Raw genomic sequence first — 72,089 nt, 5'->3', positions numbered from 1 at the left:
TGCAGGATTTGGTTTTCTTACAACCTGGTCATATGCTCAGGAAATATGCATTAACTCTCTCAAACAACACACTATCTGGATTTGATCCCTCAATTCAGTGCAAAAGCTGCATAGTGTGCTGTTGCTTATCCCTCTTTGCCACCAGCACAAGCTTAGAGCAGAAATAAAAAAAATGTACATACCATACAGATCAGACTTAGCAGATCATCAAATTTCAAATGCACCAGAAGAAAGATCAGACAGTGTTGCTTTCTCATTTGCTTGAACATGTCTAGATGAATGTGATGCTGACGAGATATTTAGACTAATAATAGCCCTAACCATATTAATGCCAGGTTGCCAACACTGCAGCTATTTCTTTTCTTTATTTTCTGAGCATATTTCTCTTGTCTCAGCTTAACTAAAAGAGATGCAATGTCATGGGCATTTATTTGCATATGTGTTTAAATGTGTATTATAGCTGATTAGCATTGCAGAACCATTTTTAAGCAAAGGATGGAGAGTGTGCTATTATTAAAAACATATCAGTATTATTAAGGTTGTTCTTATAGCTCTCAAGGTGCTTCTTCACTTTGTCCTAAGTCTAGTCTGCATGATACACACACTTCAGAGAGAAGAGTCTCTGGAATATTGCCTGTTGCTGTACTCAGAGTAAGCATTAACACTCACAAGCCATTAGCAACTAACAATTGTCATTGCTTCTCCATGCAGTCCTAGGACATTTGCATGCAATCATGTAGCTATTTACTATGTTTACCTCCCTTACACCAAGTAAGAATTTTGGTAATTAGGAATGCTAATAACGTAGCGGTTTACCTTTGAAACTTTGAAATGCAACTTGTTGAACGACAGTTGCACGGAAGTACATTTTCAAGTTCATAGTTAGCCAAAAAAAAGCATCAAATGTGCAATGAGCAAATGCACTTGGACATGCTCTCATTGCAGATTCGTCATTGTAGGTGTGGAGTGCACTATAGTGGGGATCAGGAAATGGATCCCTTCCCCATTGTAGTGTGACCTCAGAGTTAGATTAGCAAAGCAGGGGGGTGGGGGGCACAGCCCCCCACATGGGGAGGTGCAGGGGGGCTTGCCCCCCTGCATTACAGTGTCTGTTTGACATCTGAGTTCGAAGCTCAGCAAATCTGATTTTTGATTTGCTGAGTTTCGAAATTCAGAGACATTCGACAGTCTGGATTCGGCTTTACGGTTTGCCCAAGTGGCTGTTCGTAAAGCTGAATTTCAATGTTTCAAAGGTAAACCTAATTTAACATCTCATTTGCATCTTCTCATTGTGCAGAGGGCTGAGTGTATACTATATAAGGGTAATGGTGTGGCTATGTAAGTAGAAGGAGGGGAAGACTGTTTTGATACAAATACACTGTTACTGGAATTTACTTGGAGGAGATTTTTCTACAAATTACTGCATTTTTCATAAGGTATGTTTGTCCTCTACATAAACTGTTTACATTTTCAAATTTGGAATGCATTTCAATATGCAATATATATTTTTTTATCTGTATGCATTTTTTTTCATTCACTTTTGGCATAGTCCAGCTATGTCGGTTCTTGCTCTGCTTTCAAAGTTTGTTAATGAATGGTGTGGTTACATCACAGTATTGTGTTACCATTTGCTCTTGGAATATCACAAGTTTATTTAGACAAATGCATTGTGTTTATTATAAACTTTAAGGGGTTGTACATGTGTAACTAACAGAGATCTTAGGCTTTTCAGATGTCCCATGGCGACCTCCACAACAGGTAGAAAAACCAAGGAAAATTGCTTGGCATTTCTACTTTGAATTCTTGCCTTTTTATTGATAATGCTGCCATCCATTGGTCAGCAGGGCCAGCCTTAGCCGAAATGGCGCCCTAGGCAAATTAGTGCTCCGGCACCCCTTAAGTCCCACCTACACCAGACTCATGAAACACCCCTATTTGAGCCACACCCACTGGTCATTCCCCAAGAAAGCCACTCCAGTCATTTCCTTAAATTATTTAAATGCATAGGAAGAAAAAGATACCTTGTAATGTAGTTAAACTGCAACTACCTTTACATAAGTATTTTCTACTTGAAATACCAGAGAAAGATCATAGTCAAATAGGGTTCTAGGAAGGGTAATAGACCGCCACCCCAGACCAGCCCCTCCTGCAGCAACCCCTAGCAGCAGCCCCCTCCTCAGCCATTCCAGTGTTCCATTATTTGGTTATCTCACCAGTTACCACATGTATGTTCTATTATTTGCTTCTACAATGATTACATAGGTTCATAGGTTCATAGGTTCATACTAGGCTATCTGCCTTGGGGCAATTATAAGCCTAGCCCAATTCTGTATGGCTTACGTCACCCCTTGATTTGAGTATACTGTGCCCTTTTTAAGGTTTAGTTTACTGTGCCTCTGTCTAATAGTGACACGGGAGTAATCCCTGGGACAAACCTACGATCCCCCATCCACCTATCGAGATTCTTCTTGAAGAGATTCACTGAGGTGCTCTGCCTCACATGAACTGGAATTCTATTCCAGAGCGAAGGGAGCCGCTGGGTTATGAACCTGTCCCTCCAGCAAATTCTATTTATTTCTGTGCTCAGGTTCAGGTCCCTTGAGCATGTGGCTCTAAGGGATTTAGATTTACTGAGGTGGAGCATGTCCATTAATTCTGGATTTGACATAGCTTTGTATGTCAGGCATAGATCGCCTCGAAGTAGGCGGTATGCAACTGAGTAGAGCTGGAGTTTTTTTAACCGAGCAGCACATGGCATCTGCTTGAGACCCTTGATCCTCTTGGTGAGATACTTTTGGGGTCTTTTTAATTGCTGCAGGTGTCGGGTAAGGTACATCCCAAAAGGGGCATTGTATTCTATGATGGGCCTGATGAGGATGAATAAAGGGGCACGATTACCTCTCTTGATCTAGATGTGAAACCCTTCGTGATGAGGTGGGCTATGTAGAAGGTCTTTCTAACCACTTTGGCAATGTGGTTTTCAAAGGAGAGATTGCTATCAACTTGGGTCCCCAGGTCCCTAATAACGTTCTCTGTACTTAATGGGTTTCCGCCTATGTGGTAATTTGTCGGCACATTGTTTTTGCCAAAGGGTATGACTATACATTTTTTGGCATTTAGCTTTAAACCATGGTGCTGGCACCAGTTATCTGTCTCTGTGAGACCTTTTGAAGGATGTTTGTGTCAGCTGGAGAGTTGATTATGGCGCCCAGTTTGCAGTCGTCTGCAAACTTGGTGAGCCATAGTCCTTCCACGTTTGCCTGTACCTCGGAAAAGTATATACCGAACAAGAGTGGTCCCAGGACAGAACCCTGTGGGACGCCACTTGTGACCGGTTTCGAGTCGGACATGGCTCCAGCAACTCTCACTCTGTGGGTTCTGTCTTTGAGCCAGTTTGCGACCCATCTTGTGACATAGGGGTTTATATTTAAGCTGGATAGCTTATCTATGATGCCCAAGTGGGGTATTGTGTCAAATGCCTTTGCAAGGTCCAGATAGGCTGTGTGGACTACCTTCCCTTCATCTATGACTTTGGTGACTGTTTTGAAGAAGTCAACCAGGTTCATAAGGCAGGATCTGCCCTTGACAAAGCCGAACTGGGTAGGATCTAGTGTCTGTAGGTCCCCAATGTCTTTGTTTATGAGCTCCATGATGATCCTCTCCATAGCCTTGCAGACTAAGCTAGTCAGGCTTATAGGGCGATAGTTTCCAGGGTCCGTAGAGGCTCCACCTTTGTGGAGTGGGACCACTGTTGCTGTACGCCATTCTGTGGGCACATATCCTGTAGTGAGGCTGAGATTGTATAGCTGTTTTATCTGAGGGATTAGTTCCTCTTGGAGTTCATGTAGGACGCAACCTGGGACGCCATCTGGTCCCATGGAAGCAGTGTTTTTTGCTTTGGAGAGGGCAGCCTTCACTTGAGCATCAGAGATGTTTGGGAGGCAGATATTGAAATAGCACAAACACAGATAGCCATTTGCTAAACAAACAATACAGTCTCACAATTAAAACAGACTTAGCATGAGCAGTAAACTTCTCTGCCCTTGAAACTTATTCATTGAAACGGCAAAACTCACATTCATTGAAACAGTATGAAAACCCACATTCATAGAAATGCACCTGGTTGGTGGAGAATTAAGTTTACCTTTGGGTTGTTTTAAAAAACAGGCTCTTTGCACACATTTTTTTAAGGCCATGCATACCATGTATTTATTCTTTAATTCACTTTCCTGATTGTATCGAATTATATTCCTTGTATTATATAATACAGCACCACTTGTTAGAATATGTTTTAAATTTGTAGTTTTAAACATTCTTTTAATAAGCAATGAAACAAAATTTATGAACCAAACACTACCCATTTCAGAAAATTTCAACAATAAAGGGCCACTCAATACTTCTGTCATTACAATCCACCAATATTACTCCACACGCACAATCTCTGCAGAAGTAAAATCATCTGAATTCCACATTAAAGAAATCTGTAACTAATGAAGAGGTTGCTACTGGCAAACAACTTTACATATCAATGTTATCTACAAATTCAGTGCCTGCTGCCCTTGAAAAATGAATTGCCTATATTACATTAAAAAATTGGTAAGTTGGTAATATTGCAATAGGAAGTGACTAACAAGTTCACAATCACTAGGTATCTCATACAAAAGGCCATACACAGGAGTGCAGAACCCCTATCCCCCCTTATAATGCACCAAATAATCAATCATATAGGCACTGCATATCAGCACTCCATCTACATGGTGTGGGAGTGGAATCCACAGCCTTCTGCACCAAAGGCAATTATGCTATTAACACTGTTTCACATTCTACAACACAGTGTGCCATTTGATAAACAAAAAACAGCTAGTTGCACACTGAAAACATTTACACTTGTTACAGTGCGTTAAATTTGTAGTTTTGAACATTTTTCCAGTAAGTAATGAAACAAAATGTATGACCCAGTAATGACAAACCTGCCCATTTCAGAACATTTTAACCATAAAAGGCTTCACAAACAATATCAGTCAATAAGCACAATCTCTGCAGAAGTAAACATCATCTGAATGTTGTTGTGTCTTTTGGCTTTTCCCAGTTAGGGGTTGCCACAGCGGAACTCCAGTCTGCTAATGATTGGCAGTAGATTTTTACATGCGGAGTTGCCAGCCCTGATGCACAACCTTCCACAAAGGTACACCCATTCATGCATGTCTCTACACAGAAGACGCTCTTGCTGAGAATCGAACCGGACAATGTCTTACTGTGAGACGACAATGCTACCGCAGCACCACCACACATCATCTGAATAATTATATATTAAAGAGATTTGTACCTAATGAAGACGCTATTACTGGCAAAGAACTTTACATTCCACTGCTCCATCTACAAATTCAGTGCTTGCTGCCCTTGAAGAATTATTTGCCTACGCTGCATTAAAGAAAAAAAATGGTGCACTGATAATATTGCAACAGAGAATGACTGAGAAACAATCAAGTTCATAGTAAGACGGCACACTAAGGAATGCAGAACCCCTATCCCCTCTCAAAATGCAACAAATAAATCAGCAACTAAGACATTACATACCATGCCTCCATAACTCTCAACATCTTAGCACAAGAAATCTGAATGGAGCCAAAATAAAGGGGATGGGTCAAACAGGGACAGATTATAAATATTGCTCTTATAGACTTAGAAAGTTGCTAGAATAACAACATTTGTCTTAGCATGCATTTTCTGAAGGAAATGAAGGCTGAAAATCAAATGCATTATTGACTGACATTTCAACTCAGTGATTTATCAGATCAAATATTTTAGATGGACAAGAAAAAAATGTGAGGCAAAATCTGGGAACTATATAACATTATGGACAATGGAGATCTATGTCTCAGCACTCTATCAATGGATACATGGGCTTTGGGGAGAAGGAAACTGACCAGGGGTGTTAGCTGTAAGAAAAAAGTGATAGCTGTGGGGAGGGGTAAAGTGTGTGTGTTGGGGGGCAAATAATAGGTTGAGAGCTCTGATCTTCAATAATACAATGCCCCACTCACTGTAAGATTCATCAAAAAAGGAAATCTTAAATCACAGCCATTTTTTCACCTGCAGCAATCCATGATGAAAGACTGTAATGTTTACTGTTAAGAGAAATTAACAAAATGCTGCCATACACTTCTGCTACCTGCATGGAGTTTATACTCTTCTCCTCCCACCTAACATATAAATCATGTTGAAATTTCTCCATACCTCTCAACCAGCTTCCAATATCAGATCCACAGATGCAGGTCTCGGTAAGCAAGAGTGTGATCTCCACATTTCCAAACGCCCTTGTAAGAGTGCCAGCAGCTTCTTGGGGGACGACGACTGAAATGCACAGTGAGAGTAATATAGCACTTTAAATCCCTCAGATAAAGAAGACCCTAATCATTTAAGGACAGCTATAGCTGCATCAAGGTTTTAAAGATGATATAATAGCAAACAGGAAGCTAGAGCAGACTTCACAGCACACATGTAACATGATGGTACCTGGGTGCAACAGTAAATAGCCTGGTAACAGAGTTTTTCTACTAGCTTAAAGAGATCAGTTTCAGAATCAGGAAGTCCCAGGTAAAGGACATTAGTGTAGTAAAGGTAGGATGAAAAAAGGAACATGAACAGGTTTTGTAAGATCCTCTCAAGGAATAAGGTGTTCGATCATGGAGATATTCCACAAGTAGAAAATTAATTATTTATCCACTGTTCGCATTTGGTCCCTAAATATTAGCCAGTTCCCAAAGATCATGTTTAGACCATGCATCTTACTTAGCCGGTTTAGTAGTGGCTGATGGATAAAAGTGTGTGTGTGTGTGTGTGTGTGTGTGTGTGTGTGTGTGTGTGTGTGTGTGTGTGTGTGTGCGTGTGTGCGTGTGTGTGTGTGTGTCTGTGTGTGTGTGTGTGTGTGTGTGTGTGTGTGTGTGTGTGTGTGTGTGTGTGTGTGTGTGTGTGTGAAAAGATGCTTCTGAGATTGAGATGTTTGTACGTTTGATTGCTAAGTGTTCAAGCAGTGATCCACAGCAATGCATACCTGGGTAATCTTAACTTTTATTGCATATTTCATTTTGTTAATGTTATGGAGTGTCACAGTAGAAAATAATTCTAGTAATCTGAGTTTCCCATTAGAGCCTATACCTGTTCATGTACCAGAACAAACACTTTGCATGCTACTATGTATGAAGAAATGTTTGTAGCAGCTCTTATTCAGAAGTGAGAGACCAACACCTAAAAGCCCTGAGACATTAACAAGTAAGGATAATTCTAACAGAAATATTGAGAATCCTGATTCTACCTGCAATGCCATTAAACCATTTTGTTGGGTTCTTCAATCCCCTTTGTACCTTCCTATGGGAGATTACCCCCTTTCCGATCACTGGACCTCAGGCCTAGAGGAGTGATTCACAACATCTAACTAGGCATATTCTGTGGATCTGTAATACATTCAAGGAAAACAACTACAGTCTTCAGAATTTAGCAGGAACACAACTACTGTAGCATGGGCAGGTTTCAAGTTGCCCTTTGCCTGACTGGAATGGTTCTGAAATATCAGCCCAGGACAAGTTGATATGACTGATCATATAAGAAATATACCTATTAGAGGACATTATCAGAGACATAAGATGACAGCTCATTAAGAAACTTCAGGGCCTAGATGGGAGCAGGAATGTTTAGTTTGACAAGAGTCTTCAGTGAAATAGGCAACAGAAAAAGCAATTATTTTATAAGCTAAATCTTATCCAAATCTTAAAAAAAAAAAAAAACAGCAGAAGCCATAATTTATTCACATATCTATTTTAGCTAAGCTCTATAGGGAAATTTAGTTTGACAAGATTCTTCAGTGAAATAGTCAGCAGAAAAATAAGCAATTATTTTATAAGCTAAACCCTATCCAAATCTTAAGAAAAACAATAGTAGCAGATGTAATTCAATCAACATTATTATCCTGATTTCTTTTAGTAAAACTTTCTTTCATCTATATCACCCTGTTAACTGCTCACATCATAATCAATGCACAGAGCAGTACAAAGCTGTTCTGCATCTCAGTGAGAAAACTATATGGTGATTATGTACTTTAATCAGTCTTATACAGTGTTACCTGTCTTTACTCATCTAAAACCTAGGAGTTGAAGTCATTTGAATTCACTGCAAACAGACCCTGTTTAAGATATATAAGTAACTTTTTTGAGGCAAAAATTGCATATCCATTCTTCCCAGAAGGATTTCTGAGGTAGTGGGGTTCCCTGAGTCTATAGTCCCTGCCACATTTGGAAAGTTTATACAACCTGATCATAAGGGACTATCCTTTCAGACAAACCTTAGTAATAGCTGCTATTTCCAAACACACAAACTCGGAAATACACACACACGCGCTTTCTCTCGCACACAGAAGCCCAGTGTAAACTACACAGACACACACATGCACTTACCTTCTTTTTAATCTGAATAGCCCACACACGTACACATGGCATTAGCCCTTCTGCTTGTTTATTGCTGTTGCAACTGTAGAACGTGTTTACATCCATGTTGGCGTGCGTGGATGTGACGCATGTATGTTCCTCCTTAAAGGAGAAGACTCCACTACTGACTCTACTACCATGGAGTGAAGATTTATTTTTTTTTGTTAATTCTTAAAGTCCTGGCCAGCCTGGAAGTATAAAAGTGGGAGGGGCGCTCTCTTCCCCCTCCTCTCCCTATGATTCCGGTGTCCTATGGTTTATTTATTTTAATTAATTTACTTTCTTATTATGCGTTCGCATGATAAGAACAGTAAATTAATTAAAATAAATAAGCACAAATTGCCCCCTTTATGAGGCCTTCTTGTACAGCGCCCTAGGCGATCACCTAGTTCGCCTATGCCTAAGGCCGGCCATGTTGGTCAGTTATACAACTGCTGTCCTCATTACAGAAGAGTTAACAGAATGTACATAATGATAATATACTGCTATTCTAGCCATCTTTATATGTGTTGATACTTGTGTACGGCATTGTTTTACAACAGTACCCCCCCCCCCCCCCACAGTTGTTTCACACAGGAATGAACATGGCCAGAGTGATTGACATGTCTAGTTGCTGTGATGTGCTATATCAAATGATGCATGATTGACATTCCATGCAGATTTGTTGGTGATATCAAGAATATTCATTGTCTAATACCAGGACCTGGAGATGGCCATAGAATCCAGTATAACAATCTTTATTCGACACAAGAGCTTTTATGGGTAGCCCCACTTCTTTAGATGTCTAATACATTTTAAAAACAGCTCTTGGTTTAAATATCCTCTTAAGACACATGATTAAAACCAACCAATACATTGTTCTGGTGTAAACATGCACTTTCAATTTAAAGTAACATTCTACAAGGTACATGCCATTAATTGAACTAGTAGTCTGAATGTATATGTATACACTTCTAAAAGCCTATTAATAAAGTATCTAAAATGTAATTCAAATTTCAGTTTGTAATTACAAGCACAGAATATATCTGCACATATTTACATTTCCACTTATGTTCTTCAAAACACATACAAGCCTATAACAAGAAGTCAGTAATTTATCATACAAACAACTCCACAGTACATCTCACCTAAAAAGCTGCCTAGACTTTAACTTAGGACATTTAATTTCATAATCACAAGCAAAGAATATATCTGCACATGTTTACATTTTCCACTTATGTTCTCCAAGACACATACACGCCTATAGCAAGAAGTCAGTTGTATTTTACCCTTTTGCTTAAAGTAGTGCAGTCTCGGACTTGGTATATTTAAGTAGCAGGGGGTGCAGGAGGGCTTTCTCCCTGCAAACAGTGAGGGGGAAAAAAGTACTATTTTACCATAAATAAGACCATTATAAGACCATGTGTTGAGTCTTGGGTGGGGTTGGGCGGACCTTGCTACTGCTCATTGGGGGGGGTACTGTTTCAAAACGTCGTCCTTGTGTACTTCTGATACATCTGGAAACAACAAGATGTATGGCTTATAAGAGACACAGTCCAACAGAGATTGTGCTGTGGGGCTAGTATTGGTCAGCCTGATTGATTTTGAGATATTTCGTAAGAGGAGTATAGGCAGAGTATTATGCACTTGTCTTTGTGTCATTGCATCATGATGATTATTCTGCTTCTTTTCACTATGTTCTTTTCTTCCAAGGGCATCAGAATTACCGTCTGAAAGACCACCTGCACATAGTAAGCACAAAATTACTTTCCTTATTAATACCCATTATTTAGATGTAAGCCAGAAGATGGCAATTATTGTATTCCTTTAGCATCTGAAATTGTTTAACATGAGTGTTAAGAACACAGTTTGGATCATTTCTAGTTCATATTCCTCTCAATCTTGTGTTTGTTGCTTATTATCACAGGTGATCCTGACAATGGCAGTGTAGACATCGTATGACCTGATGTCAGAGTATCTGTAGGCTCTGATAATGATACTGGTGATATGAAGACACAACTGGGGGGGGGTGCAGAGGTTCAATCTGACACTGAGGGTGTGGTTCTCACATCACCTGGCCTTATTTTGCAGATAGTCAGTATGCCTAAGCACAGCCATTCCACTGAGCTCTAAGATATAGGACTGGTTAAGAGTGACATAGTTCATCAGGGTAGTGTGGTTACTCCAATTCAAGAGCTGGTTGAATCTGTATGTAGCCATCATGAGGTATGGTACCACACAGGAGGGTTGCTAGAGGTGCTCAGAGGAACCCTACTGTCCACCCTCCTCTTGAAGCTGGTGTGACGTTACGTGCCACCAGATGCATATATAGGGCCATCAGGGAGGAACAATCATGTTCCACCATGGCTTCGGAATTGATAGTGCAAGTCCTAAACACTGCCTCATCCATGTGAGTGACTCCTTCGATAGGATGATTGACACACTAGATTGGGCAGTGTCTATGATGCAACATCTGCTGAGGGAGGGTTGGCATCCATGTATCTGTAAAGCTTCAACATCCTCTAGTGTTAACTGATGTGGCCTTGCCAGGTCCCACTCACGTAGTGGTACTACTTCCACTGCTCTGTCAGTGATTGAGGTGTTGTCACTTAGACATGGTAGGCCTTGGGGTCATGGTCCTGGGCATAGCTGCAAAGAGAGCTCATCCAGAAGACATGGCTTATGTTCAGATAGCACCCCCACTTCAAGACAGGGTTGTGGAAGTGGCAGTGCAACTCCTGGCAGATGCAGATCACATTGTCGGTAGCACCAACACTGAACTGACAACTCTACCATGTACTACTTACACCTGTTTGACATGCTAGGATGTAGTGCTAACACAGAGATTGAATGTGTTCATGCAGATACACATACACAGTTCACAAATAGTGCCCATACCAACTAACACAGATGCAAGCTAAACGAACCATAATGTTGATTGTGATGCATCTCTTCTTACTGGCCCTGACATATTTTATGCTTCACTGCATGGACTGCATTTCTTAATCAAATACACTCACTACTTTGGTGTCAGCCTTAGCCCCCTCCACCATGTGCAAATGAGCATGACTGTGCGATGCCCTTTATTCATTTTGTTTTGACTGTCATTTGCATATATGTCTGATTTACAGAGTGGCTAGTTAAGTGAGTCTTTCTCACAGTGTTGCTTTTAAAGACATGTATTACACATGAAAATTGGGGATGCTTTTGTACATGCGCATTTCAGAAAGATATTTTTCAGTTAGTATTGTAAGTCATGCACTCAAATCAGTGATATTTCATTCCTGCTTATTGTGAAACTTGTGAAACTAGTGAAATAATTGTCCTGTTGACTAGCTTGTGTACACTGGCTAAGTGACCATCTTGAATCAGGTTATTCTGTACAATGCATAGCTGTATATTGCAAATATCAGTCCTATAAGCCAATAATGCCATTAGTGGACACCTCATACAGGTTCTGCTTGAGTACATTTATGACTAACAGTATGGAGGCATTATCAGTTACTTTTATCATCTTATAGGTTTGTTCATATACTGCAGGTTCTACACTTACATTGACATTACTACAGGTATGAGTCATGTCCTTTGGGGCTGTCTCTGTGTGATAACATCAGTGCACAGCCATTACATGGAGAAGTAACGTTTGTGAACATTGGATGGCATCAGTTTTAGTATTTGTATGTGCTTAGGTTGCTATGTGTATTCTTCATCTAGTGAGTGTGTGTGTGCTATCCTTTACCTCTTAGCCAGGGTGAGGGCATATTGTGCATGCCTACATTTGATGGCTCTTTCTGCAGCTTGAGGGACTCCCTCAGACTTTATGTCTGTATGTGCCTGTTGTCCAGGAATGCATGGTCCTGGCCCTTGCTGTCCCTGTTACAGCTGTTTCCTCAAGATGATATTATGCAACATGGCACAGACTGTGGAATTTCTGTGTATGTGTCTGGGTCATACTGCAGTCCACCCCCTCAAATGTCTAGACAGAGAAACCGTGACTTCAGCATGCCAAACACATGCTCTATGATGTTTCTAGTTTGAGAGTGGGCATTGTTGTATCTTTCAGTGGGTGTGTGTGCATTTCTGATGGGTGTCATGAGACACGGTTCCAGTGCATAACCTGCATCCCATAGTATATGGTCCTGTGGAATATCACCCCTGGCAAACCTTGTGTTAGTCTGAGAGGTATACCATATGTGTTAGTCATGGTAACTGTCTGGGTTGCCAGCACACACATTGAAAATGATCTCTGTACATTACAGCCTACCTGGCAGTTGATTGAGTGGAACCCATTCCTGTTGAAGTATGTCCTTTCCTGATCACTAGGTGGAGCTTTTATTTCTGTGTGTGCAGTCTATGGCCCCCAAAACTTCAAAGAAGTGTGCCATAGCATAAAATTCCTGCATTGTTCTTGCTCTGTCCTTTGGAGTGTGGGAAAATAGATGTACTCTCTTACATGTTCTGGCATAGCATTAAGACATTGGTGAAATATGCTGGAGACTGAGGCCAGTGATACCCCTAGTATATCCCATGTGTGTCTCTAGACTGTACCAGTAGCTAATATCCTTAATGCCACACATACTTTAGTTTCCACTTGTGTAGGTTTTTCATGATTTTCCCTGGATCTGAGGTGGGGGCTGCAAAGGTTAAAGAGTTCCTGGGGTGTTTACCCTCTCCACTCTGTATTGTTCTAATATTTTAATGTTGTGCAGTCCATGATATATTAATTGAGGTCTGACAACCCTTCTTCTCATTGGGTGAGGTCTATCAATAGCAGCAGCCTCAGCATAGATCTGAGCCTGTTGCACATAAACATGCAAGAGAGCAGAAGCAGCCCATTACATATCTTTTAAGAGTGATGGTGCCTGTATTCCAGTAGGTTTTGGAGTTCATGGCAAAGAGCTACACAAAGTATACATGATTACTTTTCAGTTTTCTGAATGGTTCCCACCATCTTGGATTGGTATATATGATTACTTTTCGGTTTTCTGAATGGTTCCCACCATCTTGGATTGGTTAACTCATTCACTCCAATGGACCTCAGGAAATTTGCACTCTAATTCCAGTGGGCTGAGCCTAAGCCTTTTGACATAATCAAATTATGTCCTCACATTTCGAACAAATGTTCATATCTCTGAAACCCTGTAAGTTACTAAATAAGTATAAATGGCAAAGTCTTCAGCACAAACTATTTTTATAGTGGTAGTATTCTTTAGGTTCTGAGTCTTTAACCAAATTTTATAAGTCATAGTAAACACAGTGGAGGGAATTCAGTAAAGCCTACATGGACTTATTTTCCATGTAGGCATAGTGGCACAGTGCTTACATGGAAGTAAGCAGATGTGTGATCCAGTAAACGGAGCTGAGGGACGTGCATGACTGTGCGAACACCAAAGTGTCTGTGGCATGCAAATCACCTCATAAGCAGGTGAAATGCATGCAAATGAAGGTGGTGGAGTGATCTAGCAAGCAGATAGGCAGATCTGCAGACCCTATGTTGCTGTCCATAATGTACACAGAAAAATTATGTGTACAGGATGTAAAAATTACACCTGGGCCTGTAAAAGTGTACTTAGAGTGTCAGAAATCACATAGTGGATACAGATATGTGCAAAACTATCCACCTTGTGTCCAAAGCCATATGGAGAATAATGTAAAATAATTTTATTTGTTTTAATACCCTGGGTATGTTTGCACAGTGCCACAGTGTGCAAACATGCCCTTATGGAAAAAAACAATTATGAAAAGAGTGTAAAAACCAGCATTTGTGAGTTTGTAACAGTAATGCATTATTGGACCCTGTGTGGAGTATGCACAGTATTACACAGCTATGGTTACTAATGAAGCAGAGCATGGAACCTTGTAGTTACAAGGTTCTGTGCATGGATCTGTATGCAAATGAGCTGGGGTTACTGAATAGCACAAATGGGTATCTGTGTCTGCAGATCCCATCCGTGTAGGCAGAGAATCATGTTGGTGCCTACAGATCAGGAAGCTGACATCAAAGGGGAGTGTGCCTGAGTGCTTGTAAGCTCATTGGAGCTCAGTGGCACCTATTTGCATGATGCACCACTGAGCTGAGCAGGGGGTGTGTACACTGACTGCTAAGTTGTGTTTACCTCTGAGGTGAGTGTTTCATCTTGTTTATGTGTGTCTATGAGTCACACTGCTGTGCTGAATGTGACCGTTCATGGGGTGTGTCTATGGACTGCTAAGCTTTGTTTATCTTTGTGGCATGGGTTTGAATGGCACGCCACAATGCGCAGCAAGGAAGGCTGTCAAAAACAAACTGGCTGAGAAAACCAATGATATATTAATTACTGATGAGCCCTGTTTCATTTAAACTAGGCCATTAAAACCCTTTAATGATGTACTTGGCAGGTGGAACGCATCATCATCATCATCATCATCATCATCATCAGCCCCCCTTTTTCCCATTTTTCTACATGGGGTCAGGGTGTTGTGTTAACTGTTGCCAACTCTCTTGATTCAGTGCCACACTCCTGCCTTCTTCAACACTCATGCCTGACTGTCACAGATCTTCCTTCACACAATCCATCCACCACTTTGCTGCATGTCCTCGCATCCTCTTACTTTCTTCCTGTCTGTCCCAAATCTTCCTCACCAGATTGTCTTTTCTACACATGTGCCCAAACCATCATAATCTTCTCTTTGATTTTATCTGCAATTAGAGCTACTTTGGCTTCTGCTCTTATGTCCTCATTTCTTTGTCTGTCCCACAGTGTGCATCCTATCACCTTTCTCAGGCACTTCATTTCCATCACCTCTCGCTTCTTCAACTGTTCTGCCTTTACTGCCCAGGTTTCTGCACCATACAGTAGTACTGGTCACACCACTGTCTTGTACACCTTACTTTTCAGCTTCTTTGAAATTCTTCTTGTCATAGACTACACCTGATACTCTATGGCAGTTGGCTACAGCCCCACTGATTCTAGCTTTGACCTCTTCATTCAGACTGCCCTTCTCCTCAACTACTCCTCCCAGATACTTGAAGCTGTTTACTTGTTCCACTATCTTCCCTTCTATCTCTATTCTCAGCTTCTTCTGATTTCCCCAATTCACTGCCATTACCACTGTGTTATCTGTGCTTAGTTTCATTCCATGTGCCTTCAGATTTGCATTCCATTCTGCTATCCTTTGCTGAAGTTGTAGCTCAGAGTCTGCCTGTACTGTCACATCGTCTGCATAGAGCAGCTTTGTTGATCTGTCCCCTCCAACCTGTTTGCTAATGTAGTCCACCACCAGTATGAACAGCAGTGGGCTCAGAGCTGAACCCTAATGTACACCCGCACCCACTGGGAACCCCTCTGAGAGGCCGAACACTGTTCATACTTGAGTCATTGGGTCCTTCTACATAGCCTGGACTAATTCTACCAATGTTTCTGGGACCTCAAACCACCACAATACTGCCCCGATCAGCTTTCTTGGAACCTTGTCATATGCTTTCTCCAAGTCTAGGAATGCCCAGTTGGACTCTCTCCTCGTCTCTAGCTTCTTCTGAAGTATCTGTCTCAATGCAAACATTGGGTCAATTGTGCTGTATCCTGATCTGAATCCAACTTGCTCATCTCCCATCTTACATTCTTCTACTCTGTGTATCCGTTTTTCAATCACCCTCTCCAGAACTTTAATGCATTGTGACAGGAGTTTGATGCCTCTGTACTGCCCACAGTTGTGGCTGTCCCCTTTGTTCTTGTACACTGGCATGAGTATGCTTATTCTCCCATCATTTGGGATATGTCTTTCTCTCCACACTGCTATTAGTACCCCCAGGAGCCATTTCTCCCCTATCTCACCCAGCATCTTTATCATATCTGCTGTGACCTCATCTGAGCCTGCTGCTTTCCCTAATTTCATCTTCCTTAGTGGTGTTCTTACTTCTTCTAGGGTGGGCTCCTCTTCTTCTCTCATTGCAGCCTGTTTCTGGGCCATTACAGCTTCTGTGGGGTTTTCTACATTCAGAAGTTGTTGGAAATAGTCCTTCCATCTGCCTTTGATGTCCTCTGGGCTGGTGAGCAGGTTGTTGCTGGAATCCCTTATGAAGGGTATCTGACTTCTTCTTTATCTTTCTGTCTTTACCTTGCAACCTGATATAGTTTCTTTGTGCACCTTACTGAGTCACTTTCCAGACGTTGGTACAGTTCCTCTGATGCCCTATGCTTTGCTATTGCAGCTCCTTTCTTAACTTCTTTGTTAGCCAACCAGTAGTCCTTTCTAGCCTGGTCAGTCTTTTATGTCTCCAACTTCTTCCTGCACTCATTTTTTCTTTTGATGACTTCCTGGACTTCTACATTCCACCACCAGCTTTCCTTATGTACCTTATTTCCATGTCTGGCTCGGTCACATATCTTTTCTGTAGTCCTAACACATGCTATTTTTAGGTGCTACCATTCTTCTTCAACTCCACCTATTCCCTCCTCTTATTGGGGTCCTAGACCCCTGAGTAATTCCTTGAACTGTTGTACTTTCTCTCCAGTCAACTTCTAGGTCTTCAGCTTGGTCTCTGTTGACTTTAGAGCCTTTTCTGACCACTGCTTGCAGCTGATAGTTGCAACTAGTGGTTTATCTGGATAATTGAACTCAAACAACCAAGTACGATGATAGGCAAAGAAAGTCCACTGCATAGTCCACATGGTTGTATTTACATTAATATATTAAAATAAAAAAACAAAAAACAAAGAAGTTAAATCCAAGTGACAGAAAAAGCTTTTCATTTAGGAAAATGCCCAAACTTCATCATATGAATTAAAAGTTATCCTGCAGTCCTTAAATAGAAAACCAGCTCAACATGTGACTATTTTAAGTTAACCCTTGAGGTTACAATTTGACAAGTAATTTAGAAGTTAAAATATTCATAAAAGTTGTTAAATTTAAACAAAACTATAAAACATGATATTAGTTAAAACCAGTTCTAAACAACCTATACTAATGTACATATGAATTATGTTACTATGATGTGATTTTAACATGTACTTTTAAAAATTGTATTTTTAAAAAAATATATGTAAACGTTTATAGTAACTTCAGGAACAGCAGCATGGGAGATGGTGTTGATGGCTCAAATCTGCCAGCATCTAACATCTTTTGCATGTGAAGTACTCATATGGTAGTGTTACCACAGACTGTCATAACCCATCAATCTATTACTGCAACAAAGCTGGACAAAGCCAGAGTGAATGGGTGGACAAAATGCCATACCTGCAGACAGAAATTATACACACTCTGAGTTACCTAGCAGGTGGTTAGTATAAAAGCAGGCTGCAACAGGTCAGATTAGCTGCAGGATGTAAAGGCCATAACTGAAATGTGTCAGTAGTTACAACAATTCAGTGACTGCTGTTTACAGTATAGTACTGGAAAACCACAAATGTATGGAGAACAGAGAAGACATATGTGGCAAAATACTGGACATTCTGCAAAAACATGTACAGGGAGAGGTATGCAGACTGTCACCCTGTGTGTGGTGTTACATCATGTACCCCAGTCATATCATACCTCTCAACCTCTTAGAGCAGGACATCTGGCCAAAGCCATGGTTAAAAGTGGGACCAAGGCCCACAAACAGGGACAGGTTTTAAATATTTGCTCTTACAAATGTAGAATGTCATTAGAATAACAGGTCTTGCAGTAGCATGAATCTCCTGATGTGTTTGGAGTCTAAAACTCAAATGTCTGTCATTATTTATTGACTCCAATCTTCACAGATTTGCCACTAATTTGCCAGAAAACCACAACATTATGTAAAACAGACCAAACATATGAGCCAAAATGCTGGATAGTCTGTGAAGTTCTGTAAAGTTCTGAGGTATGAACCACATATTAATGTCAGCAAAAATCTGGAGAATGCCTTGGACAATATCAAAGAAGTGCAATACTGTGGTAACAGGTGCAGCAGCCAATGGTCTACAGCACACATAATCCCGTACTGGAGTGCAGGTAGCTCTGGCTTGGAGTCACCATGTAAATACTGACAGTCACACTGAGCATGCTCCTACACTTAGCTAACTTGAGCCCATGTCTGTCACCCCTACTGCCCAAAGACCTGCTATGCTGAAATATGTCTGTACAGGTTCCCTTCAGAAGCTCAAAATACTGAAATCTTGAATTTCAGTATTTTGAGCCCAAGAAGCCGAATCCACAGAACAGCGAAAGTTCAGAAGCTTGAAATTCAAAACCTCGAATACTGGAGGTTTGAATTTCGCGCTTCTAAACTTAGGTTCATAGGTTCATAGGTTCATAGGCAGGTACTAGGCTATCGGCCCAAGGGCCTACGTAAGCCTAGCCAACAAGGTTCCCTGGCTTACGCCACCCAAGAAAGTTATTTTCCTGTGCCACTGTCAAGCAGAGACACAGAAGTGATCCCCGGGGTGTATTTCCTATTTCCCATCCACTCATCAAGATTTTTCTTGAAGAGTGCTAATGAATAACTTTGCTTGACATAGATGGGTAGCCTGTTCCAGAGTATGGGAAGTCTCTGGGACAGGAATCTATCCCTCCAGCATGTCCTGTTTATTGTGGTGGCAAGGTTTATGTCCCTAGAGTGTGTAGCTTGGAGGGATTGGGATTTCTTTAGGTGTAGCATGTCCAAACAGCTGTGGGTTTGACATAGCTTTATATGTTAGGCAGAAATCACCTCAGAGTAGGCGATATGCTACAGAGTAAAGCTGGAGTTTTTTGAGGCGGTCAGTGTAGGGCATTTGTTTGAGGCCAGTAATCCTCTTTGTGAGGTACTTCTGTGGCCTTTCCAGCTGCTGCAGATGTCTTGTGAGGTACTTTCCAAAAGGGGTGTTGTACTCTATAATGGGTCTAATGAGTGTTGAGCAGAGGGGAACAATGACATCTTTTTTCCTGGATGGGAACCCTTTTATGATGAGGTGTGCCACATAGAAGGACTTCCTGACTACTGTGGTGATGTGACTATCAAAGGAGAGACTACTGTCCACCTGGGTCCCAAGGTCTCTTATCACACATTCGGTGTTAAGTAGATTGCTGCCTATGTGGTAGTTCATGGGTAGAGAGTTTTTACCAAAGGGGATGACACTGCACATTTTGGCATTGAGCTTGAGGCCATGGCTCTGACACCAGGCATCTGTCTCAGCGAGGCCCTTCTGTAGGATGTCCACATCATTTGGGGACTTGACTATGGCTCCTAGTTAGCCAGAGGCCTTCTGTGTTAGCCTGTACTTCAGAGAAGTAGATACCAAACAGGAGAGATCCCAGGATGGAACCCTGTGGTACTCCACTTGTCACTGCTTTGAGGTCAGATTTGGAGTCTGCAACTTTTACAGTCTGGGTTCTGTCAGTGAGCCAGTTGGCAATCCATCTTGTGATGTAGTGATTTATACCTAGTTTACTGAGTTTAGCTATAATTCCAGAATGGGCGATGGTGTCAAAAGCCTTGGCGAGGTCAAGATAGGCTGTGTGAAGCACCTTACCCTCGTCTACGGCTTTAGAGACTGCCTCAAAGAAGTCAATCAGGTTCAGGAGGCATGATCAGCCTTTCACAAACCTGAACTGGGTGGGATCCAAAGTTTAGAGGTTACCAATGTCTTTGTTTATGAGTTCCATGGCCTTGCAGACCTGGCTTGTCAGGCTAATAGCTCGATAGTTCCCGGGATGAGTGGTGGCTCCCCCTTTGTGGAGTGGGATAACTGTTGCTGTGCACCATTCAGTGGGCACAAAGCCTGATGTGAAGCTATTATTAAACATGGTTCTTAAGTGGGGAGCCAGTTCATTCTAAAGTTCGTGTAAAACACAGCCCGGGATGTTGTCCGGTCCCATGGATGCTGTGTTTTTGGCTTTAGAGAGTGCAGCTTTTACCTCTGTATTTGTGATTACAGGGACTCTGCATTCTTCCTGTATAGATATGGACCCTTTAGAGGGTGGGGGTAAAGTTATCACTGAACCTATCTGCCAGTATGTTGGCAATATCAGCTGGTTCTGTAATTTTTGTGCCTTTGTGCTGTAACTCAGAGCAGAGCTGGGTGTTGCCATTGAGATTCTTGACATAGCTATAAAATGCTTTGTGGTTGTCCTTAGAATTAGTGGCAATTTTGTTTTCATAGCTAGCTTTGGAGGATATTATAAGGGATCTCAGCTTCTTAGTGAGGCTGACCAGGGAGCTACTCCATTCATGGGATTTTACTCTCTTTTGCAACAGTTTCTTCCTTCTGTTGTATAGTTTGTTTATGGCAGGGGACCACCAGATTGGCTTCCTTTTTTTGGAGGATAGCGTCTTGGTTCTGTTTGGGATAGCACGATCCATGCACTCGTGTAAGTGCTTATAGAGTGCATTTGTGTAGGATTCAGCAGTTGTAACTGTATTGTCCATCTGCATGGGTGTCATGAAGTTCACCACTTTTGTCTTAAGAAGCATGAAGTTGGCTTTGGAGAAATTTTTTACCGTGGTTTCCATAATGGGGGGTGGGGGCAGGATGTGGATATCAAGTGTGATTAGCTTATGGTTGGATTGGACCAACGAGGAGTTTACTTCAGGTGTGGAACACCGGTCACTTATGTTGGTAATGACTAGGTTTGGGATATTGTTGCCCCTGGTGGGTGTGTGGATAAGTTGATCCAGGGCATTGGAGTTTATGAATTCCAGAAAGCGCTAAGCTAAGGAGTTGGTATATGAGTAGATTTCCCAGTTAATGGTGGGGTAGTTGAAGTCGCCCATTATTAGGGTGTTTGGTTGAACCCTAATATTTTCCAGTACATCAAGAAAAGATGAGTGGGAATCCTGGGGCATGGTGGGGAATCTGTAGAAAGCTACAATTTGGATTGCAGTTTTGCCCAGAGTTAGTTGCACTTGGATAACCTCGGATGCATTATGCTGAATAACTAGCCTGGAGGTGTGGATATCCTTAATGAATATGGACACACCTCCACCTTTGGTGTTTCGTTCCAGGTTACATGGCCGAAAAGTGTGGTATGAGTTATAGCCTGGTAGTGCAGGGGTGCTCTCTGGAGCCTTGAACCAGGTCTCAGTCACTGCGCAGATATTGATGTTCTCCATTTTAAGGAGTGCATCGAATTAGTGCATTTTGAGATTTAGACTTCTAGCATTGAGTAGCATTACCCTCAGTTTTTGCTTGCCTGTTCCTGTTATGGTGGTGAATTTGTTATTTGAACCTTGCCTAAAAAAGGCACTATAGGGGCAGCAAGAGCCTTAGCCAGTATCTGGAATCGCAGGGGCGACAGGTGCAGGCTATCTGTGGCAAAGCATCATGGTCTGTCAACCATGTCATCCCAAGCAGACAGATACTGGATCCCCTTAGAATGACACCAGAAGCTTAGCCAATTGTTTAAGTCAATCATTTTGTCCTTGTACTGCAGTATCATTCGGGGCGATGGCAGAAAGCTACTCAGGGCTAGGGTCATACCTGCCTGGGCTACAAGATCGGAGAGCTCTTCCATGCCTCTTTTCATGTAGTCCAGGGAGGTATGTCTCAGGTCATTCACATCAACATGGACAATGACAGAGTCATATTTGTACTTGTTGTGATGTGACCTGAGTGCATGGGTTATGTGGCAGATCCTGGCACCCGACAGGCAGCTGACAGTAACCTTCTCCTTGTTTAGCCTGGTGAGTGGGACATCAGTGTGCCTGACTATAGAGTCAACTATGACTAGTGTGTTGGGTACGTTGGTTTGCCTTTTTGGCTGTGGTTGAGTGGAACACTGAGTCTGTGGGCTATGTGTCATTTGGGTTGTGTTGGGGGATGGAGGTTGCTTGCGTTTCTGCTTTGGAGGTCTCCGTTGCTTAGACAGATTATTATTGAGAGGCTCCGCAAATGTTTTTGTGTTACTATGTGTGGATTTCAGTGATGTAGATTTAGTGAGACTATGTGATTAGTGTGGTGTGGTGCAAATGTTTACTTTCTCCTCATGACTTTCAAGTTCAGTCTTGGTTGGAGAGAGCTTTACCTCCATTTTGGCTAGATAAGTGCATCTCTCACAGGTTGTAGTGTTGGGTGGTAGGAGGAGAGGGTTGTCTGTGTACATGAGGCAATTTCTACATTGCCTCAAGATGCCCAGATTCATCAGATAGACAGGAGAGAACACTGGGAACTGACCCTTGGACATGCCTGAATAACAAAGCATTTTCCTCTAGATAAGTGAGGAAAGTGAGTACAAGAGCTGCTTTTCTCTAAGCAAGTGAGAAAAGTAAGTACAAGAACTGTTTTCCTCTAGGTAATGAGGAAGACTGAGTTCTATAGTAATTAGTAGCTTATTTAGTGCTTACAAGTTCTGAACAAATGCTGAGTATGAATAAGCAAATTTAAGTGCTAAAACTAAGAATCTGTATCTGCACTAGATGAGTTACAGGACAGAAACAAGTGCAAATGCAGGCTTTCAAATCAGAAACTTGAGAGAGATGGAAGAGATTGCATAAACGGCCAATAACTACAGTTTCTGGGCCAGAAGCACTCCTTATGTGGTAGACAGGTTACCTAGTGCTTACCACTCCCACTGATAAGCATGAAGGCTTCCCTCCAACACAGAAAGGCTTGGGGGATCTCAGAAGCTTACATACAGTCCTGGATACAGCACATCTGTATCTGGAACACTAGTTACACAAAAGGTAGGAAACAGGCTTACAGTTTTGTTTTGTTTTTTTTTTTTACAGAAAAGTAGCAAAAACAGTAGTAAAAACAATTCACATGCAGTGCAAGCTAGCACACCTGAGTATGTAGCAATATTAGACCAAACACAGTTTACAAAATGCAATGAAATTAAAAAGGACTAAAAGCAAGTGCAGAAAGAGTTTATTAGGTAGAATGTGGTAAAGAGATCGGACTGGGGGAGTATCCCAGATCAATTCTACAGTGGGGTGAGCAACTGCAAAAGCCACCAAATTTAAACTACAAACAAAAATAGGGAGGACGGGTGGGACGAAACAGTTTCAACAGAGATCTAAGCAACTACAAACTCTAAAAACAAAAACAAAATACTCAGCTCTGTATACTTGCAGATCAGTCTCTCAGAACAGGGAGACAACATTTTCAACTGAGATCTAAGCAACAATTAACAAACTCTATAACCAAAAAAACATATACTCAGCTCTCTATATTTGCAGACAGATTGGAAGGCAGTCTCTCAGAACACAGGTTCCAGCAATTAAATGCAGGCTGTTACTAACAGGTCAAATTTTATGCAAGTAATCCTTGAGTTAGATAACACACAAGTTGTAAAAAACAGTTATACCAACTGAAGACATGGCAGAAAATGGGGAGGGGTTGGGAAAACAGTTTCAACAGAGATCTAAGCAACAACTAACAGTACAAACTCTAAAACCAAAAAAATATACTCAGTTCTGTATATTTGCAGATCAGTCTCTCAGAACAGGGTGACAACAGTTTCAACAGAGATCTAAGCAACAATTAACAAACTCTATAACCAAAAAATATATACTCAGCTCTGTATATTTGCAGATAGTCTGGAAGGTAGTCTCTCAGAACACAGGTTCCAGCAATTAATGCTGCGGTCATGTCTTCAGCAATTAATGCTGCGGTCATGTCTTCAGGTAAGTATGTGTGTGTGTTAAGGGGTTTGGGCAGGGGCTATGGTGTGTGTCAGTGAGTTTTGTTGCTGTGATGTGTGTGTGTGAGGAGAATGTAGCTTCTGTGGTGGTGTTTTGTGCGTGTTTGCATGTAGTGCAGCCTCAAAGTGAGAATATTTAAGTAGGGGGGTGTGGGGGGTGCAGCCTCCCACATGGCTTGTGAAGCCCCCCTGCTTTCATGTAGTAGAGAGATTGTGTGTGTTTGTGTGGAGAATGGTGTGTGTGTGTGTGTGTGTGTGTGTGTGTGTGTGTGTGTGTGTGTGTGTGTGTGTGTGTGTGTGTGTGTGGTAGCACCGCTAAAGTATTTGAGGTTTTGAATTTCACAGTTTTCAGGTTTCGCTGTTGTGTGGATTCTGCTTATTGGGCTCAAAATACTAAAATTCGAGATTTCAGTATTTCGAGCTTCTGAAGTGAATCCGTCTGTACATACATACAGCTATGTATACATATCTGTCTCTCCTTATCCCCCTCACACTTGATGAGTGTATCTACCAGTATGTGGCATATATATATATATATATATATATATATATATATATATATATATATATATATATATATATATATATATATATATATATATATATATATATATTTATATATATATATATATATATATATATATATATATATATATATATATATATATATATGATAACAAGATGTATATATATATATATATATATATATATATATATATATATATATATATATATATATATACACACATATATATATATATATCTATATATCTATATATATAGATAGATATATATATATAAATATGTATATATAGCTATATAAAGTACAATGACACATAGACTCTTTACATGTATGTACATAACACATTTGCATAATGTAAATACACAACAACATTTAAAGAGACATCCCTGCTATACACATTTATATAGATATGGGTGGGGATGTACAAATGACACCACATAACATGGAATGCTGGGGTTATATGCACTTACGCATTACAACAGTTGTCCAATGGAACCAGATCAAGGCCGCAACAGTACATAAACCACTCCCCCACAGACCCCTGTGCCTGTGGACTGTCACCCTGTAGATAGACAGAGATACGCAGGTATTGTAAATTACAATGGCTGCAACACATGCCTTGGACAGGCCATAGTGTCCCTGGCCACATGTCCGCCTATCAAACTGCAGACAACCACATATGGCCAGACTGGTAAGTGTAGACACATAGCAGGGATATTACCAGGTATCCCACACCTAGGATACTAGATACAATAACAGTACCAAGCAGTAGCACTCTGCAGGCCGCACATGCTGTCTAACACAAGGCCACTTTGCATACTCCATAACTACTGTGCCTGCATCAACAGATACAGCAATCATAACCTGTGGCACATGTGATAAGTACTGTGAGCTGTAGTATGTAATCCTAGATTCACATTATCCAACTCTGTGTGTGTCTGTGTGTCAATATATCCCTTCACAGCACTATGGACATGCCCATATGGGCTATCTCTGTGCAATGGTATGAATTTTATGGCCCTGTGACTGACTGATGGCCTCTACATTCCCTCCTCTACAAGGCCTGCTGATGTCATCCATCTAAAGAGCACTGTCTGACAGTCTGATAATAATCTCCTTGGCACATGCTAAGTACTACAAGCTGTAGTATGTATTACTAGATAGGTAGAGATCCTGATCTCACATTATCTAACTGTATATGTTTGTATTAATATATCCCCTCACAGCAGTATGGACATGCCCACATGCTGCTCCAAATTCCATCTCCTACAAGGCCTGCTGATGTCATCCACCTTAAGAACACTGGTTGACAATCTACTCTCAGATGAACTCTGTGGGGTATACGATAAGTACTGGATACTGTAGTGTGCAACAGTAGATAGGTAGAGGTTCTAATCTCGCACCATCCAACTTGGTGCATGTGAATATGCATATATCCTCTTGTGGCACTGCAAACATGCTGGTCTGATTTATCTCTATGCAATGTTTATGCATTTTAAGGCCCTGTGACTAGCTGTTGGCCTCAACATGGGCCTCCTTTACAAGACCTGCTGATGTCATCCACCTTAGGAGCACTAGCTGACAATCTAATAACAGATAAACTATGTCCTGCATGCGATAAGCACTGCAAGCTATACTGTGAGGATTCTAATCTCACAGCATCCAATGTTTGTGTGTGTGTGTTTGTGTGTGTGTGTGTGTGTGTGTGTGTGTGTGTGTGTGTGTGTGTGTGTGTGTGTGTGTGTGTGTGTGTACACTCATCTGCATAAGTATAACTGATGTCCTCCACCATCATCCCCAGGTGACACGTATCAAGGGTATGAAAGCATGATGACGCTGACTGTCCCCATTGTCCTAGACACACTGGTCGACACATATGCACCGAGAGAGCTGTGCACATATACTGAAATACCTTGCTGATGTCATATTTCTGTTGTGCTTCCTTGCCATCCTGTGCTGCTGTATTGCCACCATGTGTCCATAGTTTAACCCCTCTGACTCCTGGAACAAAAACATACGCAGGTCCATGACACACCTGTCATTTCATTCTGTGACACTACCACCAGTGTACCATCAGGCAACAAAGATACATAAAGTTTGATGTGTAGTCATGACGCATGCCAGCACACAGTACCTGTCTTGGCCCGAAACAACTGCCATGGATTAACACTACTGCACTACACAAACGCATGTAAAGTAATATAGTTACCCTGTGCATCAGACACATATTTGCAGGTCCCTGCATTGATGGCATGGATGACAGGGATGTGGTACAGGTATCATCACATGCACAGGATGTGGTGTGGGGGTGCCAGTGGCCTAGGCTGTGTCAAACAGTTGACAGCATGTGTGTGAGTCAGAAAGGGGTGCTGGTTAGATGGGCCATGGAGAGGTACCGTGTGTGTCTGTTGGTGACCTGCATGTGATGTGATGGAGTGTGTGCATGTACACAGTCAAGCCCAGTGCTAGCCCTACATGTGTTTATGGCAGACAGTTATGGAACGTACATGGTTGAGTGGACAGTTCACCGACTCCGGCCATGAACACAGAAACTGGCTTCACCAGCTGTAGTACTGGAACCACCATGCCCAAGATTAAATGCAGTGCTAGTACCTGATGGTGACTGCTTTCTGCTGGGCCCTTGTCCCCCACATGAAATCCCAGGACCAAGTGCCCATGGCATGCCTCATTGTAGTATGGACAGCACACTGCCCTCTGTAGTGCTGGAGGTACTTCCACTATGGGAGCATGAGTATGCATGGCCACATGGACTCTCAGCAGATAGTGTTGCTGGCCTACATCCATGTGTCCAATGCTCAACTCAAACCAGATGTTTCAGCACAGACAATGTGCGGTCAAAGACAGAAACTGTCTCAGCCCACCATCTGTCCACTACATCAGTGAATCACTCCAGGGTGTCACCAATGCAGAGGAGGCAGTCACAGATGTCAGACTGTGCTGCATCCATAATCCTAAGCATCCACCTGGTATTGCATTTAGAATGTGCCTGTGTCTCCATCGCAGCCCGAAACATGCGGTGAGTGACCCATGATTTGACACATGCAACAGGTGGTGGATGGGCAGCAGTCCTCCTTTGAGCACCCCTGTCATTCTGCATGTGTGGGCCAATGGTTACACTCACTGATGCCATAGATGTCACACTGTCCTGTGCAATGTTGTCACCTTCTGGCTGTCCAATATCTGTGGCCTCTGGGGACTGGATATGTGTGGGCACACTGACTTTGTGTGGGGACAATGGGGGCAGAAGAGGAATGTCAACCTCTAGGACAGATTCAATCCCCAGCAGCCCCACCTGTGCCTCGCTTTGGCCACCATCATCATCAGAGTCTGTTGAGACACTGACATCAGGTTGTGAGGGGGACAGATGCCAACCCCCCATTCACCTGTGAGAAGCAAGACAAAAGCAGTGAATTACTACCTCCACTATTATGTATGGTAATCCACACAGATGCATACAGATGAGGATTCACAACTGCATTACTTGTGCCACATCTTCTCATCTCTGCTCCCATGCACAATAAACTTACAACATACACAGATAAGTCAGGCCCTGTATAGCATGCACTTCAACTACATCCATTTAATGTTGCCATTACAATACACCTGTGAGGTACGCAATATGACAGTGTATATGATAAAACTAAACACACCACCCAGTACACCTATCTTGAGAATATGCCAGTTGTAGTATCACTGCCTCAGGTATGTACCATCTCCCTATTGTGTTTGTGTTTGAACAGGCATCTTGGTTGCTCATAACTATAAGTGCAAATGTGTTAATGTTTGTACAAATACACCTTGATTACCCAGTCTATGCACTGTAAGTAACTGTTCCAGTCTGGAACATAAAAACAGTCTACTGCAGCTAATCACAACAGTTGTACATAAGGCAAAATGGCAGCCCTTAACTTTCTTAGGGTATATATGATCCATAAAACAACAGCATCACACTTTCCAGGTACTTCAGCCATACCTGATGGACCTATGAAAAGGTGATGGAGCGGTATTGTTAGCATCACCAAATGCTGCAGTGCTACAAGGTATGTGCATATATCCACATGTACAGTAGCTACTGTAATAATGACTATATTGCTGACATTCTGATTATGTGTGTGCAACTGTGCATGTGACACAACTACTCCCCCAATGCAGATAGACCTGATAACCATGTACTGGCATGTACAGACTGTCACAATGACTGATACAATATTGCACTGGTAAACACAGTAAGCTTACTTGGACGCTTATTTTCTGTGGACATTGTGGCACCTACCCCCATTATGTATGGGATGATGGATGTCTGGGAGCTGTTGGTTGATCCTAGGTTTGCCATGAATTCCTCTGTGGCCGAGAGTGGTTGTTCTGTCACAGACCTCCACTGATGGCAGCCAGACCTCCCAACTGTTCCGAATTACTCGGTTTTTACCGAGTTTTGGGGTCCAAATGAAGGGGTGCCACGATTCCCAAGTGGCACCCCTTCATTTCCGATTTTTCCTTGCATTTTTTAAATTTTTGCGCTGTCGGAGCTGACGTCATCACGTGCGCAATGACATCAGCTCTGCCAGAATACCAGCCAGTTGGAATTGAGCTCAAGGAGCTCACATCATCATTTCCGGCTGGCTGAAATGGCGGGAATTCGAGCAGTTAGAGAGCTGGGATTAATGGCGGCAAGGAACATTTCCGGCTGGCTGAGCAGTTAGAGCTGGGATTAATGAGCCGACGACGAACAGAAGAAGAGCAGTTCACCAGGAGTAATGGCAGCAAGGTTCGCCGGCCGGGACAGCAGGGAAGCTGAGGGGATTAATGGAGGAGTAATGGCAGCAAAGTTCGCCGGCCGGGAACGGGATTAATGGCGGCAAGGAAGCTGAGGGGATTAATGGAGAGTAATGGCAGCAAGGAAGCTGAGGGGATTAATGGCAGCAAGCTAAGCTGGTGGGCTGAAGACCTTGGATTCAGGCAGGTAAGGAACAGGGTGTGTGTTTGGATTCAGGCAGGTAAGGAACAGGGTGTGTGTTTGGATTCAGGAAGGTAAGGAACAGGGTGTGTGTTTGGATTCAGGCAGGTAAGGAACAGGGTGTGTGTTTGGATTCAGGCAGGTAAGGAACAGTGTGTGTGTGTGTGTGTGTGTGTGTGTGTGTGTGTATGTGTGTGTGTGTGTGTGTGTGTGTGTGTGTGTGTATGTGTGTGTGTGTACATAGTTTCACTAGAAAGTTTTGAAACCTCATCAAGGTGTTCTGTCACTATGTTTTGGGTTGAGGTACTTATATTAATACATATCTGTTTATAGAGCCTTAGGCAGAATAAGCCTAAACTCATAGCATCAGTCACTCATGAAGTTCACCATCCTGTCTTGGTTTTGAAATCATCAGCTATTTTCAGATGTAGGCACCTTTCATTTGTTTATTTTTTGTCTCCTGAAATTTACTGGTGGTACTAGCCATTCTACTTATTTTCCTTTAATATTAAATGGGGTTACTGTTGTCAAACCTTTACACACTCTTTGGTTTTCAGCCTTTCTAGGCTTATATATTACTAACAGGTCTACCCTGAGCATTTTTCATGAGAGTGAACAGAGATTGGCTCATGTAATCTGACAGAATATTCTGACATCCTTTTTAAATTTTCTGCAGTGTCATTTGTTATATTTGTTATGCTATACACCAGATCCAGAATATAAACATTATAAAACTGAAGTATTGATTCTTTACTTTTAACATTTCCTCAGGTTCATCTTGCTTTAGATTTCATATTTGTGCAATGTGTATTAGAATTATATAATTAGTATTTAATTTATACTCAAATGTTTTTACCAGTCCATAGGCTAAAGCTGGTGTTCTTACAAAATAAACATACTATATATCGTGTCTGTCTATATATAAAACTTTACTTTTATTGGTGTTATATTATAACATAGAATCCAGTACCATTGATTCTTTTAATTAATGTAGTGTTACCTGCGATTTCTTCCCATTCATCCTATCTACAGTATTTGTTCTTTTTGTGTTATCCACACAACTTACAGTTAATGTGCAGAGCTGTGTACTGCATAATGTGATACCCAGAAAAGACCCATCTGTGACTCTAGAAAAATGGCAGCCAGTACAAGTATGCAATTTTACATTATAACTTAGTTTTTAATCAATTTCCATAACTGATTATACTGTATACCTTACACAGAAGTACAGTGTGAGGTAGGTGTGTGTGTGTGTGGTATTCAGGCTCAAACCCTGTACCTTTAGTACAGGGTAAAAAGAGCCTACTATCCCTAGCCACCACCATTTCTGAGTGAGTTGAAAGCTTTTTTCTCTAACAGTTGAAAGTTATGTTCTGAGCTTTGTCCAGATTTTTTTTTGTACTAAGAGTTCAGAGAGCTATGATGAGAAGTAAGAACATTTTTTTTTGTGCTAACAGTTTAGAGCTATGAGAAGAAGTGAGCACACAATTTGTATTCTCCTACTATTGTTTTTCTGCTAACAGTTCAGAGATATGGTGAGTGAGAAGTGAGAACTGAATTTGTATTCCCCCATTATTGGCTTTGTTATTTGTCCATGTTTTTTGTGTTGAGGTTAAGAGCTATGTTGAGAAGTGAGAAATGAATTCACTAAATGATGGCTATTAAGTTTCAGTCTTCCTATTTTTCAGGCAGCTGCTGATTTGGGATAGTGGTATGTTCCATGTTGTTCTGAATGTAGTGCATAGAGTCCTGGGTTCAAAACCTGCCAGTGAAATGCATGATGGTAGCACAGCATTTTACTGTAGCAACTTTACAAAATTATACAAGCAATGTTTAAAATGTGTCCCTGGTTTTTAACCTTTTGTCCCCCCCCACAAAAAAAAAATGAAATTTAGAATAAGTGCGAGACGCTGTGCAAGATGCCTATGGCTTACACTACTGTCATTCTATTTATAGTGTGGGTGTGGAAGCAGACTTTTATGATGGAAAAGTTCTGAATTGGGCAGATTTGTCATTATTGGTTCATGTGTTTTGTTTCATTGCCTACAGTACAGATTACTGGTAAAATGTTCAAACGCTAAATTTAAAATGTGCTCTAACGTGTGTTGTATTATACAAGGAATATAATTTAATAAAGTCAGGAAGGTGTATAAAGAAAAGAACACATGTATGGTTCTTGTTTTGAGTGCAAGGGGCCAATGATTTGAAAACAGCCCAAAGGTAATCTTTATCCACCACTGGCCAGATGCATTTTCTCTGGATGTGGTGTGTGTGGGTTTCAATGCTGTTTCAATGAATGTGAGTTTCAAGGGCAAAGTTTAATGTCAAGCTTATTTTCATTGTGAGACAGTATTGCTTTGTTTACCAGATGATGTATTTTAGTGTTTCTGCATTGTTGTGCTGTAAAATGTAAAAATAAAATTCAAATCATTGTAGAAGTAAAGCAGTATGCATACATTAGTAGTGTTTATGGTAAATGGGGCAAAATAGCCAGGTAACAGGACACTGGAATGGCTGCAGGGGGACTCTGGTGCCATGTTTTGGTTGTCTGTTCTTCAATTTGCGTGCGAAAGTTGGTATCCCACAATTCCATTGGAGTGGGTGGGCTTACATAATTATGTATGCAAATTAGATGGTAATCAGCGTACAGATTTGTACCTATTTTTCATGGGCCTTGTCCAGATTTTTGATGTTTCCAGGTTGAGAGGTATGGTGGCAGTATGATCCATGGCAACAGCAGCTGCCCTTTGATGTGCAGCATTCACCATATCTGTGGCCCAGTGTTGGACCTGCTCATAGGTCCTGTCTTGCTGGCCAATCTGATTAACAGCCTGCACAAGGTCTGCCCATAATGCTGCCCAGTGTTCATGATTGTGCCGAACCCTGATAAGCAAGATGTGATGGTGGTGCCTGAGGCCATCCAGTATTGCATCATTCTCTGCAGTTGTGAATGGTGGATGTCTCCTGCAATAGATGGTTCCTGAAAGATAACAAGAGAAGAACACATTACATGACCAAATACATGGACGTCCACTATGTACAGATCCTGCACACCCATAATGGCCTGCACTATCCACTTCTCCCTCACACATCATGTCCCATAGTCTGGAAATACACTACATGTGTGGATATCACCAAGATAGTAGCAGTACTGGGTTATGTCCCTGTGTACAGAAAGATTCTGCTGTATGTCCCTACACCCATCACTGAAGTCTACTGTGGTGTATCCCCTACAGGCAAATTCTCACTAATATGTCATACGGCCACTGTCAGACAAATAGCAGTGTGCTAATACAACTATATGGGGACAGTCCAGCAACACCAGTGTGCCAAAATGACAGAAAGCAATGCAAACCTGCTGTAGTATATGTCCTCTGTAGGCATCATACCTCTCAACTATGCAGATGTTTGCAGAATGTCAAGATGTTTGCCTCATACATGTGGTCCTATTCAACCAAACCTGTGGATGTCTGACAAATGGTCAGCCAATCATTGATGGTTGATATCAGAATATACAGTCAGATTCTGACTTTCACACTTCATACCCCTCAGAAAACAGTTGTGCTACAGTAAAATCTGTTAGTCTACTCATGTTCTTACATTGGATGGACAATATATATATATATATACTCTGTCACTGAGTTTGGTCCTTTAGCCCATCATTAATTATGGCTTTGTCCTGATATCTTGCTGTAGGGTTTGACACGTATGTTAGGCATAGCTATCAACCAAACTGGGACTCATGTCAGTGACACAGGGACATAGCCAGAGTGCAACGGGGACATTCAGGGACACTTTTACAATGTTAGAACTATGTATGTGACACATTCACAGAATGAGAGGAGGTGGCATGTAGTATATTGTTTGATGTTACAGGAGTGTACACCCTTAGTTATTGTCACTATGTACTATATGTAATCCACTAGCTTTCCTACAACAGTTGACCATTGTGGGAGGGATTGATAGGGACAGATCTGAGATGTGCTGAAAAGTAGGGACACGTGTGAGTCATGCACGTAGGTGTAGGACAGCAGAGTATCTATGACTTCTCAATACCATAGGTCAATGACAAGCCTACTGCTGTACTCCCTATTCCCCATATCTCCATCCTCCCATCTGCATCCCGTTATATGGAGAAATCTATTACATACCTGGTAGAGTGCAATATTCCTTTTTATAATCTTTCCTCTGGAAAAGCGTATAACACCCACTGTCTGTGTGCCTGAAATCTCATACAGACCTGTTCCCCAGCTCCAGTTACTTGCTCTTGAAGGTAATGCTTATTAGCAGTTATTGCCTCTGCACCAATCAATGGCTCAGAATTGCTAATTGCAGCCAAAACAGCTGAACTGCAGTATCAGTAGCCAATGACATGCCACCTCAGTGCATTATATAAGGCCTTCATGTAGGCCTTGTCCCCTTTCTTACTGTTTGAGATGGACATTACTGAGATGTGAAGATGACAGCATCACAGAAGGTAGGTACAACTACTGTCCACTGTAGAGATTTGTGAAGTATGTGCACGGTTTTGCCTCATATGTTTGGTCAGTGTCCCATGACAGTGTGGTCATCTGGCAGTTCACTGGCAAACATTGTGGGTCGATGTCAGTAAGGGAAGAGAGACATGTGAGTGTCACACTTCATACTGTCAGAATATGCATGCTAATGCAGTAACTGTTATTCTATCAACTTACTATCTTTGTAGGGGCAAAGTGTTGAACATGTCCCTATCTCTGGCCTTTTGCCCCCCCAGTAAGTATGGCTGTGTCCTGATTCCTTGCTCTAGGGGATTGGGAGGTATGGTATGTCTGTAGCAGCTACCTTTACATACAGCTGTGTATGCCACAGGCTGCAGCTGCTGTTGGGGATACAACACATAGAGGGGGATTGTTAACACTTTGTTAGACAGCAGTCTGTAGGTGTAACTGTGGCAGCTGTGTCAGGGCTGTTGTTGTGGCAGATCCAGGGTAAGGGTATTCTATACAGTCCAATCAGTGCATGTCTGCAAGGTACATCTGTTATGCAACAGTGTGAATAACAGAGTGGTAGGCAACATATAGTTAGTTAGGTGAAATGGATATGTGCAATGTGTCTCTGCCTGCAGGCATTTATCTTGCAAAACTGAGTAGCAGTTAATTAAGTAGCAGTAAACCATGGGGATTCAGACTGCAAGACACAGTCATTACTTGCTGCCTGCACAATAATGTAATTGAAGTGCATCACAACACTGGAATCAAACCCAAGACTGTGTGTGACAACATGTATTGCATGCAAGGCATTTAACAGACTGATCTACCAAGACACTGCCAAAACAGATGCATTTGGAAGATATATGTGCACATATACAGTCTGTGAGAGACATTTCTGCAAGCATGAATATGTGAGTGGCTTTAATTGGTTGTATTTCTGCACCAGGGTCCCAGTTGTACGGGTACTTTGCCATAGCTGCCTTAGCAGGTGTCTTTCTACAAGTTGCTGATAAAAGGCCACATATACCTGCTATCACAGGTCTCATGTACATCTATTGGTATATCTTTGGCTGTCCACTGGTGTGTTATTGGACCAGGATCCAAAATACACTCCTATTTTCCATTCCTTTTATATGTCATTTACACGCTTAATTACAGTAGGTAGCAGTCAGTATATATTACTGGAAACACTTGTGTAACCTAAAACCTGTAAAGCATGGTGGGTTAATGCACTGTGCTGTAGGTGAGAGAAGCCTGGGTTTGAGACTGGGCAGTGGTGTTTATTTTGCACATGTGAGTAACACTGTCATTGACACATATAGACATTAGAGCTCTTTAAAACTCATTTAAGCTGAGCTAAGCAAAGCAGCGTGGTGCACTGCTGTGTGCAAAACTATGCTAAAAAATATAAAGAAAAGAAAAAAGGGGTGCTAGGAAAGTGGTGAAATGGGGGCAAGCAGGGGGAAAAACATAGTGAACAGCAGGTAGGTATGTGCGGGAAAGGTGTAGGAAAGAACCATTGCTCTCTATTTCTTGTACAGCAACAGCTGAGGATTTTAACAGATTTTGTTGATGAATTTGGACTCTCAAATACCAGTGAGGGCAACATAAATGTATTGTCAAGCCAATTGGACCACATTAGTTGTGTCCAGTATACACTTGAGCAAAATGGAGAGCTATGTATGGGAGATACTTTTTTGTGGGACAGGTGCACCTTTTTTTTTTTTTTTTGAGAGAGAGTGGAATGTTGGAATGTTGGGGAAGGGACATAGGCATGTGTGGGGAGATCAGTTGGGTAGGAGAGGATGCAATAGCAGACAGATGAGTCAGCAGACAAGGGTGTTGTACGATACATGAGGGGGTAAACACCTTGGATGGGGAGGGGGTTGTGGAATCAGAGACACATGTGCCTCCAGATGGCAGCATCATGACTGAGGTCCCCACTCATGGGCAGTTGGCACTGCTCCTTCATTGTCCTGAAGGTAGCTGTGCTGGAGGCTGGGCACTAGGCCAGCCTGCCCCACCAGGTTGGCCAGTGTGCCCTTAATCTTTCACAGGTGACATTCATAGCTCTGATGAATGATCTTGCTCACCATGGCCAGTAGTTGCTGCTGGGTGACTAACGCTCATCTGCCACCACCCCCAGGAGGAGGCTGGGCCCCATCTCCAGATGTGGTTTCATCCAGCCACCACAGGTGGTGCATGGGGCAGTGGAGAGGCACCACTGGCCTGGGTCCCAGATGTGCTAGGACCAGGTGCCATGTCCAGTTGAGGTAGGGTAGGCAGATCACTGGGAACCTGCCTACCCTGACATGCTGTGGTGATGGAGGTATAGCAATAAGTATAGGTTAGTTATGAAAAAAAAACATATTATTATAATAACAGCATGCCAGAACAGTGGAAATAACTCAAGTACATAACAATGCATATTGTGTGAAACACAAAATTAAATAACAGAACAGTCTGGATAATAACAGTATTCCAGTAACAGTTACAGCACATGGCTAACAAAATAGGTAATTTAACAAGATATGTTAATATGCAACCATTATAATACATAACAATAACAAACACATGCCCCAAAATACAGTTTAATTTAACAACATATGTTAATATTGAACCATAACCAATGTATAACAATAATAAATAATGAAGATAAAAGGTGGGGCAGAGAGAAAAACAGGGCATTAATACTATTATTGGCTATATACTTGACAATAGTACTACTGTCCACTCTACAGGTCTGTCCTTTCTTTATGTGTACAAGTCCGCTATAGCTGCTGTAGCATGTACATACCTCTCAAGCTATCCGCGTGGGACAGTATGGGCCAAGCAGTAGCAAGTGGAGGTACACAACTGCACAGAACACATGCACATCAAGTGGACTTATATAACTACTAAGGTGTACTGTTGGCTGATGTATTGATACTCTGCTGTTTAGGTAATCATGTCAATGATAAACCTGTGACAGAGGGATTACATACTACTAATTACATTATGTGACAGCATGACACTTCAGAGATATGTATGTGTACAGTACAGAAATTAAACAACTATCATACCTTGCTTGGCAGGCATGGGGATAGGACCCAATAGCTGTGACTGTAGAGGACATCTGCATGGCTTGAATGAATTGGCTGCAGCAAAGTTTTCCAGACACTCCATGCATACAGCCATATCAAGAATACACATTACATATTTCACTTTATATTATTATTATAACATTTATTTCCTTTATTTGATGCTGTATTTTCACATTCTTGCTAATGATTCAAACAGTCTGTGACATCTAAATGCACAATTATTTATAGATAATATTGGCTACTTCACCCATTTACCTGTGGTTACTGTAGAAAGTGAAGTTGTAAGCATTATGTAGTAAAACCTCACACTGGATTCAAAACCTGGTTTATGTGTGCCAAAATGCACTTTATACAGTGCATTTAACAAACTGAGCTCCTGAGTTACTGCTGATTATTGATTGACTGCCATTTGCCTACAGCTTACCTGGAAACAAAATAGGACCTGGCAGTACTACTACAGTTTTATACTAGCCTGCAGTGACAGTGGAACACACATGCATGAAGTACAAGCATGACAGAGATAGTAGGTAATCTATACATTACCATATAGACTGCAGGTGTACACAATATATTGTTAGTGGGTTTAAATACCTGTGGAGTCAGCAAACAATACCAGACTAAGGAGTGGGGCTACCTCACCCATATACCTTACTTACCTGCTATTTGTAGATGACAGAGCCTTATGTGAATAATAGTGGCCTAGAATCAGCCTTGACTGATACTGTATGTGCTAAAACATTAATTTTGCAGCCATTATATTTGCAGGCTACAGCTATTACACTGTTATTCTTGACTACAGCACCGTAACTCACAGCCTGAATACATATAGCACAACTGCAATGATTAAAACAAGACATTTCTGAAGAATACAATTTGCCTTGGTGTTATTGATATTGGTTGATGTGTTAATGCAAAACAGTTGTCATAATTCACTTCTTGCAAAACAGTTGTATTTCCACACTTATTGCATTGCAGACTTTATTGGAAATACCTTCATGGTGTTCCTGAAATAGTTTCAAGGTTTTATTGCACAACAGTTGTAAGTATGCAGGTGTTGCAATACAGCTGTAATTCCACACTTATTGTACTAGAAACTTTATTGCAAATGCTTTCTTACAGTTAGTGGTTTACTCTTTCCTGCTTATTTCACTACAGTTGGCAGTATTCACTTATTGCAGTACAGCTCCAAGTCTACATTCATTGCAATGCAATCTCTACTGTATATACCTAATTGGAGTTAATTCTTTACTCCTTCTTGCTTATTTGACTATAGTTAGCATACTATATCTGTACTCACCACACTCATGGTGCAACCTAGCCAAGCGCCTGGCATACACCTCAATATTACAAACTCTCTCCTCTGTAGCTGTTGGCAGAGAAGCACACATCTGCATACCAGTTTAGTAGATATTTGGTTTAGATATTGGTCAAACTGAGTTAAGATTACTTACATACTTGTGGGGCATTCCCTGCCCAAGCTTCTCTGACTCAGGTGTCCAAGAGATCCACCTTTCACGCTTCAGGTTATCATGGTGGTGATGAATCTGCTCACATGTGCGGGGGATACCTGTCACACTGGTGAGTTCACATGCCAGCCAGTCCAAGGCATCTGCCTCTGCCTTGCACTCTGAGCCCTGGAACCCTCTCTGCAGCAGCTGGTCACCATGTTTTTTTTTGCCAGGAGTCCATCCATGACCCTGGACTCCCAAATGCTCTAATGCTGCGCCTGGTAGTGTGCACCCTCTCCAATGCCTGCCATAGTCACTACACACTCAGAACCCCAACAGATTATGTTGTATTCCTGCCTAGTCAGCTTAAGGTCACCTGTTTTCCCACCCTTACAACCATTGGGCAATATTTAAAAATGTAGTACATCTCTTAGCAGTGTGCAAGCCAGCCCAGCTGAGCTAAACTGTGTGAAAACCCAAAGACCTGTATGCTTAGCAGTGCTTAGCAGTGAGCAAACTAACCAAGCAGAGACAAGCAGTGCATACACATTTTCAGCCATTAATGTAATCATCATCATTGAAATATCTTTATTTTTATCATTTTGCAAGTTACTGTTAATCACCAAGTTGTATATGACATGAAAGTTTAATGTCTGTTCTTTTCAGGTAGAACTGCCAGATGGCTATTTCATTTTAATGATTGTTTAATATTCCAGAGAGTGACTTGTTGTCTATCAATTCTGATTTTGAAATGGATATAGTATTTTATTATGTAGCTGAATAACAAATTTAATGTTTTTTTTTTTTACTCCAAATAGCATAGCATAACAGGTACAACAGTATGTCAGTGAAATATGTTGCATCAAAAGAGTTTGTCTTTGATCTGGTCAAGGCATTAGGCACTGTTCCCTATGCCATCATAATTAATAAATTAAATGCATTATAAATAGATCCATATGTGGCAAGGTGGACATTACATCAGCAAAATGACAGAACACACACAGTGTGGGTGACAGGGCCGCATTTGTTCAGTGATGTTCCATAAGGCTCACGGCTGGGACCATTTTTGTTTGGTGCTTATTCACCTGAATTACATAATAAAAACCATGACCTGTATTTAACAAAGTTTGCAATTGACAGAAAACTGGTAGACATTGTCAAAGCCCCCTCTTACACAGAAGCCCTCAGCAGGAACTTATAAATGCCCAATGTATTGAAAATAGACTTAAATGAAAAGATAAAAATGCAATGTCCATATAGCATTGACAATACCACACTTCAAAATGAAAATGTAGTTAGAGACTTTGAAACCTGGATTGATAATTTTCTCTATTTTCATTGCCATGTAGCAAATGTCAGGAAATCCTTCTACTTGGTGCAACTGATTGCCAAGGGAATATCATCTACATCTAAAGAAGTTATTGCACCCTTTTACCCAGCACTGATCAAACCAACTATATAATGCCTTCTCTAGGATGTACCTCACCAGGCATATCAAACTGTTGGTAAAATACCAGGGTTCCTAACAAAGTCTTACAGACTCATCAAAGGTGATGTATTCCTTGCATTATGAGCAATCAGGGACCCAGTAGTCCAGGATCTCTTGTACCTTCACATTTCAAATAGCCCCACAAATAGCAGAACAAGAGATCAGAAAATCAATAAAACAAGGTGGAGAGACAGAAGTATTACTCAGCATCCCCCTCACCACTGGAATAAATGCTCCTTGCAGCTAAAGCAGTGTGATACAGTATCTTCCTTCAAACAAGACCTGGATAATTGGATGGGTCTTCATAAATTCACCCTGGTCATGGCTGGCATATACCTCCTCAAGGTAGGAGGTATAGTCTAGGGTGGGAACTGACAAAGCATGAGATTCAGTAGCCTTGAACATCCTATGATTCCTATGAAGCAGTAATGAACAAATAGTAGTCCTAACTTAATATAGTGCTTTTTGTAAGTATTATAAGAAGTGCAAGTTAATAACACACATACCTTGTGAAGAAAATATAAAATTTAGTGTTAAATTTAAATATTTTAGCTGAAAAATAAGTCACTTATGTGAATATCAATTTAATACAGCAACAAGTTAATCAGCACTGTCTACATTTTTCCTTCAGTTCCTCCCTCCCAGCCTCCAAAGAAAATATACAATTACCCTTCTGCCATGTTGACCAAGCTTTATTGAACAATTATGATCTTTCGTGTCACACTTTGATTTACCTCATACTTTTTAGTCACATTTAACCTTTATTTCACTTAACATGTTATGATTACAGTTTTATTCTTAAAATACAGTTATATTATTTAATTTATTGACATAAAGTTGTCTTCCTTATGAATTGTGGTGCAGGACAAAATTGATGGCTCAGTTCGAACAAGGAGATACGTTTATTATAAAAAACACGTAAAAACACGTTTAAAAACTGAACAAACACAGGTTAAGCGCTTTCATCTGCCATATTACAGACTTCTTCAGAACCATATTTTCAAAATAATTGATAGTTTATATACTTAATTACTTAATTAGGCACCAAAAAGCACTTCATCACTGTTTAAAGACATACTTCATTTGTTGCTGTGCATATATAAATATATAAATATAATTAAAGATGAATTGAACATATAAATATGAATGTAAAACAACATATATATTTACATGTGATATAATACTAAAACAAGTTAATTTTATACACTCGCTACTACTATCAAAGTGTATAACTAATCTAAAATGAGAAATGGCTTTATACTAATATATTCATTAATACCAGGGGAGCTGGTGGCATCTGTTAACATCTGCCATTTACTTTCTTTTGATTCTAATAAAGCTTTCCAATTCCCCCCTTGTATTAAACTGTCTACTTGATCTATAATCGAGAACTTAAAATAATGAAGATCTCCTTTAACACTCATATGTTTATATATCTATATATGTCTATTTCACACCAGGGATGAAGCGAAGCGTACGGGAGCGCGACCTAGATGTCAACAATCAGTGAGGACTTATTCCGCGATTACGAAGGTGCAAGATGCACATATTAAAGGTACTGTTAACAAAATAGCTTCAAGCCCTTGTATCAAACAGAATAGTAACAAATATTTGGGCAAAAAAGACATTGTTAATGACTTTAATGGTAAAACATTGAGTAACAATGCTCATGATGTATTTGATCAATTTTTAAGTGATGAATATGAGTTTATAAATGGTGAAGAACAACATCGAGTCGACAATCGGAGAGGTCACAGTATAGTGATGGATTCCATAAAAGAAATGATTTTTACTTTAGGAAAGAAATTATTGGTTATTAAGAATGTAAAAATAGACAATGCCTATTTAACAAAGTGTATAGAATTACATATAGTCCCAAAGGGACTAAGATTTTATAAATTACCGTTGGGGGTTGATTATAATACAGGCATTATCAACGAATTTAATCAAATGTTTGATGGTTTCGGTTATGAATATATGAGAATGCTGATGAAAGTGAATGATGGAAAGCTATCTGTTTTAGTTAGGGAAGTGGAAAAATTGAATCATGACATTGTAAATGATGTACTATTTGATAAATGGAAGGATTTATATCATATAGCAGATAATAAAGTAAAAAATATTTATGATAGAAAAAATAGAAAGATAGAGCGAGATTTAGAAGCATATCATGTTAATAGAGCATATATGTGGCCACAGGATAGATCAGCGTTTGAGACCGATAGACATCAGAGTTATAGAAATAGGACGGGACAAATGAGTATGGACATGAATTTTCAGGGAGGCAGATTCTATCCAGCTCCGAAAAAGCAGCACACACAGTGGAACAGGAGACAACAATAAATAATTATGAACAATGCTATGATTTTCCGACTCTGGAGATTCCCAAAGCAGAGTATTTGGAGACAAATACATCAAATATAAGTAGGTCACCCATAGATTATCAGTTAGTTATACATAATGTTGCCACAAATAATATATATGGAATAAATGAAGGCAGTGAGAATGAGTTATTGTTGGGAAAAAGAAAAAAACATCTTAGCCACTTTCAATGGATTTAATGTATTCAATTATACAGAGTTGGAAATTTCCCGAGAATTTTTCACATTATTTAGTAAAGGAATGAAATATATTCCTAATATTGGTCTCAATTTAGTTGATTGTATCAAAGACATTAAATTATACTGTAGAAGGCTAAATCTAGCCTTACAATTTGATCAACAGGATGGAAGTGGTAAGTGTGTAATACAACAATATTTAAGAAAGAAATGTTCATACATCCCCAACATGAATGCACAAATAGCCAATTACGAGAAGATGGTATGTAAAGATATTTATTGGTTAAATAAAAATATTAAAACTAAAAGTTTGTATAAAAATGCCTTTAAGGATAATCTAACTTTCAATGAAAGGGCATGTTTGAACAAAATAATTAGGAACAAGGAAATACGTATAATGAAACCAGATAAGGGGGGGTATTGTTTTGTATAGTACATTTGATTATAATATAGCTGTACATAACATACTATACACATCAGGTAATTATGAAGTAGTTTCCATCAATGAGATCAATATAGGTTACAAGAGGATAGACCTAGCCTTAGAGGAATGCTTAATAGACAACAGAGTTGAGTGGAATATCCAATTTTGGCCAATATTATAGGTATACCTAAGTACATAAGAGTATCATTAATCCTCCCTTCAGACCTATTATATCGGGTTCAAAATCCAAAATGTATAACATCGTGTGGTTATAGACAGATGGACAAAACACGTATATGAGAAATTAACCTATATCACGAAGGATTCTTGGAATTTCTTGAGCAAATTGACTCCGAATTTGTGGAATCAAGGACTTACATTTATAACTATAGATGTTATAAATTTATTTTCGTGTATACCTAAAGAAATTGGATTAGAATTTTTCAGTAATAGTCTAAGAAAATATTCCAATATGAGTTGGGACAAAATTTGTTTAGTAACAGATATGATGGGATTAGTACTTGACCACAATTATATATTTTTCCAAGGAGAATTTTTTAAACAGAATAAAGGTGTTGCAATGGGGGCTTCTTGTGCCCCCATTTTTGCAAACCTTGTCATGGTAGAATGGGAGACTGAATTTTTTGTTTAAAAGTATATATTATTCTGATATTGTTTTTTACACCCATTATTTGGATGATATTTTTATTTTATGGAAAGGTACCAACGAGACCATTAGTTCATTTGTTGATTATATAAATGGTACAACTGATTTTCTCAAATTTACATATACTACCAGTGATGAAGGTATTGCATATTTAGACACCTTTATTAGTCTAACCAATGGAGGATTTACATCTAGAATCCATAGGAAAACAACATTTTCAAATGATTATATTGAATTTAGCAGTAATCATCCTTCATATGTGTTTAAAAATGTATTCAAAGGGTAGTGTATTCGAGCTGCACGTATGTCCTCTGCTAAGGAAATCATGGAAAAAGAGATACAATTTATATATAACATGTTTGAGAAAAGAGGTTACCCCCAGACATTATTGAAAGATGTAGTTAACTATGTTTACAAATATTGGTGTATTAAATACCAACCCTTATTGGGCAGGTTACCCAATATGAATAACAATATTAATAATAAAGCCTTGGCACGTGGGGAAAACAATAGAGTATTTGTTTTGATGTACACTCCATTTGTACAATATGTCAAGGAGATAGTTAAACGTCATTGGGAATTGATTACTGTTATGGAGAATGTGGGGGTAATATTGGGAAGTTATCCAAATTTTGTATACAAAACTGCACCCAACATAAAAAGATTACTTGAACAAGTGACTAATAATTCAGAAAGGAGGTATACAGGAACTAGGAAATGTGGTTCTTGTAAACAATGCAGAGTTATCAATGAAGCAGCTTACATTAAATTAGAAGATATCAACAGAACAACGGTTAGATGCAGGGCAGGCAATTGTAACTCCAAACAAGTAGTTTATCTGGCTACTTGTTGTGCCTGTCCCGCATACTATATAGGGAAAACTGAGAGACAGTGTAAGAAGCGGATATACGAGCATCTATATAAGATTCAGGTGCAGGATAAAAACAATGCTTTATATAAACATATGAGTGTTAAAGGAGATCTTCATTATTTTAAGTTCTCAATTATAGATCAAGTGGACAGTTTAATACAAGGGGGGAATTGGAAAGCTTTATTAGCATCAAAAGAAAGTAAATGGCAGATGTTAACGGATGCCACCAGCTCCCGTGGTATTAATGAATATCTTAGTATAAAACCATTTCTCATTTTAGATTAGTGATACACTTTGATAGTAGTAGCGAGTGTATAAAATTAACTTTAGTATTATATCACATGTAAATATATATGTTGTTTTACATTCATATTTATATGTTCAATTCATGTTTAATTATATTTATATATTTATATATGCACAGGAACAAATGAAGTATGTCTTTAAAAAGTGATGAAGTGCTTTTTGGCACCTAATTAAGTAATTAAGTATATAAACTATCAATTATTTTGCAAATATGGTTCTGAAGAAGTCTGTAATATGGCAGATGAAAGCGCTTAACCTGTGTTTGTTCAGTTTTTAAACGTGTTTTTACGTGTTTTTTATAATAAACGTATCTCCTTGTTCGAGCTGCGCCATCAATTTTGTCCTGCACCAGAGTTTGGATTCTGAGTTTCTTCTCTTGTTACTTGATTTCCTTATGAATTGGCCAGAGGTATGGAGCACCTGCCAGTGTGGTCATGTGATCAATGGCCACCACGCAGTGCCAGCTCCTCTACTCCACAGTTTGGTTTGCATCTAAATACAGACAAATGCAGATTTTCTAACCCACAAATCCAATATTTTGGTTATAGTTTAAGCAAATCAGACCGTGTTTAAGCATGGTCCAAGCCATAGCACAGCTAAAAGATCCAGTCTGTGTAACTGAGTTATGTTCGGTCCTAAGCATAATCAGTTTCTTGGGCAAGTTTGTACTAGGGCTGTTCAATGTGCTGCATCTACCAACAGAGTTACTAAAGAAAGATATAGGTTCATAGGTTCATACTAGGCTATCTGCCCGAGGGCATTTATAAGCCTAGCCCATAGTTTTGTGGCTTACGCCACTCCTTTAGTTTGGAGAAACTATGCCCATTATTTTGCTGTGCCTCTGTCGAGCAGTGACACTGAGGTAACCCCTGGGGTGTATCTGCGATCTCCCATCCATTGGTCAAGATTCCTCTTGAACAAGGCCAGCGAGGTGCTCTGCCTCACATAAACCGGGATTTTGTTCGACAGCATAGGGAGTCTTTGGGTGATGCTCACAACCTAGCCTTCATAAGTCTTAAAAAATTCTAATGTCTGCTCCAGTGCCTATTTAGTCTGATATCACCAAACCAATGGCTGTGATACAGATGTCAATAGCTATGGTCTAGGTACTGCTTTACTTGAAATAGATGGACCTGTAATGCTACTGCTCCAGAGTGCTAACTGATATAAGACAAAGATATTCTCAGATGGAAAAAGAGCACCTTTCTATTGTGCGAGCTTGTAAGAAATTCTTCAGATAAGTGTTGGGACTAGAGAGTTTCAATACCAGACTGACCACAAAGAACTGGATCCAATGATTAATTTCTGTGACTTGGATAAAACACTACCAAGACACTAAAGATTACACATGATATTGAGACATTTTAGTGTGTGAGCTATCCATGTATCTAGAAAGCAATTTGTTATCAAAAAAACCAATACCTGACCCTGCCCTAGCTAACACCAAAGATGTTGCTGCAGATTTGCAGGGCATAGTGTCAAAGCAAACAATAATTGCTGAATGGCTTGAAAAATGAAAGCATGCTACCAAAGTTATCAATGAGTTTCAGATGGTCATAAAATTTGCAAGAGATGGATTGAATCACCATTGCACACAAACAAAGCATACAATATACAAATGCCATGCTGCCAGACGTTAGCTGTCTGAACCAAGACAGACAAGATGTACCTTCTTCTGAACATGCCAAAGTGTTTAAGTAGATATGTAAAGGACATCAAGCCCTAGGTGACATGAAAGAGTCAGAATGTCAGTATCGAGTCCCAGTATCAACATGGAACATGGACATTGCACAGTCTGGGTCTGTGTACCAGTTTTACATAATACATAAACCATCCCATGGAAGAAACCAAATTCCTCCCCCTCGGTTACCATAAAGTTCCTTGCAAAAAATAGCTGCACATCTATGTACATTACCTTACCCCTTCCAAACTGCTCTATTAGGAAAACTGTAACCATGCTCTATATAACTGTTTATCCACTGCTATGACTGCCGGACTGTTATGGTACTCAAAATACAACTATTCATAGTCTGTCATGACTGCTATAACTTCAAAAATACACAATGCCTGCATTTTTCTTAATTTGCTTTATAACCTCAATCTGTTACCTAACTGTATGTCTGAACCTGTTGCAAAGAACAATATGTTCTGTTTATTTGTTGTTAAAAAAGATTTTTCTGATTATTTTTTAATAAATGTCTATTTGGAGCTTTTCTCCCCAGGCCTTTACTGAAAATGGGCTCACTCTGGCCCAGTGGACACTCCTGGTAAACAAATGTAAAATAAATAAATTAATAAATGTAAGTTTAGAGGAAAGAGCTACCTTGTAGTAATGGAATTACTCTCAAGATATAGAAATGCGGCATTTACTAACAACGGCTAGCTAACAAATTATTGCCATGTTAAAACAAAAGTTACCAGTTATATATTTCCATCTGAATTAATCATAGATAATGGTATGGTTTAGATTCCAGCAATAGTAGAAACAAAACACAGAAATGTGCAACACTGAAGGTCTACAAAGCAGAACTCTCAGACTTAGCTGCCTGCAGGGTTCATGTTAATAATACATGGGTGGTGCAGTGGTGCAGCAGTTAGCATTGTTGCCTCAAAGCAAGAGGTTCTCTGGGTCGATTCTCAGCTGGGGTGCCTTCTGTATGGAGTCTGCATGTCCTCCCTGCATTCATGTGTGTTTCCTCTGGGTACTCCGGTTTCCTCCCACATTCCAAAGGCACACATCTGGAGCATTTCTCCCCAGGCCTCTGCTGAAAATGGGCTCTGTCCCAGTCTGACTTTTCCGGTAAATAAATGTTAATACTTGTTCTTGGTCTAGGGAGTTTTGCAATTCAATATTCTTCTTTATTGTGAATATTCAGTGTTGCACACTTCTGGGTTTCATTTTTGCTATTAATGGATTTGACATTACTGCCATCAAGTTAATAGTAAACCTAATTGTGCACATTTGTATCTCCAGACTTCCAGCAATTTGCAAGAGTATGACGTCATACATCCCATGTTATGTCCTCATTACTCAGTCTCCTATGGGGCTGCTGAAAGAACAAGCCAAGCTGCCAGAAGGATCATTGGTCAAGCTGAAGTTCACTATGCCTTAATGTCTTACTATGATATACAGTGGCACTGGAGTAAGCCTTTACAGCTTATGGCTGGTAGAAGAGGCAGAACTACAGCATCCATGCTGGAATCCAAACTGAGACCAAAGACTATTCCCTCTGAATCTGGCATGAAGAATTAAAAGTGAAAAGTATTTACAGACACATCTGTGACAGGTGATATTTCATCCATATTCAACCTGCCCTTCACCACCCAGGCCAACAAGTACAGCTAAAGCTGGAGGGAGACAGAAGATTGTAAACAACTGATGTTAGAGACAAAATGCATATAAACCATGATCCTGCATGGTTCAAATTGATTAAGGGGCCATTGTGAGATGCAGTCAGAGAGACCTATACAAGCTGTTCTTGCAGGGTGTCAACCAGAAAGACACAATTCTTAGCTAACTCAAGTATACTGATTGTACCAAATGTGTTGCCACAGTCAGCTATGCACAATAAAGATAGACGTTTCGAATATGAGTCAATACATAGGGTACTCAGAGTACCTTGAATCCTAATTTGACTGTGAGAAATACTTCCCAAACTTGTGCACCTATCAACAATGTGAAAGACTTTGAAAGTTTTAACCATTTTTCTAACCCTGTCTCTTTCACAGATTATGTCCTAGTGTGAGTACCCAGTCATGCAGATGAAGTCTGTTTAGCAGAATGATACAGAGAGTGTGGCTTTATGCATGAACAGATAACAGATTTATTCTTTTTGTTAAATTTTGCATAACAGCCTCAAAGGCTGCTCTTTGAAGTATAATATTTTAATATGAAGAGAGTTTAAATATTTTACGCTGCTGCACTGAATTCAAGAATGTTAATTATATGCACGAAACATTATGCAGTTATAGAAAGCTGAGGATAACTAGTGGGTATGAAACTGGAATAGTGCAAAAATGCAGCAAAACTAATCATTGTTTTTAAGAAACAGAATACATTCACACTTGCTTTGAACCAGATCTGTCAATGTTTGAAAAGGCCTGTGAACAAGAACTGAGGAAGGATTCCAGAGCACACGGTTAATAGGACGTCTAATATTACAGTGCAAGAGTGTCTTTACATTAATTGTGTAGCATGATAAAAACTGATATAGGAGGTGGATTTGTTCTCCAGGATAATGAATGGACACATCCATTAGAAGATCCTGAGATTTATATATGTATAAAAGTCATGTGAAGTGAAAAAAAAGCTGTTCAAATATGTCAGTGCTGTTATGAATGATCTGCATTATATATAACATTTCTAAAGTTTTGTATGCTTTTCTACTCAATTTTCTGCAATCTTCAGTATTATTTGTTTACCAAAAGTATGCAGTAATATGATTTTTCTCATGCTGAGACCTATTGTCTCTTACAAAGAATGCTTGGTGTACTGAAGCTTCTGCTATATATTTTAGACATCAATTTAAAATATAGTTTGCAACTCTCTTATATTAAACACTTTAAATATTTATATGTAAGTTAAAACATATAGAAGTTACTTAATATAGAAAAATCCCACCGGCTGGTTAGTCACTCATTAACAATATCCATCTTCTGCTTTTCATACTGATTCTACAAAGGTTTGGCATTGATGCAGTTAAAATTTGTCTTTGCACGTTTTCAGATTATTCTAGCCATATCATTGCAAATACAAGTATTTGATTATACCTTGTTTTAGAAAACAGTGCTTTTGTATTAAAATAGATTTTATCCTCAGCAGAAAGGGACTGATCTTGGTACGTTTGTGCTCTCAAGTTATGGTAATTGCTTTATGATTAAATGGGAGAATGGTTTAGTTTATAATGCCAGTAATTCATTTTTAAGGCTGGCTGATGGTTATTGTCATTTTCTAACATTTTCATTTTATGGAATGATAAACACAGGGCTGAACAATGTGATACATCTGAATGAATGCACTTTTTTTAAGTTCTCATACAGTTTCACTGTTGATACTATTATTTTAAGATCTAAAGATTTTTAAGAGTTTTAATGAATAGTTGCTGGTCCCAGAATTTTATGCACATTATTAAATCACTGTTTTCCCAGAATTTTATGCACATTATTAAATCACTGTTTGAACCCACAGTAGTGGTTATGCGGTAGCATTGTCGCCTCACAGCAAGATGTTGTCCCGTTCGATTCTCAGCTAGAGCGTCTTCAGTGTGGAGGCATGCGTGAATGGGCGTGCCTTTGTTGAAGGTTGTGCATCAGGGCTGGTAACTCGGCACATAAAAATCCACTACCAAACATTAGTGGACCGGAGTTCTGCTGTGGCGATCACTAACCGGGATAAGCCGAAAGACACAACATTAAATCACTGTTTGCCAAGCCATCCAAGGAGAGGTGAATTTTCTCCAGCCACAGGTAATGAGAAATGCAAGTTTAGCAAGAAATGATATAGCAAAAAGATGGATTGGGGTATATCTAATTCAGGTTATTTGACTAGAAAAGAGTTTTATAAAGAGAGGTATTTAGAAAGAATCATGACACCATCATATAATGGTAACTAGTCTGGCAAATTTAGCATGATTCAGCTCACCAAAGTTATGTATGCATGACAGCTGATGCAGCATCTTCATACTGAGGATGAAGCTGCATAATGTGACTTTGCAGCTATTACAAGAGCAGTAACCACACTGCTGTAATAACCATGCTAAGAGTGGTCATGTAACTCAAAGGAAGGCATCAGGCAGGTAGCATACACAATGCTGTATCTATTAACATTTTCATCAAAGAGCCCAAAACGTGCAACAACGACACTGATGGCAGTCAGTTTGTCGTATGAATGGGGAGCTAGTAAAGGCAGACATGGGAAAGACCAATCAGGGGGACACAGATAAGGATAACCCATGAGAATGAAAAATGAGTGTGAAAGAAGGATACAGTATAGAACTAATTTCAGAATGCTTACATTAATACATTGGTGAAGTCTCACTAATTTCAGTCTCCCAGAGGCAAAACTGCTCCAGGTGGTGCCTTTGCAGGTTACTGTACTTGCTCTTACACTGCTCTCTAGATCAGGTGATACAAATTACATCACTCTAGGTCCTGGCTAACTAACGCCAGGCATCAGTTTTATAGGGGGGACCTTCATATTTCTCCAGCAGGCATTTCCTACCATTCATGTGTGCAGGAGTAGGACGATCCTTGTTTCCTTACTACACCAGGCAGGAACCCTGCCAAATTCATTGCTGGAAGAGGATATGTCTACTCTGCAGGTCATAACAAGGAAGGAAATGGTAGCCCAATGTGTATAACTGAATATACTGGATACCACATGAACTGCAACAGTAGGAAGTATGGTAGCATGTCTGGACTATCAGCATGGCCTTGTGGCATTGTGGCCTTCATCCTGGTCATGCATGCTTGCACACCACACATAACCACCCAGCCTAAGGAACAAGCAGAAGCAAGCATCTCAGTGTTGATTGTGGCTGATACACTGAATTATAACTGTGATTCAAAGATGACTACTTTAGATCACCTTTTAAACATAATAAGAGGGCTACAAGAACTACCTTATCACAACAAATTGTCTCCAAAGTATGGAAGTCTTTATTACAGAGAGTAACTTGGAAATTAGGATGTAGAGGCTCCATGCTGATTTTCTGCTATTTTAAAAAGTTTTTTGTATTTCACTGCTATTTTTCTGCTGTTTCAAACATTCTTTAGTGATTCTCACTGCAACTAGGGTAGCTAGTAGCTGTAGCATAGTCCAGATACAGGTGCTGTGCTTCTGGAACTGATTGTAGTGGTTTGTTTGCTCTGAGCACAGTTTCCAGGCCATCTTGTATCGCGAGGAGGCTATCTGCACTTTTATGAAAGAATTGTGCTGATTGAGACCTGTGTGTTAAAAGGAGGCCAGCCTTGGGCTTGAAATAAACATTCTCATTGGTTCTTTTGAATCTTTTAAAAATTTTTAGCTTCTTTTATTTAGGTCATGCATTTGAACAGGTCTCTGCTTGTTTGTACCAAGCTGAAATGAGGTGGGTTACCAGCCACAACTTTGAGCTGAGATACTAGATGACTAGATGCTCAAGTTGCCTGTTTTTTTTTTCTTTTTTTGCTTATTTATATCATTTACTGCACTTTTTTAATTTCTGAAACTTAATCTTATACTGTATTTATTTGTTGTGTACTAAATAACACCGTTGTACTGTAATTGTCTCCTTTACTTTGCCTGTTAAATCGAACATTATTGCTGTTTCCTCTGTTTACAAAGCTTTATTGCTGGTGTCACTGTATGTTAAGTATTTACTGGTATTTTCACTGTTTTTAAGCTATCTGTTCTGCTTGTTCTGGTTTTACTGTCAAGCAGTGTTTAAATGACTGATCTGTTAACTGTGCTGTTTTAAAATGTTTTTAGCATCTCGCTGCTATTTGTATGCTGTTTTAATCATTTTCTAGTGCTTCCTGCTGAAACTAGGGTAGCTAGTAGCTACAGCATAGCCCAGATACAGGATTGCTGCTTCTGGGACTGTTTGTAGTGGTTTGTTTGCTCTGAGCACAGTTTTCAGACCATCTTGTATTGTGAGGGGCCTATCTGCACTTTTATGACAGAATTGTGCTGACTGGGACCTGTGTGTTAAAAGGAGGCCAGTCTTGGGTTTGAAATAAACAATCTCATTGGTCCTTTTGAATCTTCTAAATTTTTTTTCAAGGTTTTAGCTTCTGGTATTTAGGTCATGCATTTCAGCAGGTTTCTGCTTGTTTGTACTGAGCTGAACTGAGGTGTGCTGCTACCAGCCACAACTTTGAGCTGAGATACTAGAGGCACAAGTTGCCTGTTTTTTTTTTTTTTTTTTTTTTTTTTTTTGCTTATTTATATCATTTACTGCACTTTTTTATTGCCCAAAACCTAATGTTATACTATATTTATTTAATGTATACTAAACTACACTGTCATACTGCAATTGTCTCCTTTGCCTGTTAAATCAAATTTTATTGCTGTTTTCTCTGTTTACTTAGCTTTTTTCTTAGTTTTACTGTTTAAGTATTTACTGGTATTTTCACAGGTTTTTTTTTTTCAATAATAATTCTTTATTCTTTTCCAAATGTTAATACAATACTACAACATATTTACAATATATACATGAATGCTTCCAACAGTTACATAGAGTCATTATACATAAATATATACTTCTAAATAGGTATTACAGAGAAAGAAAATAAAAATCTAGTATAAATATAAGGCTTATCTATAGTAAACTCCATAATTAGTCTGTACTTCCTGGAGAAAAGTGGATTGGAACCTTAAGCTAAGACAATATTAAAGATTTGCTCCCAAAGTTTTGTGTTATTTACACTTTTCTTATGATCATTAATTAGTAATTTGTGTGCTAAAATATGTTTTATCGCTACACTCTTAAAGTTTTTCCATGAAGTCTGGGGTGGATTCAACCAATTTGTCGCTATGTACAGCTTCATTAACAAAAAAATATTTATGAGTATGATCCTTTGGGATCTATCCAAATTAATTGGCGGAATATGAAGAATCATAAACTCCCAAGAAAGTGTAGACTGTTGATATCCCATTTTTTGTAGTTGGAATTTCAAAGAATTCCAGAGTTTAAAAATACATTTACAACTCCAGAACATGTGTAAAAGGTCAGCCGTTTGATCTATACAATATGGGCATTTAGGTGAATTTTTTTAATTAAATTTATATAGAGTGAGACGAGTATAATTTGCATTATTAAATATCATCAACCGAGTAAATAATAACTTTTGAAGGGACACTGATTTTAAGGTTAAGTTAATTGCTCTCACTATTTTACTATCTTCAATCGTTAACAGTTTCTCCTTCCAGTATTTGGATAAAAGTATTTGGTTATTGTATTTCACATCTTTCATCAAACTATATGAGGCTGTTATATATTTACAGTCCTGTGTTAGAGTTTGCCATAAATTTAGGCAAATGTTTAAATCTTCTTCTTTAATTTTAAAATTCCTATTACTGAAATAGCTTATTGATAAGTCCTTTAACTGTCTCATTATAATTAAATACGAGTTAGGGAGATTCATCTCTCTTAGCATGTCATGTATTGAGATACCGAGAAAGGGATATAAATCAAGTATGGTTAAGTCACTTATAAGTGGGAATTTCTTAAGATCTATCAACCGATTACCAATTTTCAAATTCGGGTTCTTATGAAATGGTTGAAAAATCATCATATATTGTAAGAAATTTAGTGAGTTAAACAGACTTTGTACTGATATTATATATATTCTGATATGTTCCATCAGAGCATACATTTTAAGGGTATCTTTATTTAAAAAAGGTAATGCCTTACAATTAATGCCCAGTCCAGCAACATGTTTATGATTCAAAATCAACCACTTAGGTGCCCATTTAAAATTGGACCTATCAAAGTTAAATACTCTTAGAATTCTATTAGCATTTATTATTAAATAATAGGTTTCAAAATTCGGTAGCTCTAACCCACCCCTGTTTTTCGGAGTCATCAGTTTATCATACGATATCCTAACTTTTCTAGGTTCCCATACAAATCTACCTAATTCCGTATGAAGTTGTTTGAAGAATTTCCTAGAAATTTGAACTTGAGTAGCTCTAAAGATATATAATATTCTGGGAAGTATGTTCATTTTAATAATTGAGGTCTTTGCCATTATTGGTAATTTCAGATTATTCCATCTTTTTAAATAAGAGACTATCTGCTCCCAAATTAACTTAACATTATTTACATAAAATTCTCTATTATCTGTTGATAAAACAACCCCTAAATATTTTATTTTTTCTTCGGATTTTACCTGACCTACCAATGGTAAAAGCGAAAAGGGTGTAGGCGTCTTTAACGGAAATACCTTGTTTTTTTTTAAATTTATTTTGTAATTAGATATTTTTGCAAAGTCTTCCACAGCTTTTAATATTTTCTTGATATCTGAAACAGGTGTCGTGCAGTAAATATTTAGATCGTCTGCAAAAGCAACCATGGAAATTTTCGTACCATATATTATTGGAGCATTGTGATAAATATTTTGTTTGATATGTAGAAATAATGGTTCTAAATATAGATTGAATAATATAGGAGATAACGGACATCCTTGCCGGGTACCATTCTTAATTTGAATTCTTTTTGAGAGATTCCTATTAATAACTAGATTTGTATAGGGATTATTATATAGGTTTTTTAAAGTTAAAATGAATCCTTGAGGTATATTAAAACATGCTAAAATATCAAACAAACATTCTAAGTTCACTCTATCAAAAGCTTTTTGCACATCAATTATGAGTGCATAAGCATTAAAATTCCCGTGAGTGGCATAAGAAATCAGTGTATGAAGTGATAACGTATTATCTGTAGTTTGTCTGCCATTTATAAAACCGGCTTGTTCCTCTGATATTATCAGGTTAATTACCTTCTTCAATCTATTAGCCAAAATCGATGTCATAATTTTCATGTCTATATTCAAAAGTGAAATAGGTCTATAGTTATCCGGGTTTTGTAAATCAGCATTCTCTTTCGGTATAAGAATAGTTTTCGAAGCATTAAAGTGCGGGTCATTAATTTTATTATTAGTTATATAGTTAAATACCTGTGAAAGTATTTTCCCCAATATATCACTAAAAGTTTTATAAAATTCCATGGTCAAACCATCCGGTCCCAGAGCTTTATATGGCTTCAACTTCTTAATTGCATCAGTTATCTCCTCTGAAGAAATTGGTTTAACTAAGTTCATATGAAGCTCATCACCAATCTTCAGAAAGATAATTTTCTGCAGAAAATCATTATTACTCTTATTTATATTTAATTCCTGCTATTCACCATAGACTTGAGAAAATATTAGTTCAAATGCCTTCATAATGTCTTCAGTATTGGTATATGTTTTATTATTAAAGTGTATTTCAGAGATTTGAGAAGGTATTTTCGACTGATTAATGATACGCGCTAGTGCATTTGAAGGGGTCTGTATATGATTGGCTTATTTTACCAGCATTTGCTGTTCATAAAATGATAATTTACTGTTTTGTAGTAAAAAAAAGGTCCTTCTGACATTTTAATAACTCAGTTTCAGTTTGTTTACTGTAATTCCCAATTAGATCCTGATCCAGTAATTTAATTTTAGTTTCCAATTCTTGTATGTCTCTCACTTGTAATTTCTTGTAATAAGTAGCCTTTTGGAGAAAAATTCCTCTAATTTGTGCTTTGGTCGTTGCCTATTCTATGTCAGACGGATGACGGTGTTCAGAAAGATTAGCTAGTAGTTGGTTAAAGGACTCTTGAACTTCTTTTATTATATCTTCTTTATTCAATAGATATGGATTTAATGTCCAATTATAACCTCTAAAACGTATCTTATGACTAGTGTCCTTATTGAAAGTTAATGTGATCCTGGAATGATCTGACAAATGTCGAGCTTGTATGTATATATAGGGATCAAAAAATATTAGTGCGTCTGAAATTAGAAAAAAGTCGATCCTGGACCACATTTTATGACAACTTGAATAAAATGTAAAGTTATTTGCATTCATTTGATTCTTTGTGTATTTAAATGGATCATATAATTTAAAATCTGTTTTAAGTTCCTGTAGTGCTATCACTGCTTGGTTATTAAAGGACCTATGTGAACTTGATTTATCTAATTTGGGGTCTTGGTATGTTTTCCAATCACCTCCTATTATTATATAGTAATTATTATATAGTAATTATTATATTGATTCAGGATAAAATAAAGTGATGTTATAAAAAGTTGTTGATTGGTACATGGGGCATATATATATTAAGAAGTATCACCGGTTTATCATAAAGTTTAGATACAAGAATCACATAACACCATCTTCCCTCTTTGTCCATTTTAAAATCTAGAATTTTCTCTTGGTACTGACTTTTAATAATAATCGCCACCCCTGCACTATTAGTTGTCCCTTCCGAAGCTACCACCTCTCTGATCCATTTCTTATTTTTAAGGACAGTCCATTGATCATTGGTCAAATGGGTTTCTTGTAATAAAATAAAACATGCATTTGACTGGAGAAATAAATGAAAAAATAATTTCCTTTTTTTCAAGTTCTGGAACCCTTTAACATTCCATGAGTCTACTATCCACATACTAAGATTTTTAAAACTTTTAAGTATATTTTAAAATTGAAAGACGATACTAGATTCAAATGTATTAGCACAGTATATAATGTCTGGAAGCAATATTGACGTCCCATCCCTAACCAGTGCCTATCCACTATTCCCCTGGACCAGGACATACATAGGTTTTTTACACTGTATAAACTTTTATTGGTACACATCCTTACTAAACATCTGTTCTTTATCTTACAAAATAACACACTAAAAACATGCAAAAAACCTATAATGACTACATCTAACTCTACAAAGCCTAACCAAAACATTCCCTACTAAACACTGGCAACTATCTACAGCTCTTGAACACATTATTTAGTTTACACAAATGATCTTCATTACATTCAAAATTACTATTCTACCTCTCTAATAGTTAACATATATTATTAGTTCTATTAATTGGTTATATTACCCTAGAATATCTAACTATCTTATTTAAATCTAACCTAAACAGATATATGACAGTACTCCTATTAAATAATAATGTTATTGGCTTCAAGATAATTCACTATATGTTTAATCTATAGTTAAAGCATTAAATCTGACATTGTTTATCTAATCTAACTTATTTAACATTGTAATGACAGCAACATTGGTGAATACAAGTAGCATTAACTATGCTTACTGAGTACTATACTTGAATATATAAAATGATACCTAAATAGCACAATTCCCAAAACATTCAGAACCACATCAGAGAAATAACCTTCATTTTCCTAGAAATGCCAGGATATAATATCTTCTTTTAATCTACTAACTATCCCAACATTAAAATCCCTTTGTATCTAAACATTTGCAGTATTAAAACACATCCTAAAGACAGGAAAATAAATATTACAGTACAGTACAATATTATTAGTACACCCACATTCAGGTAAACTACCTAGGAAAATAGAATAACTATGATAAATTTATCCTACTTCTACCATATCAGTTAAATAACACATTTTAACCAATACATTATTAGTTCAGTTTAAATCCTACCTGAATAAATTCACATTTCCCTTTACAGAAATAAAAGTTGTAACATACATTAAAAGACCACGGAGCCTCGTTTTACGATCCCAGTAGTTTCCCCTTCTTCCACAGAGATCTTTCTACTTCCTGCTCATGAAATCTTGTCTTCGAGTTCACGAAGGGGGAACCATTACGTGGACGGACTTCCAGATGCGCCACCTCGAAAGCGGACCCTCAGCAGCATCCAAAGGACTTCCTGTTGCCTCGCGAAGGGACACAGTTCATAGAAGCTGTAAAAGTTTGTGAAATTTTCGTGGACGAGCTGGAACTGCAAAAAAAAAACTAGTTAAATATTTACCAAAGGGCTTGGTGAAGAAAGAAGAACAAACAAAGGATTTTGGAGCCTCGAGGTATAGTAAGCATGGAATCCCAGTATCCACGTTGCTGTAAACAGACTGGATGGTCGAGTTAAGCTTCCAAAGTTGGAAGAGATTTAAAAATCTTCAAAAAGGTAACTTTTGCCTCTTTTTTTGTAGAGATGGAATATTTGGATCCATCAACTGTAAAAATTAATGTGTTAGGGTATTTCATTTGAAATTTAATGTTCTTTTCAATAAGGAACTTGCAGTATGGAGCTAGTGCTTGTCTGGCTTGTCTTATTTGCAATGGTAAATCCTGTCCCATAGAAACTCTATTATTTTGCCACATAACATAACCTCCATTCTTTTTAACAGTTAGAATTATTTTATTTACATCCTGGTAGTTGAGAATTTTGACATAAACCGGTCATTTTCACTGTTTTTAAAATATATGTTCTGCTTATTCTGGTTTTCCTGCCAAGCAGGGTTTAAATAACTGATCTGTTAGTTAGCTGTTGCAGCATAGTCCAGGCACAGGATTGCTGCTTCTGGAACTGTATGTCAGGGTTTATTTGTTCTGAAAACATTTTCCAGGCCATCTTGGATTGGGGGTGGGGGCTATCTGCTCTTTTGTGAGAGAAGTGTACTGATTGGGACCTCTCTGGTAAAGGGAGGCCAGTCTAGGGCTTGGAATAAGCATCTTCATTAGTCCTTTTGAATCTTTTTTAAGTTTTTTTTTCAAGTTTTTAGCATCTGGTATTTAGGCCCTGTATTTGAGCAGGTTTCTATTTGTTTGAATGCCATGCAGCATCACACACTGCACACAGTTGTGTGCCAAAGCCAGACAGTTAAATTCAACAAATTTTCTCTAAATCCCAGGCAGAAATATCCATCCACTGAGCTCCTCCATGATCAATTCTGAATAGCCACCCCTAGTGACAGCAGTCTTCAACCTAGCATTATAGACAGTTGGACTACCCTTGTTTCTCCTGCCAGCCTTGTTGACTTGAGTCTATTGAGGAAGTTTAGCAATTGTCTCATCTACAAAGACAACCTTAAACTAATAACACATTCTAGTACAGAGTGCGAGAGATGTATTTACACCAAGAATCTAGAATTCATGATTTCACTCAAAACAGTTACACGGAGGAAGTTGTCTACTCATCCACCTCTACATATGCTCATCGTGCCATTATTCATACACATACGAGCATATGTTCTCTTTAAAAACTTACCGAAACACCAGAGACCTCCAAAACAGAACAGTGCTACAGTCCCCACAGCACCCATGAAACATAACATCAGTGTCTCTCCCACTAAGTCAGTAAGGCGTAACACTCAAAACCAAATTTTCTTGTCATTGGAGACTAAGTAGTAAGCCAGAATTCATCAAATCATGCATGCACTCAGGTCTCTCAACAACAAGTATCATTATGACCCTGTCGTAGTTCATGTTGGTGTGAATGACCTGAAACATACCTCACTAGACTATATGAAGAGAAGCGTGGGTTAAACTCTCTGAGTATGTGTCCCAGGCAGGTATGTCCCTAGCCTTGGGCAGCATACTAACCTTACCTAGAATGATGCCACAGATTTCAATAATTCGGTCAGTTTATGGTGTTATTCAAAGGGGATCCAATAGTATGATTTTGTATCCTGTATAACATGTTTTTTGGCTAGGTTACGGAGTTGTTTATATTTTAGAAGGTGTCAGGGTGTTTATTGCAATGGTAAATTTTCCAGGTCTTGTCCCTTTGTTGCATAAGTATTTTGGTGTCTTTAGTAAGCCATGGGGCTGAATTGGTTTTAATACATTTTTTCTAGGAGGGGCTTGGGATTCAAGGGTATCTAAGAAGGCTGAGTTGAAGAATTCAATGGCGTGGTCTAGAGGAAGAGTTTTTAGATTGTCCCAGTTTATTAGTGTGAGAGAATTAGAGAAAGTTGTAGGGTTAAAGTTTGTGAGGTTTCGTGTGTGGATATATCGGTGTTGGTAAGGAGTGGTGGGGGTTGCTCTATGGATAAAAGCTGGCAAGTGGTCACAAATGGAGTCCGATAAGGTGCCAGTATGGGAGATTTTTTGGGTGAGAGACTAGGATCCAGTCAAGTATGGAGCCTGGGGGGCTCTTTTATTGGGTCTGGTAATGGTATTTGTAAGTTGACTGAAATTAAATAGGTTGATTGAGATGGAGGGATTATTGTTATTAATTTTGTTCCAGTCAATGTTTACATCTCCTAGGATGTGTGTCTCAGGCAGGTATATCCCTAGCCTTGGGCAGCATACTAACCTTACCTAGAATGATGCCACAGATTTCAATAATTCGGTCAGTTTATGGTGTTATTCAAAGGGGATCCAATTCCTGTCAACCTGGGAAGCTATGGTCAACAAACCTCACTGTTTTGCCAGAGATGGTTTGCACCTGGCACCTCTAGGCATTGAGCTACTGGCAAAGACTCGCCCATAGTGCCTTTTTAAGCAAGGACTTGAAAACATCATTGACTTGAAATTAACCAATCAGAACAAAATAAGGGTCACATTGCTAAATGCTAGTAGCTTAAACCAAAAACTGCACTCCCCGAAAGCACTTCAAACTAGAAGATGTAGATGTCTGTGCAGTCACAGAAACCTGGTTCAAGGCCTCGGAGAGTACCCTGGCCTTGCAAGGCTACAATAGCTTCCACACCTTTAGACTGCAAAATGAATGTGTGAAAACCAAAGCAGGCAGCGTTTCAATCTATATTAGAGATAAATTCACCTCCTGTCTAGTTAGACTGGACAACTCCATGGAGTTACTCCAGGTCCAGGTTATAGTGGGTAAAACCCCCATTCAAGTCATAGCCAGTTATAGATCCCCCTCCATGGGTCACATCACCCACAAATCCTACTTGACCAAACTGGAGGCAATCCAAATTGTACAAAACACAATGAGTATGTGGAATTTCAATTATCCCACCGTCAACTGGGAAACTTATGCTAGCCCTAACTTGCTAGTGCAAAAGTTCACTGACTTTTCAAATGCCCTGGAACAAATTGTCCATACCCTGACAAGGGGGACAAGCATTCTGGATGTGGTCCTTACCAACATGTCAAACAGATGCATTGCTACAACTGTTGGACCCTCATTAGTTAAAACTGACCACAAAGCAGTCACCTTTGAGCTGGCACTCACAAAGGGTGAAATCAGACCAGAAAACGTAACCGACGCAAACTGTACCTTCCTAGGTGAAGGTATAAATGCATTCCAAGACCCACCTGAAGCTAGAAGTGGCAACTATGCTGAAGCTTACAGTAATGTCCTGTACAATCACTTTCATAAGTGTATAAACTCAGCTGTTCCAGGAAGAATCACAGCCAGAGTCCCAAGTGAAAGCAACTACCATGATGGACATCCAGCATCAACAAACTTTACAATAAATGCAAAAAGCTGCTGTCTAAGAAAACAAAGGCAAGGCCCCAACAATGGTAAAGCACCTTCCTCTGCCTCAATAGGCAAATAAGACAACTTGTCAAATCTTCTAAGTGGTCCTCTGTGAGAAACCTAGCAAGTACTGTCAAGGATAACCATAAGGCCTTTTTCAACTACATACATACCCTAAAGGGTAAGACCCAAGCATGTGCAGAACTAGCGGCCGATGGCATCACACATACTGCCCCAGAGAGATAGTAAACCTACTAGCAGATAGGTTTGGTGAAAATTTCACTCCCTTATGCCCTCCTAACTTACAACAAACCTTCCCCCAAATTTCTCCCCCTACCCTACATATCTGAAGAGCATGTCCTCAAAGCCTTGTTTAAGGCAAAAAACACAGCCTCTATAGGACCAGAAAACATCACTGGCTGTGTTCTAAACAGGCTAAAACATGAATTAGCATCACCAAAAAGTACCCTTTTCAATCATGACCTAACCTCAGGCTTTCTTCATGTGGAATGGAGAACAGCAACAGTTTTTCCTATCCACAAACTTGGCCTAACATCCAACCTGGGGAATTACAGACCCATAAGCCTGACCAGCCTCATCTGTAAGGCTATGGAATGTATCATTACGGACCTCATAAATAAATACATAGGTGATCTCCAAATTTTTGGCTTTCTGAAGGGCAGATCCTGCCTATTAAATCTAGTTGATTTCTTTGAAAATATGACCAAGGCCATTGATGAGGGCAAATTTGTGCACACAGCATACCTTGACCTGGCAAAGGCTTTTGACACAATCCCACATTCAGGAATTACAGATAAACTTATCAAACTGAATGTAAAACCTCATCATTTTAAGATGGTTTGCCAACTGGCTCACAAACCAGACATACACAATCAAAGGGGGTGACTCCCCATCAACCAGAAGACCTGTTACCAGTGGAGTGCCACATGAGTCAGTGCCATGCCCTCTACTGTTTATTATATATGTCTCAGAAGATCAGGTCAAAACTAAGGGTTTGTGGCTGTCCAATTTTGCAAATGACTGCAAACTAGGTGCAATCATTGAATCCCCAAATGATGTCAGCATACTCCAGGAAGGTCTCATTCAGACCAATGACTGGTGCATTAGTCATGGTCTCAAACTGAATGCAAAGAAATGCATCATCATTCCCTTCAGCACAACCAGTGTCTCTTCACACTATCAAATAAATAATAATGCCCCAAGTACCCATGAAGTGGTAAGGGAACCGGGATAACAAGTTGACTGTGACTTTAAGTTTGTCCACTGTGTATCTGATGGAGGTTCATAGGTTCATAGGTAGGTACGAGGCTATTGGCTCTAGGGCCTATATAAGCATAGCCAAAAAGGTACCCTGGCTTTCACTGCCCAAGAAATTGATTTACCTGTGCCCCTGTTGAACAGAGCCATAGTAGTGATCCCCGGGGTGAATTTCCTATTTCCCATTTAATCATCAAGATTTTTCTTGAAGAGTGCTAATGAGGAGCTTTGTTTGATATAGATAGGTAGTCTGTTCCAGAGTATGGGAAGTCTCTGGGACAGGAATGTATCCCTCCTGCATGTTCTGTTTATTGTGGTGACAAGGTTTAAATCCCTAGAACATGTAGATCGGAGGGATTGGGATTTATTTAAGTGGAGCATGTCTAACAGCTCTGGGTTTGACATAGTTTTGTATGTTAGGCAGAGATCTCCTCTGAGTAGGTGATATGCGATGGAGTAAAGCTGGAGTTTTTTGAGATGGTCTGCGTAGGGCATCTGTTTGAGATCGGTAATCCTCTTTGTGAGGTATTTCTGTGGCCTTTCCAGTTGTTGTAGATGTCTTGTGAGGTACATACCAAAAGGGACGTTGTACTCTATAATGGGTCTAATGAGTGCCGAGCAGAGGGGAACAATGACCTCTTTTTTCCTGGATGAGAACCCTTTTGTAGATGTCTTGTGTGTTATATATCAAAAGGGGTGATGTACTCTATAATGGGTCTAATGAGTGCCGAGTAGAGGTGAACAATGACCTCGCTTTTCCTGGATGAAAAACCTTTTGTGATGAGGTGTGCCACGTAGAAGAATTTCCTGACTACTGTGGCAATTTGATTATCAATAGAGAGACTACTGTACGCCTGTGTCCCAAGGTACCTTATCACACTTTCAGTGTTAAGTAAACTACCGCCTATGTGGTAGTTCATGGGTAGAGAGTTTTTACCAAAGGGGATGACAATGCACATGTTGGCATTGAATTTGAGGCCATGGCTTGGACATCAGACATCTGTCTCATGGCTTGGACATCAGATATCTGTCTCAATGAGGCCCTTTTGTAGGATGACCACATTGTTAGGATTTTCAATTATGGCTCCTAGTTTGTAGTCATCTGTGAACTTCATTAGCCAAAGACCTTCTGTGTTAGCCTGTACTTCAGAGAGGTAGATACCAAACAGGAGAGGACCCAGGACTGAACCCTATGGGACTCCATTTGTCACTGGTTTGAAGTCAGATTTGGAGTCTGCTACTTTCTCAGTGTGGGTGCTGTCAGTGAGCCAGTTGGCAACCCATTTTGTGACATAGGGATTTATACCTAGTTTACTGAGTTTATCTATAATTCCAGTGTGGGAGATGGTGTTGAAAGCCTTGGCGAGATCTAGATAGGCTGTGTGAACCACCTTACCCTCATCTACAGCTTTGGTGACTGCTTCAAAGAAGTCTATCAGGTTTTGGAGACATGATCTGCCTTTTACAAACCCGAACTGGATCAGGTCCAGAGTTTGGAGATTACCAATGTTTTTGTTTATAAGTTCCATGATGATATGTTCCATGGCCTTGCAGACCAGGCTTATCAGGCTAATGGGGTGGTAGTTCCTGGGGTCCATGGTCGATCCTCCTTTGAGTGGATCCCCTTTGTGGAGTGGGATTATCGTTGCTGTGCACCAGTCAGTGGGCACAAAGCCTGAGATGTTGCCAGGTCCCATGGATGCTATGTTCTTGGCTTTGGAGAGTGTGGATATTACCTGTGCAGCCATTATTACAGGAACTTTCCATTCTTCTGGTATAGCGATGGGCCTTTTAGGAGGTGAGAGGGGGGTAAACTTAGCACTGAACCTATTTGCCAGGATGTTGGCAATATCAGTTAGTTATATTTAGTTCCATTGTGCTGTAACTCAGAGCAGATCTGAGTGTTGCCATTGAGATTCTTGACATAGCTATAGAATGCTTTGTGGTTGTCTTTAGAAACAGTGGCAATTTTGTTTTCGTAACTAGCATTGGAGAATTTTATGAGGGATCTCAGCTTCTTACTCAGGCTGACCAGGGAGTTCCTCCAATCATGGGATTTTACTCTTTTTTGCAGCAGTTTCATAAGCAAAGATTTCTCCATAACACACTTGATTAGTAAAGACATCACCTTGAGTGCAAAATAAGTTATAACCCTCCTATACTCAGCACTTATCCGGCCCATAATTGAGTATAACACCCTGTTTGGCATGTACCACAATAAGCACCTACAGCAATTAGACAGACCTCAGAGATTACTAACAAAGAAGATCAAGGTGCTCCAGCGTGTGCCTAAATACAGACCGACTAAATTCCCTGTCACTATACTTTATATCATATAGATTTCTTAGGAGAGACTTATGCCTGGCCTACAGAGCAATCCAAGATCCAAACCTAATGAACTTTCTACATATCCATAAATCAAATGGGACTAGGACTACCCATTTCAGGGGCCTAAATATGGCCTGCAACTTAAATGGGACATGCTGGAGTGACAGATTTATTTCCCAGTGACTGTCGCATCTTTGGAACAGGCTACCAATTCTTGTGAAACAGAGCATCTCTATGAGACTGCTCAAGAGGAACCTGAACAAGTAGATGGGGCACCATAAAGTCTTACAGGGTATAGAACCCACAACCCTCCTGCACATGGGCAGTCATCACTAAATGCAATCTTGGGTATTCATAGGTTCATAGTTTCATAGGTAGATACTAGGCTATCAGCCCAAGGGCCTAAGTAAGCCTAGCCAACAAGGTTCCCTGGCTTATGCCACCCAAGAAAGTTAATTTCCTGTGCCCCTGTTGGGCAGAGCCATGGAAATGATCCCCGGGGTGTATTTGCTGTTTCCCATCCACTCATCAAGATTTTTCTTGAAGAGTGCTAATGAGGAACTTTGCTGGACATACATGGGTAGCTTGTTCTAGAGTATAGGAAGTCTGTGAGACAGGACTCTATCCCTCCAGCATGTCCTGTTTATTGTGGTGACAATGTTTAGGTCCCTAGACCATGTAGCTTGGAGGGATTGGGATTTCTTAAGGTGTAGCATGTCCAACAGCTCTGGGTTTAACATAGCTTTATACGTTAGGCAGAGATCTCCTCGGAGTAGGCGATATGCTACAGAGTAAAGCTGGAGTTTTTTGAGATGGTCAGTGTAGGGCATCTGTTTGAGGGCAGTAATCCTCTTTGTGAGGTACTTCTGTGGCCTTTCCAGCTGCTGCAGGTGTCTTGTGAGGTACATTCCAAAAGGGGCGTTGTACTTTATAATGGGTCTAATGAGTGATGAGTAGAGGTGAACAATGACCTCTTTTTTCCTGGACGAGAACCCTTTGTGATGAGGTGTGCCACATAGAAGGATTTCCTGACTACTGTGGTGATGTGATTATCAAAGGAGAGACTACTATCCACCTGGGTCCCAAGGTCTCTTACCACACATATGGCATTAAGTAGACTGCCGTTTATGTGGTAGCTCAGAGTTTTTAGCAAAGGGGATGACAATGCACTTTTTGGCATTGAGCTTGAGGCCATGCCTCTGACACCAGGCATCTGTCTCAGTGAGGCCCTTCTGTAGGATGTCCACATAATTTGCGGACTTGACTATGGCTCCTAGTCTTCGAACTTCATTAGCCAGGGGCCTTCTGTGTTAGCCTGTACTTCAGAGAAGTATTGACTATCATTTCTCTGGTATTACATTGGGATGAAATGGTTAAGCTTAAAATGACCTCTGGGTCAATAGCCTAATAATCTCCTATGATCCTATGATCCCTTGACAGAGTGTACTGCTATATAAGTAAATTAACAGCAGATAGGGCTACTGGGAACTGACCTCAGGACTGCACTGACCATATGAGGGTGTATGCGAGGAGGCAACAGGAAAGCAACTAATTAGAGCAGTGTGTGGGGTAACATATCACAAGGCATAATAGGGGGCTGGCATGCTAGTGGGAGGTTCAACATGACAAGGATAGGCCATAGTGAATAGGACGAGACAGATCACCATCCTGCTAGGGGCAGGGCGTGGCTCAACCTGATAGGGGGCAAAGAAAAAAATCAAGTCAGGTTACTGTCTTGTTATGTAGGATTTTGCAACAGACTACTATATGTACATAGACTGAAGGAGAAGCCAGGGTTTGATATAAAGCCTCCTTTGCCTTAACAGACTATTTAGTTATCACAACTCCAGCAATCATAAAGCATTGCTAATACACCACTTCTGGTGCTGCTGCACCATGCCATAATTCTGGATTGGTTACAACAAGTAGCACACAGTGCTGTGCTTGCCAAATGGGGTCTGGAAATAGTATTGACACAATTGCCATTGACAAGGACAGTCATGCATACACAAACTGATCCTTCTGTGTTAACATAAAGGTGTACACATGTTGTTATGGGACCAAAAGAACAGCAATGGCTTGGAAAAATCACACCAATGACAGTGGGACTAACACACACCCCATATACACATAGCATATGTATCCTTAAGAAGGCTAAAATAGACAATGGCTTCCATAGCCAGATGTGATAGAGACTGATGCAGGACATCAGAGTAGTGGCTGGCCTCCCATCCATGTCAGTTCCACCTAGACTGCAAAAGTGTTACCACAACATGTGGCATCAGATGACAACAATGTCTCCCAGGAGCATTTACCCTGTATAGGGAAGATGCATGTAGGTGGCCATCAATGTCATGTAAACATGACAACCACAAACATACACATCACACTTGGCACCAATCAGTGGATCCAGGGAAAGAAAGCCATTACTCATACAATGTCAGAGGTGTTTAGTGTGCTGAGTGGCCTGCATGAGGAGGTGAAACCGGTTAAACAACTGTGGTGCATTCTGCCATGAAGAGTGATATGGCATATAGGGACCTGGTGCAGATACACTTGCTGAGGACAGTGGTGGCCAGTTGGCAGCCATTGATTCAGCCATGAGGATGCAGGCAACAGTGCATCATGGCCATGCTGGGTACAGATGTGCATTGTATGGTCACCTGCTAGGCTTATGCAGATGGTGCACACTATTCTAGAGACAGTTGCACTGTCCATGGCTGCCACTACTTCTAGGAAATGACACTCTCATGGCTGTGGCTGAAGCTTTTCCATCTCCACCTTAGTGACACTTCACTAGACAAGCCACTCAGGGTTCCACAGTTTAATGCAATAGCTCATTTTAGCTCTAGCATGAACAGAACTTACATGTGGATATTCACAGCATCAAGGACACTGATATTCTACTGCCACTTCATTGGGGTCGGCATGGTTCCTATTTATGCTACTGATGAAGTGCACTACCCCTGAGGTAGGATACTTCTAGTCCTGACAGTATAGAGACACATGACACACTCAGACAGCATTCATCTCATAGATGCTCCACTCCATCAGTTGTAATTGTGATTTCCTTGCTCCCCCAAACATCCAGCCATGTGTGTAGCTACAGCATCCATCATCCATGATACTTCCTCCTATGCTAGTGTTGTGGTCTCCCATCTCACCTGTGAAAACAGTGATGTTTTGACCTGCCCCCTCCTGTAGCTTGTCTGGGAATGGTAATGCCTAATGTACAGCATAGTCAGTATATGCACTGTATTGCATAGCCTGGATGTATTACTCCACACATCAGCTTTATTCTCTATTGTCCTTATAACATCCCACAGTTATAGAGGAAATATCACATCATCTCTTTGCTAGTAGCACAACATATTGTCCCTTCCTATGCCTTGTATGTGGCATCACTGCATCTGGTCAGCCTGATTACTCTTTCCCTATCTCCTCCTCTGCTTCTGCAACAGGCATTTTTGATAGTGCATAGTGACCCCAAATCATAACATGCTATTGTTTCACAATATTGTATTAAATTGTGCACACCATACAGATATTACTGCAGATTTCAGAGCATACTGAAGTGTGCTACCATCTATATCTAGGCAGAGGAAGTAGGCTTTCAGAATTAGGATGGATATTCAGTGATCTATGTCTTTGACATTCTTGTGTTATACAACCATGGCTGCAGATGGGGTCATTAGCCATGTTTCCATGGTATATCCTGCATCAATTGCAATACACAAAAGTGGACACCATTATGAATGGCCTGCTGGCTAAATTCATGGGATCAGCATATTGAGGAATTTCTGGATAGGAATGTGTACACCTGCCAACTAATGGAAAGTCAGCTAATACAAAACACAAGTAAAGGTCACTTGTGCAAGGCATGGGAGTCTTGGAAATTGACCATATGCTGCACAGATACATAATAGTTATTAGCTGTTGCGCATCACACTACCTGGCAGTTGCTATGGTGGAAACCCTTCTGGTTGAATTAACTGTATCAATAAAATAGTGATAATTCACAACACACCATACCAAGGAAGCAACAAAAGACAAGGAAACCAGTTTGTAGAAAACTAAGTACTTTTTTACAACATCCTAAAACACTGAACATTTATATAACAATTAAAATCCTTTTTTTGTGGTTTGGACCAAGTAGTGCAAAACCCAAGGGATGGCCCATGGGAAGACTTACTGGAATATTCCGAGTTACTATGGCAACTTAGATTAAATGTAGGAGCTTTCCCATATTTAAATGATCTCCTTTCTATTATGAGTGTATTAAAATTGAAATCTTACATAGTGTAATGATTCTTTAATGTTATAAACATTTTTATTGAAACTTTTTTCCATTAGAAGTTTATTGTTAAATATTTTTTTTATTATGTATTAATTTGATTTGTTAAATGAAGGGGCGAGTTTTAAGTATGTGATGTATCTTAATTGCTATATAAATGTTCAGTGTTTTAGGTTTTTTTAACTCTGAAGAAGTCTAGAAATTAAAAGACGAAAGCGCTTAGATTTCTACAAGCCAGTTTCCATGTCTTTTGTTTCTTCCTTTGTTTGGTGTATTGGGAATCAACTGTATGCCTTGTGGAAAAAATGTGGCCTTGCTAGCAATGTGGGTGCAGTATATGTCCCACAGAAACTAAGGTTATTTCATGCAATGCCCACATAGTGGTGGTTCTCTCCTTTGCCATTGGTGGAAATCAAATTTGCTCTACTACATGCTACAAAATCATGTCAAAGAACTGATGTAGGACTCATGAGCCTAATGTCTGTGAAACTCCTAACATGCCCCCTGTCAGAAGCTGAAAAGTCCCGTAGCAAGGATGATCAATACTACACAACTGTTCATGTCCACTGAGAGAGGCAATAACTTATTCCCCTTGAGTATATGTGGAACAACATATATTGTCTAACTAGCATATGGTGCTTCTGGCTATATGGTAATGTTTGATGAAGTTCTGGTTGTGAGGGTGAGGATATTTTAGCTGCTGGCAGAAGTGTCTGTGTCCAAAAGGGTGATGACATGCAACATCAATGACAATGGCTCCAGTGTTAGCCAGTAACAAATGCTGCTCTGCTAATACAGACATTTCTAGTAACATCTTAACATGAATGAAGCTCCTGTACACTGGACAATCATGGCATTCAGAAGATGATCATTGTGGCCCATTGTGATAATTTATAAATTTCTGAATTGCTCCACCATGTTTGGTTTAATCATTTACATATGCAGTAGCTCTCTTTAGCATGTTGATAATCATATGCATGTCATTATGCTGGCATTAGCATACATTGCATTCTGTGCTATTTCCAAAGTGGTATGGTCATGCAACATGTGAATGCTCCCTCACTGCCCCATTTTACATAATGCTACAAAATGCTATGTAATATTTATTTCTGAATATCTTCAATCTGCATTTTAAAGATAAGACTGATAACCTCATAGTCACTAGTCAGTATCAGCATTTTTAATTAAGTTCTATGTACCTTAACATACTCTGGGTTGACACTTCTATAACATGTATTATTAGTGGGTCTATATCAGAATGTTGAACATTTAGATTGTCGAACACCTAAGCAGCGACACCTAAATGTCGAATGCTCAAAACTGCGACCAGCCAATTACGCAAATTTTTTCCCTGTAAAAAAAGTTGCTTGGCCAATAGAAAAAAACATACTTTAAAACCCTAATCAAGTGTGTAGCTTCACCACCACACCCCCTGACATGGGGGGCTGTACCCCCCCACCTCCTAACTAAATATACCAGCTCTGAGATTGCTCTACATCAGGGAAAAGGGTAAATCCCCGATGACAGCAAGAACATTTTTTCCCTGGGGAAAAATTTGCGCAATTGGCCAGTCGCGGTTTTGAGCATTCGACGTTTAGGTGATGACATTTAGGCATTCAACAACCTAAACATTTGACAATGTAATAGGAACCCTTATTAGTAATAACTTATAAATCGTACAAGCTTCAACTGAATTTATTAATATTGTTGGTGCGAAACTCAGGTTTTACAGTAAGAGAAGGAAAAAAAATCAACACTGTCTTACAAAAGAATAATATTTAATGTACCATCTTAAACCCTAAGGGAAAACTCATATGTATTACCTTATAACAAATGATTCAGGAGTTTTCACATCCAGCTAACAGTGTGACTTATTTGCACGGTATTTATTCATATTGTAATACTTTTTTTAATCCAAATGTTGCGCAGATATTAGTATAGAACATCCACCTTGCAGCATGGTGTCCCCTCATAAACCACTTATACTTGCATAGTTATGTTACATTAATAGGATAACACAATGTCTGATATCATCATTTTCTCCCATTTTGGATAAAGTAGGGTTAGTGGAAGAACAATAGCCAGAGAGCCCCTGTAGCTGCTGTGGAGGAAGGGTTTCTTGATATGCAATAATACCCATGACTCATGGAAATGCACAACCTAAGAAGTTATGGCAACATGCAGTGGTAGGCAGGGTATCAAATCAAAGCAATCACAGTCTTAAAAACATCCCCAGGTTGGGTCTATAGGGTGAACTACCCCCAATTACAGCCAAATACACATTGCCTATCTGCCACTTGGAGTTCTGTTTGCCACCAGGAATGCAACAATGGCCTCACTTTCACCTAGAATGTCACCCCCATCCCTCTCCTCCAAGAAGAGGTGACCAGGCATAGCCCCATCACTCAACCTTTTTCCTTCCCTTCT

Source organism: Protopterus annectens, chromosome 1.part0, assembly GCF_019279795.1.
Source record: "Protopterus annectens isolate FY-2018-M chromosome 1.part0, PAN1.0, whole genome shotgun sequence".
NCBI classification, from domain to species: Eukaryota; Metazoa; Chordata; order Ceratodontiformes; family Protopteridae; genus Protopterus; species Protopterus annectens.
Note: the sequence above shows the minus strand (reverse complement) of the source record.